The sequence below is a fragment of the Heterodontus francisci genome, chromosome 25 (assembly GCF_036365525.1).
Source record: "Heterodontus francisci isolate sHetFra1 chromosome 25, sHetFra1.hap1, whole genome shotgun sequence".
In the NCBI taxonomy this organism is placed as follows: Eukaryota; Metazoa; Chordata; class Chondrichthyes; order Heterodontiformes; family Heterodontidae; genus Heterodontus; species Heterodontus francisci.
Window position 1 is genome coordinate 51,645,431 of NC_090395.1, and position 72,089 is coordinate 51,717,519.

Sequence of the window (72,089 nt, forward strand, 5' to 3'; positions counted from 1 at the left end):
AAAAGAGGATACGACATGTATATTTTTGATGAGCCATAACCAGGCATCACTGCGTACCTTTAACAGATAGACCCCATTGTAAAATCTGTATGAACCACTTGTAAAGGTGGGATGAGTGCTCAGCTCACCTGGAGCCAGTGCCACAGTAGGGATTTGTAATAGCTGTGGATGACAATGCTACTTCCTGAATACCATGCCAAAAGGTGTTCTTTCACATCTGCAGCAGAACTCTATTTCATTTATATTACAACACAGTCATGATAGTGTAAATAGGTGTTTGGGCTTTTAAAAGCTTTTAATCTTGTGTTTCAAAGAAACATTAGGTGATAATTTGGGTGATTTGACTGGACCATGTCCATATTCTTGTTTGGTATCTGCATAATAAGATGTAAAAAAATATCTGTAGGTTTGGACGAAAAATCATTGGACCAGCACCTGAAATGAGTTCATGTGACTCTCAGTCTGCCTCATTTCTCTTCCACTTGCTTCTGAAAGACAGGTAAACAATTTATTTTGCTATTCAGCCAGCCAATCAGGAAAGCTCTTCTTCTAATTTGGAAACTTCTCTGAAACATGTCAGGATCTTTTCACATGAAAACACATCATTAGAGCGTAAACAACTGCCTTCAATATCCATGCGCATGTTAAACAAATTTGCTCCTCATTGCTTAATTGCCAGATGTTGTGAGATATCAACCACACATCCCGATTTATATTATACAGGAAGAGTAGCACCAAGCTATTTTTTGAAAACTTACAAACAGATAACAGTCCTGATAATTACCTATTACCAATGACAGCTTCAAATAGAAGTAGTTCCCCTTACTGTGATATTCAACCCATTGACATTGTCGGACAAATTCCATGGCATCAACATGGGGTTGCCAACTCTGGCTGGACCTATTCCTGGAGATTTTATCACATGACTTCCTGCCTTCAACTCCTCCACCCCCACCCCCCGACGCTCCCGCCATTGTTTACCCGACATGTCTGTCCTTGGGGGGCGTGCTGCCTTCCCATGCCAATTGTTACTCGATCGAATGATTCTTGACTGCCAGTGAAATGGTCTTTTTTTTTTCCACATTGCCAATATTTTTGTAACTAATAAATGAAAGTGAAGCAGTGTTCTTGTGGATAATTTTCAATTCCTGGAGACTCCAGAAAAATCCTGGAGCATTGGGAATGCTACACCAGCAGCAACATAGAGCCCACTGTGTGACTTTAAAGGTTGTTACGAAGACTTTCATTTTCTGACCACCAACTGGCTGGGATAGTGGAGAAGATCCATACAGCACAACAGTAACACATGCTGGTGGTATTCCTTGAAAAAAATGTCTCTGGCCTCAATCTTCACCAATAGCAACTACATATGTTTATTCCTGATGGTGCATCACCTCTTAAATGACAAAATATCACCGGTTGATATGCTTCAATGGAGCCACCTTATTTACTATCACCTGCAATGCTGTTATGTAAAACCAACAAATAGGCAAGTTCTGAAATCAGAAACTTGATAGCTCTACCATGCTGGGTAACATGAGAATTATGTTGCATAAATTATTTAAGTAGCCTAAATTTTAGGAGCTCCTCCAATGGCCCTCACGGCCTGGTGCGGAGATAAACTATTCAGGTCAGGAGGTGCAAGGTTTCATTTCACCACCTGTTCTAACTTAGCTGTTCTTAAGGCAGTAATTGAGATGCTACAATTGGTTGCAGTTCTTCTGGGTTAAAAAGGAATGAAATTAAACAGCATTCCCACTGCAAGTCATTATCCAGTGACACCTGTCGGAAAGTGTGCATGCAAGGATGTGGATAAGAATAAGGTCAGAATTGATCTTGATTGACTAATAGTCTGCCAATGCTCACTCTTATGAAGAATAATTGCTTGGGCAGGGTTTAGTTTAGAGATACAGCACTGAAACAGGCCCTTCAGTCCACCGAGTCTGTGCCGACCATCAACCACCCATATATACTAATCCTACACTAATCCCATATTCCTACCACATCCCCACCTGTCACTATATTTCCCTACCACCTACCTATACTAGTGGCAATTTATAATGGCCAATTTACCTACCAACCTGCAAGTCTTTTGGCTTGTGGGAGGAAACCGGAGCACCCTGAGAAAACCCACGCAGACACAGGGAGAACTTGCAAACTCCACACAGGCAGTACCCAGAATTGAACCCGGGTCGCTGGAGCTGTGAGGCTGCGGTGCTAACCACTGCGCCACTGTGCCGCCCTGCGTACTGGAGGACATCCAAACTACGCTCCAGCACAAGTCAGTGTCTTCAGGAGAAACCTTTTTTGAAGGGGGAGGGGGGCTTGGATAGGGAAACTAATTTATATCTCGATCTGTTGAGCTTCGCTCCTGGTTCTTGCTTACATTATTGCTTATCATGGCAACAATGATTTGTTTCTCTATCAAAAACAGAAATTTATAAATCTTGTGACAAAATAATCCATACATAATCTGATTAAAAATACAACTCTAGAACCTTGGGAAGATAGCAGTCTATTTGGTCCATCTCTGCATGATTAACTTTTGGTAAAGAGTGTAAGTCCAGCTGGCATCAGATTAACTACGTTTCTTTTATGGTGTAAATGTTTGTCTCCTGAGGACTGAAGATGAGGTTAATGACTAATTGAATTCTAATGTATATTGCTTTCAAAAAAACAGTTTTGCCATCCAAATAGCAAATATGTGTTAATAACTGTTAGAGCTGCATTTGGAACAATAAAAGGATAAGATGAGTGAATGAATAAATAATAGGATAAAGTCTATTCATCAAACAATGACAGAGAAGTGCCAACATTACAAATGAACTATATAGCTTAGTTTGTGTTTAAAGTACAGGACAAATTTATAAATGGAACATGTTGGTCTTGTGTCCCATGATGTGAGCAAATAAAAGCCCTAGATCAGCAAGTTTATGGAATGGATTGTCGAGCAATACAGACCAGGTAGGTAAAATAAAAGCAAAATACTGCGGGTGCTGGAAATCTGAAATAAAAACAGAATGTGCTGGAAATACTTAGCCGGTCTGGAGAGAGAAGCAGAGTTAACGTTTCAGGTCGGTGACCTTTCATCAGAACTGATGCTGCCAGACCTGCTGAGTATTTCCAGCACTTTCTGTTTTTATTTCAAACCAGGTAGGTATTAGCTTCAAACTCAGTTTTGACTGAGTTAGCTAATTTTAGCTGGACAGCAGAGTGGGGGTTGAGTAGGGATCCTATAATAGAGATTAGATATCAGTGTCCCTGATTTAAAGAAGTAAAATTGGCCTGGATTCCTGATTACTATCTGCGTCCCCTGCTGAAAGTGCATGTGTGTGTGGACAGCGTACGAGCAAGGAATCGGGTCAGATGTATAGTTCTTTCATTGTTCAGTTGATACAAGAATAATGTCTATATGAATGAACTTCCAGAGGATGCTCAATACCCATGGAATGAGGAGTCAGGAAAAGAAGGAAAAGTGAGAACATTTGCAAGGAAAGAGGATAAAGTTTCACTGAGATGTAAAATGTGATTTGATTAGTGGCAAATCCAAAAAGATTCAAAAAAGGGAGTAATGTATTTTTAAAATGGGTGCCAATGAGAACTTGGTAATTCGCATAGTGCCCTCCCACCTCTGCATCCGATCACAAGTTAGGACAAGATAAGTCTTGCCGTGATGGCTTCTCAGGTTAATTAGCCTGCCAACACAGGAAGAAAGGCCATTTCAACAATAAGGCTGCTGATGATACCACTTTTGGAATTCGGGAAGAGTGGGGTGAGAGGTCAGGATGGGGAGGAAAGGGAAAAGAGGAGAATACCCAAGAGAAAAATTGGAGGAAGGGAAAAATAGGCATGAAGCTACTTGTCTATAAACAGGGTGTTATACCAGCAGATGAGTGGAAATGCAAATTTACAGAGCTGCTTTCAAAAGCAACTGTATCTTACGGACTGGGCGCCTTAAATTCTTTTGAGAATCAAGCCGTATTCCATAATGTATTCTAACTTACTGCTTCATGTGTGACTGATGCTTTTACTCTCCTGTATGACAGTATAAGATCACAATGTTGAACTATTGCTGAAATGAAGTGCATTTGAACTAATTGTTTCCCAAACGTCCACCCTCTTGAGGAAAGCCTTGCGCCTTCACTCTGTGCCTCCTCTTAATAACCGGCTGACACTGGAAATTTGCTCTATAAGAAAGCACAGGGGCAAACTCACATCTGTCTGCTGTGTTAAAGTTCTTGTCCACTTGCATTTGTGAATGTATGTAAGAAAGTGTGAGATTGTATTAATTACACAAAACATGAAGAAAGCAAAACAAATGTTGATATGGTATCCATAAAGAATTTAATTTAAATATAAGTACAGTTTGTGATCGTCAAAATTTAATAAAATATGCTGATATTTTCTGAGTAGAATTGCCTAACTTTTATCTGAGATCAATTCTTTGAAAAAGCATCATTCTGCTTCTGTAAAGGAAATGTAGATGGAATCTGGTGACTTTTAGAACATTTCTTCACTCAAATTCTATGAGAAATAAAATTGGTATATCAGTTTTACTAAACGTTTCCTCAGTCCATAATGGTACTGCCACACACATAGAGAAATATCAGAAAACTGAGATAATGGCCAGAATTTCTCTTTGGGCAGGAGGGCCTGAAAAGTCAGTGGCGAGTCTGCCTCCGCTGAGCCTGGGGAGCCAGACCAGAATTTTACCCTCCCCAGGCCTTTAATTAGTCTTGGACAGGACTTCCACCTCCTTGAGGCAGGACATCCCGCCTAATGGAGCTGCCGGCCAATCAGCAAGCCGGCAGCTCTTTGTCCCAGCAGCGTCACCGGCAGCGGTGGCCACTGCTGGGACGACACCCAGCCATTGGAGGAAGAGGAAGGGCAACCCAGAATTAAGGTAAATGTCCCCGGCGAGGCACTAAAAAATCAGTCGTGACCCATTGAGGTAAGGGAGATCGGTTAGGGAGGCGAGGGGGAGTGTTGTGCTTTGGGGGCAGTTGGGGCTTCAGGGGTGGCCCTCTGTGAGGCACAAAGTGTCCAATCAAGGGGACCCCCCCCCCCCCCCCACGCCATAAGAAGGCTGCCTGGTTTCACCAGGCGGGCTTCTTGAGGCCTCAGCTGCCTGCCAGCCAAGGCTAAAATACCCGCGGCAGTGGACGGAGGCCCATAAATGCCAGCTAATTGGCCACTTAAGGGCCTTGATTAGCCTGGGGCGGGCGGGCCATTTCTCACTGCTGCCCTGTGTAAATTTGCAACGGAGGCGAGAGGGGTCGGGAATGGCCCCTCCCGCCTCCCATTCAATTTTATGACCCCTCCACTGCCACTAGGTGACTCGTTTGGGGGGTGTAAAATTCTGGAAACAAAAACAGGCAAAGAGAAAAAGAAATGATATATAAAGGGATGACTTGAGTTCATGTCCTTTAAGTAAAGAAAGTGCTTGCAATTATGTAAAACCTTTCCCTACATCAGGGATGTGCTGAAGCACTTCACAATCAATTAAATACTTTTCAAGGGTAATTACTTTTTTATATATAGGGAAAGTAGCTTCAAACTTCGCACAGCAAGATCCCACATGCAGCAAAGGTATTAAATGTTCAGTTCGCCTGTATTGGTGAGGATGATTTTTTTTATTTGTTTCATGGAATGTGGGTGTCTCTGGCCAGGTCAGCATTTATGGCCCATCCCTATTTGCCTTTCAGAAGGTGGTGGTGAGCTGCCTTTTTGAACCGCTGCAGTCCATGTCAGGTAGGTACACCCACAGAGCTATTAGGAAGGGAGTTCCAGGAATTTGACCCAGCAACAGTGAAGGAATGGCGATGTAGCTCCAAGTCAGGATGGTGTGTGGCTTGGAGGGGAACTTGCTGGTGGTGGTGTTCCCACACATCTGCTGCCCTTGTCCTTTTGGGTGGTAGAGGTTGTGGGTTTGGAAGGTTGCTGTCTAAGGAGGCTTGGTGCATTGCGGCAGTGCATCTTGTAGATGGCACACACTGCTGCCACTGTGCGTCGGAGGTGGAGGGAGTGAATGTTTGTGGACGGGGTGCCAATCAAGCGGGGTTCTTTGTCCTGGATGGTATCGAACTTCTTGAGTGTTGTTGGAGCTGCACCTATCCGGGCAAGTGGAGAGTATTCCATCACACTCCTGACTTGTGCCTTGTAGATGGTGGACAGGCTTTGGGGTTACACGCCGCAGGATTCCTAGCCTCTGGCCTGCTCTTGTAGCCACGGTATTTATATGGCTACTCCAGTTCAGTTTCTGGTCAATGGTAACCCCCAGGATGTTGATAGTGGGGGATTCAGCGATTGTAATGCCGTTGAATGTCAAGGGGAGATGGTTAGATTCTCTCTTGTTGGAGATGGTCATTGCCTGGCACTTATGTGGCATGAATGTTACTTGCCATTTATCAGCCCAAACCTGGATATTGTCCAGGTCTTGCTGCATTTCACAACAGACTGCTTCTACATCTGAGAAGTTGCAAAATTAGATAGGTTGAGGGACAATTGTTGGCCATAGCACTGTGAAAACTCATGCTATTCTTTTAATAATGTCATTGGAACTTTTACATCAACCTGAACAGCTAGACAGGACCTCTACAAACATTCGAACTACAAGTACTAATAACAATACTTCAACTCAAATCACCCTTCTGCAAACCATTGTATAAACAGGAGGTATCATGAATGAATCATTAATCTAAACCTTCAAAACAAAATCTAAGAAAAACTGAAGCAAGAGCTTGAAGTTCCTTAAAGTATGTAGATAAATATTTACACTGGCCAAAGCTTAGTATGTAGATAAATAACTCACTGTAATAGTGAGAATGGAAGTGCAGCTACAGAACAACCCATTTGTGGGACATTTGTGTCCTTATTGTACAATTACTGGAAAAGACCATGTAATTGAATGGGAGATGCTTTCAGAGATATACTTACTGATACTCAAACAAAATGAACAGTGTTCTCTCTGGTACTGTGCCCATATTGATCACACCAGTAGAGAGGATAACATTGCCATTAAATGGTTGATAACAAGTTAACTGGTGTGTACGATATTTTAGCTATCTATGTCTACACCCACTTTATTTGCCAGTTAAGATTAATGTTCAGCTCTCTCAATGGCTACATTATGTCATAATGACTAAAAGTTCCAAAGTTAGGTCATCTCAGCTGAATCAATAGCCGACGTGCTACAATTGACCTCAGCACCCTTGGGCTGTGGAGGGGGTGGGGGGCAGGGGGAAGAATCATTGATGAAATAATCTAACCCACAGATTTGGAAATCTCTGTCTAAATCCAACCTTAGATCCAACCAATTTGCTGTAGATATTCTTCAGGGTATAACACATTGACCCTCACTGATCTCAGGGATTGACTGTGTAGGAAATAAAACTCAAACTATTTTGATGATATAACCATCCAGGTTCCTGAAATGTTTCAATAGGTACATACTCCAGATGCTTTGATACGAGGAAGATCAGGATGCAATCCCTGGACTGTGCTGAGTTAGGTAATTACAGATAGGCATTGGTAGGGCTTTACAATTTGCCTCAGCTAGGGAGTGCAGAAAAAAAATCAGCTGGAATTCCTGCTGTTTAAATGAACTGCACTGTTTAGGCTCTGCTCTGGATGAAGCCAAACATCTTGAGTGTTGTTGCAACTGCACTCATCCAGGTGAACGGTGAGCATTCCATCAGCTGGAATTCCTGCTCCTAACACCTAACTAGTGACTTCTGCGATAAAATATGTTGTGATGAGCTCGGAATCCCCTGATCTCTCAAAGGTTTACGTCAGAAGTGTGATGGAATGCTCACCACTTACCTGGATGAGTGCAGCTGCAACAACTCTCAAGATGTTTGGCATCATCCAGAGCAGAGCCTAAACAGTGTGGTTCATTTAAACAGCATCCTGCCACTGAACTCAATTTTCAACCTCTGCATCACTGGCACACCATGGCTGCAGTATGTATGATTTGCAGGATGCGCTGCAGCAACTCAGCAAGGTTACTTCAATAGCACTTCCCTCTCATGCAATATTTACTACTGCAAAGGACAGGAACTGCAATGTCATCACAACGTCGTCACCTTGACATTCTTCTCCAAGTCACATATCATCCTGATTTGGAGATATAACACTGTCCCTTCATCATTGCTGGGTCAATGCCCTTTAATTTCCTACCTAATATTATTGTGAAAGCACTATCACAACAAGGACTGCAGCAAGTCAACAAGACCCACCACCACCTTCTCAGGGCAATTAAGGATAGGCATTAGACATGGTCTTGCCACCATCATCAATATTCTAAGAACAAATAAACAACAGATAAAGAGGGGTAGACTGTCGATATTCACCATCTAGACCCAGACATGGAGAACAATCACTGGGGGTGAAATAGCATGAGCTTTCAGCCTTCCAAAGAGAGGAAAGAATATGAAAATAAAATACTAAAATCTACATAAATGGTGTTACGACCAGGTGAGAAAGGGGTCTAGGGTTCCCTCTCCGCCTTCAGCCGGTCTTCCTGTAACAGGGTTTTATTTTAAACACACGTTTTATTTTAGCTCACCCTTAGTGAATCCTTCTTCACTACTTTCCAATTGTAAGGCAAAGAAACCAGCCAAACAGGTTTTCTTTGGTTTAAAGAAGAAAGATGGAACTTTATTAAACTTAACTCTAATTCGGTTAATGCCTACGGATATGCAACACGCCCACGTTAGCATGCATATGCGATACACACATGCAGATAGAGACAGAAAAGAGCAGAAGAAATAAAGTGGAAAAGTTTGAGGCAATATCTGAAGATGGTTTTGGTTATGGTTCTTCGAGCTGGCTGTAGAGTCCTTGATTGTAGGTAGGTCTTGCTTTTCGTTGGGGCCCAGTATTCTTCTTAAAGCTTTTTCAATGTAGGAGACTTTTCTCTCTTGTGGTTCATGTGTCCTCAGTGGGTCCAGAGGCTTGTGAGAAAGAGATGGGAGCAGACAGGAGTCTCAGTCCAGGAGCAAACAGTCTCACTCTCTCAAACTGTCTATATAATTCAAAAAACTCAGGTTGCCCAGCAAGTTAGTCATGTGACTAGCTGGTTTGACCCTATCTGTTTGTGGATTCGGCAATCTTAGCAGTCATCCTGGAATGTGAGCTTCCTCACCTTCGCTGCCTGGTGATCAAAGTCCATTGTGGGTTGAATGTATCAGGGAATGGCTGCTTTGTCTCCACAAGCCCTGTCTGTTAGTATGCAAATGTTTTTTCCAGCCATGGCTGATCTGTTTAACAAGTCATTTCCTCGCTCCAGCAACAGTTTAAAATCAATGTTCATATGACAAAATTAATATGCCTCATTATTGGCAGGTGGGGTCTGCATGACAATGGACATAATGGGAGTGGGAGGAGAGGGGGTCTCTAACCCTTGACTGACTGTAACTGCATCAATTTTAAAATGAAAAGCTGGGGTTGACCAAAACCTCATTATCTTCCCACTGCCATTCTCTAAAAAGTATGTGTTAAATATCCATAATGTGATGATAACAATCTCAAATTAAGCAGAGTTTCCACCTCAAGGGAAGGAAAATCTGTTATCACTCTTGCCACCCTTCATACAAGAACAGCCAAACAGAGTAACACTGGCTGAATTTATGATCTGGCTGAGTATCACTCTTGAGAAGAGATCATATAAGCATAACGGATCTTAATGGAGAAAGTAGTGGGTGAAAACTTACAAAATAATTGAATTGAATCCAAATCAAAACAAAACAGTTGAAAAATGAATAAATGCAGCTCATGGGTAGTTTAATGCATAAGTTTGCCAAACAGATTATGAGGGGGAGCACCTCATTAAATCTATTGGTAGGAAACCATCGTAAAAAAGAAAATTGTGGTTTTGGGTTTTCCACTTAAAGAGCTTTCTGTGCAAATTAAACACGTATTTCAGGCAAGATGAAAGGCAAACACAAGGACACAAACTCATAAATGGAACCGTTTTCATGCTTTTCCACTCATACAAGAAAGTTTTATGCAGCTCATAAAAACTAGGAAAATACTGTGGTGCAAGAAAGCGTTAATGTATGTCTTTGTAGAAATCAACTATATTTCTCAAGAGCCAATTAACTTTTGCCCACAGGCTTAAAGTAAAAATTGGGCATCTGAGTTTGACTTTTATGTATTGGTGATGTTAATGTCTAATGTTTCTCCCTTGCCATTGCAGTGCCCTGACATCGAGGAGACCCTTCCTCCAGGAACTGATTTAAGAGTCCACTGGCAGACATATATCAGCTGTAATTGGTGTAAAGACTGCAGACTTGCACAACAATAACCTGATAAAGTTAGAATACATCTCAGGGTCACATTCAATGCTGCAGGATCTTTTTCTAAATAGTCACTAGCTAAAAAGATGACCTGACTCTGTGCAAGCATGCAAGCATGCAAAAAAAAAAGAAACCTGCAAATATCAGACAATTGACAGCTTTTATTATCCAAAAAAATTTGGCTTAAAAGGTTAATTTAGCAGATGAAATCTAACACAGCTATAGTTAAAAACAATGGTCAATGAAGCAACAAGATTTATGAATGTATAGGGAGTTTTTCCCTTAATTTCTGTTCCATATAGGAAGGGAGTTATCATAGTCATCCTGTCTTTCTTTGTCAAAATGGTCTCATTAACATCTGAGGTTATAGGTAGAAATTCAACTTCTCTATGAAGTTACCATTTACACTGATAGCTTTATAAAAGGGAGCAGTCTGTGTTTTTATTAATACAAATCATTCTATTTCTCTTGCTGCTCCACCTATATATGTCATAGGATCCTGATTTGCATATAAGAAAGGCCTACTGCCTGAAACTGGTGGGGCTCCAGCCGCCCAAAGGCTCTTTTGGGGATGGCGGTGGTTGATGCTTCAACATAAATGGGGCAGTAAGCCATTTTTTGGGCCATTACCATCCTACAAAATCCTAGTGGAGAGTTCAAACATAGGAATTGATATTTTGTTACTGAATCATAGTGCGGCAACAGAATAATGTTGGGAATGTCAAACCTTCTTCAACAATACAGTTACACAAAGTTACATGATTCCTCAAACAGTATGCTTGCAGGCAATTTTTCCCCAGGCTTTCAACCATGCCACTCTGAGAATTTTCATGAGATCAGCTTGCTGACAGCTATCTCTGATTTTTCTCTGCCCTTCTGACACAGCGAAACACCAGGCCACACTCTGTGCTTCCTCACAATGTTACAGGTTATACTTGGAACTCTGGTGTGGATAATTGCACCTCGGAACCCACACCTCCTCACTCTGTGATACCATTAATTGGAGAGCTAGTTCACTGTACCGGGTGTGCACTTGGCAATTTGAAGTTTGTATGCGAGCTCATCCTGAGGCACTATTGCTGCAGTTTCCATAGAATCCAACTGACATCTTCATTGCTGCTGTGACAACATTAAAATGTTTTTTTGTGATTGGATTCATTGTGACGAGTTAAGGAGCTGAGTACTTGCAGTATTAGCAGGGATGACACTCCAGTCCAATTGCAGTTCTATTGCCTCTGGTAAAATAAGCTTATAAGCATTTGGGTATATGTCTAAATTTTTGCAATCTTGTCTGCGAGCTGCTGTTAGTATACTCATCTAAATGTGGCCAGTCTCACTGCATTATGTGTGAATCTAGAATCTGTATATCTTAGTTTTCCATTGGGAGGATGAGTGGGGTGGCAGGGGATGGGTATTATTTCCTTTTCCATCTATTTTCTCCATATACAAATCACTAAAGATGTGGATTTGGAATAAGTTTATCCCAATTGATAAGATGACCTCAGGCTTCAGTTCCATGTAGTGCTTCATCAGCAAAAGTCTGTTACAATGCATTCTAAACAGTGCTATTAGAGTGGTTGAGATATAGATGTGTGTGTTTCAACACCACACCTGCAGTTATACTGTTATAGAATTCTCAAAATCATTTTCCACAGCAAGCAGCATTTCAGATATTGCAACAGATGTGGGCAGATGAAGTGCTATAAAGAAACACTAAAGCCCATTGAAATCTTGCAGTATTAACCCCAACATCTGGGAAGACACAGCCATTGACAGACCACAATGGCATCAGATCTATCAGGTCAGTCTGAATCTTGAGGCTTCAAGGTTATGAGATCTGGCTGCAAAGTGCCAGGGACGCAAGGCAACTCAACTATCCGCTGTTAAACCTGATATCTGTGGCTGTATTTGTGCATCAAGGATTGGGCTCTTCTTCTATCAGCGGACCTGAAATTCATCTGTTAGTTTGTCGGAAATTCCATCTATATATTATTGACACGTACAGTTATTGGCACTGCACTCAGGTTCCTTTACCACAAAATTCTGTGCACTTCTGACATGTTGGGACTGTATCTTATTAAAGCTATCAGACATTGGAAAATGCTTCAGAATTTACTATCACCCCAATAGGATCACCCTACTGCCTCAGAAAGCAGTTTGATTTCATGGGATTTTTGAATTGGACATCCTATAGAGTATTTTAATAAATGTTTTATCATGCAATCCACTTGTTGCCATAGTCCATTTAATCACTTCTAATTTTATGTTATTGCAAAGGCTCAATCCATTTCCTATAAGTTTCTATATAATATATTGGGAAAGCAATTTCTATAATGACAGTCAGATTATTTATCAGTAAACAAGCAGTAATAACGTGACCTATATATTCTTCTGCAAAAATCGCAGGGTCTGCTGTTAGTGACTGCAAGCTGGGACCATTAACATTTCAGCATAACATTAACAAGGCTTGGTTACCCAATAATTAGTGAACATCACCCATCTGCCTACTTTTCTCTTTCTGTGTGCCTGTCTCTTTTTGTTATCTTAATCTCTGATTCTTTTTGCACCCGCTTCTCTTTTTATGCTTGTTCACTAGACTGCATCTCCAAGTATATATGCCAGCCTCACTTTTATTGCCACTGTATTCATTTGATTCTCTCTACCATTCTTCTTCTTGTCCATTTTGTCTTTCTGTCCTTCTGATATGTTTTCATGTATCTTTCTATTTCTCTATGAGTACTGCATTAAGAACAACTGCAATACAGTGGCACACAACTCACTCCATCAATAAAAATATTCTAGGCTAGCGTTGCATTTGGGCATGAGATTCAGAACAAATACAGCAAAGTGAGCAACCATAACAACAATGTGCATTTATATAGCACCCTTAACATAGTAAAACTTCACAGGGTGTTTCACAGGAGTGTTACAAACAAAATTTGACACATAAGAAGACATTAGGACAGATGATCAAAAGCTTGGTCAAAGAGGTAGGTTTTAAGAAGCTTCTTAAAGGAAGAGAGAAAGGTAGAGAGAAACAGAGGTTTAGGGTGGAAATTCCAAAGCGTTGGGCCTAGACAGCTGAAGGCACATCCACCTATGATGGAGCGATGAAAATTGGGGATGTGCAAGAGCCCAGAATTGAAGGAGTGCAGAGATCTCAGAGAGCTGTCAGGCTGGAAGGAGTTACAGAATAGGGATAGGTGTGGCAATGGAGGGATTTGAAACCAGCCACGCATGCAGCAGCCAATAGGTAATACAATTTGCAAACTTTATTTTTATCTTCCTCCAATTTTCTTCCCTCAAGTAGCTGATTCATACTGGAGTACAGGTTGCTGTCCTTAGCAGCTATTTAGTACCTCACATAAGTGGTCATTCTTCACATGAACCTAGACAGTAAAAGCTGATAGGCTAGTTCTCACTTTGTACTAGCATCTACTTTATCATTGTCATAGTCTGAATCACAGCCAAGCCCAATCTACATAGATGCTCATTCCAGAAAGGGTCACTGGGTAGCAGGGTACTGAGCACAATCACAACATCACTACGAACACAGTGGCTGGGATCAGACAAACTCAGCACAAACCAAGGATCAAATGTGTGGCTGACGTGCACGACTCAGTACCACACCAAACAATTCATTTAAGCACTGAGATTGCAAATTGTAAAAATATCTGCAAAACATAGCATAAATCAAACACACCCTGATTTCTGTGAAATGTTATACTAATCTAACCATTTGTTTTTCATGCCAACTTGTTAACAAGGGCTACCCATAAAAATCGTACAATTATATAAATGAAGTCATGCTATAATTGATCTCAGCATACCTGGGTTAATGAGAAGAAAATCAACCAAGTTTCATGCCCTGATTGCTCTCTCATAATATCTGCTGCAAAGCGTATATGTGCAGATAATGGGTAAAGACAGAATCATTCTTGACTAAGATGCCCTCATCCCACAGTTGAATAGCCTACCAGCATTCATTGCCTACGATTATACATGAAGACTGGCTCCCTCAGCAAGGTCCCAGAGGGTACCTGGCACCCAAAGATCTATAACACATTACATTATTGAGAAAACATTTAAAAAATGAAGCAGTAAGATATGCTTTCATATGAATTGTGTTTGCATGCAAACTTAAATATGTTCTTAAATTAGCCTGAAATACAAATGGGGCATCTTGATTTTATCTTTCTGAGTTAATTTAAAAGGTAAACCTGGATTAGGATATGACATCTTGACATAAACAGACATAGCATGCATCCACACCCGAAGGATTGCACATTCAGCGTACATGCAGCCCAGCAATTCATCTCATTAGCGTATTAGCATATGAAGAAGCCTAATTCTTTAATCCTTTATCACATGTTTGGTAACAATATTCCATTTTTCTCATTAGCTACCTTTATGTTGGTGTTTGGTCAGGCAATTGGTCCTGTTCCTCCTCCTTTAACAGAATGATATCCTTTGTTTCTTCAATTAGTGACAATTCATATTTACCACCATCACATTCCAAAGATACCATTTCTATAGTTCTTACAAATAAATAGTTAATTAGATGGCAAAAAAATGATTAATAAATGTACCTTATGTTGCTGTTTTAGGTATCATCACCTGGCATCAGTTCTTGTCTATGCAAGGTTGCTATTGAGTTCTAATTAATTCAGAAGCAAGCTATGATTTTGAGAAATATCTCCTTCACTTATTTTTTTTCTTATTATTTATCTTTCCTGAAGGCTCCGACTCGAAGGGTCCTCTTCCATAGGTTATTTGGTACATCTGGTACTTTGCCAAATGTGCAACTCTATACAGTGACTGTTGACAGGCTAATAAAAGTATCATAATGTCCTTGCGCAATGTGCACACAAGTTTTCAAGGCACTGAAAGTGTAGTTCAGTAAAAATTAGCGCTGTCAGAGGAGGAGAGACAATTAGTTTAAAAAAGTGGATTTAATGGTACACTGTTAGATAAAATTCCTGTTTTTGCTTAGTAGATGAGAGCATTAAGTGGTACCATGCAGCACACTCATGTCTACACTCTTTAATAAAAATAAAAAGACAAGAATTTATCCTCTATACCCTTTTGTTTATATACCAATGCTGCTGGAAGTGGCTCAAGTAGTAATGATGCTATTTTACAATGTTACCAATTCTTCACGATTATCTTGGAGTCTCCAGGAATTAAATATTTGTCTCCTGGACACTAGTACCCGCCAGAGAAAAATGATAGGAGCATTAAAAAATGTGCTTTTATCATTTTCTTTGAAAACTTTTGCTTATTAATTATAAAAATATTGGAGATGGGAAAAAAGGCTATTTGACAGAGAGGTCTGTTGAAAGTCATGTGGTGAAACCTCCAGGAGTACATGCAACCAAGAGTTGGCAACCCTGGATGTCGATGTAGATTTTTTTTTTAGACATTCTTGATGATTTTTAAAGGACAATTAGTTCCACTCATTAAAATGTGATGTGATGGCATCTCCTTGAACGGTGGAAATTATTTTAGTGAACATGACATAATCACATATGGTATAATAATGGATACCTGGAAGTTAATGCAAAGCAGCAATTGAATCAAAGGGTTCAGATGGCATCATAAATCAGAAGTCCAAAGCTGAGAGGTTTATAGCTGCTTCTATATTTTTCTACTAATTCAGATTCCACAAACTCAGCATCCTGGGGTCTGCTCATGCTATGCTCCCAGAATCAAAATTGAAAGAACACATCAAAAGCAGTTTATAATTATCATCTAACCCTACCATAGATCAAAACATTTGGGTTGCGAAACTGGGCTCCAGAGCACTGCTTCTACTGATGGTAGAGAAGCCTCGAAGGCCTAAAATGGTGCCAGCCATGCCTCTGGCCCATTCTGGCAGGGCCCACATGGAGACCCATACTGTGAAGAGTGATAGCAGGGGTGTGCTGTGTACGCGCCTGTATCATCAGAAGAGGTCCTTTCATGACATCGAACAGATGTTCCGGGTGACAACGTTCATTTCACGAACTTGGTCTGTGCATGCACTGAATGCCTGTGCTAATCACTCACAGCTGGACAGGCATTCAGCAGCACAAAGAGACCCCACTGGTATTATTTAAATGGCCAACTGCCAACTTGCAGGTGAGGTGCTTTTGACTTAATTCTGCTCGGGCAAAGCTATTGGAAGTACTGTGGATTGTGTTTGGAGGTGTTTTGGAGAAGTGCTGTATACATTCAGGGAGGCAACAGGATTTAGTGATCCAACTCTGCATGAGGTATGAGGGTTGTGGTTGCAATCCTCTGGGTCTGCAACATGACCTGCAAAAGGAGTGAAGGCTGTAGAAATGGGAAGCTCTGTGAAGACAGAGCAGGAAGTTTCTGCACTGAAGGCCCTACCCACTATGGGTTTTTCAAGAGCACTTTTCCTCTCACCATCACAGCCAGGAGCAATGCCTGAGGTGACACAGGTTCACCAAGGATGTGGTGACTGAACTGTGCTACTTCCTTCAACCTGACCTGGAACCTCAAACCAGGGCGAGGACGATGCTGTCAATGGCCATAAAGGTGGCAGTAGCATTGAACTTTTATGCATCTGGATCTTTTCAGGCAGGAGTAGGTGACATTTCCAGCATATCCCAATATGCCGTCCATCGATACATCTGAGAGGTGACAGAGGTTATCCGTGGCAAGAGAGCTATATACAAGCTGCAAGAACCTGCATTTTCCTTTGAGTGCTCAGATCCACAGCCATGATGGCGACAATCTGAGCCTGTATGGCAGCAAGCCTGGATCTTATAGCCTCCATCTGATCTTCCACTGTAACACTGAGACGTTGGGTGGCTTCCGCCTGTGCTGCAATTGAAGCTGAGACAGCAGCCTCCAGACGCTGCATCACAGGCAGGTCTGCTTATTGCAATGTCCTATGGCACACTGGAGCCAGATTTATCCATGCTCCTTGACAGTAAAAGGAGGCACCAAGCATCTCAGTGTGCATGTTCATCAGTGTTCTCCTGTTCGCCACCCCACTGTAGTCCTCATCTGCTTCCCCTGCTGCAGCATTTGTGTGTGACCATGCCCTCCAGTGAGCTGGCAGAATAACTATCCTTCTCCCCTGGCCTGCCTGCAGCTCACTCATACCCGGTGACTCACCGCATGCAGCTTCAAACTCATACGTCTCACAGTTGGCACCTTGCCCAGTATCTGAGCTGGTGGCTGCGGGAGTCACATCAAGGGATGGTGCTTCTTCCTCAGAGGTCTGGTGTAGCACTGTCTCTCTCTCTTCCTCCTTGGGCTCTTCTGGCTGGCCAGTTGTGGAGGGATGTTGTGAGGGGGGGCGGGTGGGGCTATAAAACAAGAGGTCCATGATCACACTATATGCAGCTTGTGCTTCATGCCATATAGCAGGATGAGGGTGAGGTAGAAGTTGAGAAGATGTGTAAAAGGCAATAACATACTGTCATTCTAAATGCTTTCGGCAACACCGAATGCTATAGGCTCTGTCACAGCCAGCCCCTTGGTGCCCCATCTCCTCGATTAGCCTCAAGGGATGCCTGGCCCCCACCAATTCTCTGCTACTCCCTTCATGCCACCTTGTCCTGCAAGAGAGAGGACAGAACATCAGCAGTTGTGCAGCATTCTGTTTGGTGCTGCGCCTGCCATTGCTGAATAGCTGGAGGTATGTGGAGGCTGCAAGAGGTGGGAATGAGGCTGACATCATTGGAAGGCGTGTGAGGGTGAGTTTGATTATCTGAATGTTAGGTGTGAGTCCTGAGAGCGAGGCACTGCTATTGGGTGATGGGGATGTGATGCATTGAGCAGTGTGAGCAATTGGTGGTGTATGAGATGTCATGTGAAGGTGCATTCACTGACCCTGACCCCGACCCCTTGCATAAGGTCATTAAACTTCTTCTGGCACTGCTGTCAGGCTCTTGGACCTGACTCTGGTGGTTGACGTTACTTGATTCCACTCCCTTCAAAAAGTTCCGGGAGGGCCTCCTGGCCCCCATGGAAACATAGGGCAGGATTTTGGGCTTTGGGTCGGATAACGATGTCAGGATCAAATGGGGGTTACGACCTCTCACTGTGTGGGAAACAGACACAGGCAGTGATTTTTCCCAAATTGGACAATTATTGGCCAGAGAGCAGGATCGCCGTCCAATTAAGGATGGAGAGTAGACTCTCGAAACTTTCAGTTGTCAGGCAAGACCCCCACCTACCAAGAATGAGGAAAATCAATTTCACCAGATGAACATTGATTTTTAAACTAAAAGCAAAATACTGCGGATGCTGGAAATCTGAAATAAAAACAAGAAATGCTGGAACCACTCAGCAGGTCTGGCAGCATCTGTGGAAAGAGAAGCAGAGTTAACGTTTCGGGTCAGTGACCCTTCATCGGAACTGTTCTGTACTGTTGTGGTACCACGCCATACACTTGAGAGTTCAATCACTTGTGTGTGTGGGGTTAACTCATGTCAGTCATGGACCAGTAACTGGCCTTGATGCCCTAAGAATTGAGAGGGAACAAATTAGTAGCCAAGATTCTTACTCTTAATCACTTTCTAGTCATTCCTGCTGGAAAATGTATGATTTTGGATGTTGGGGGAGAACAGGAATCTAGTTCAAATAATGATGCAGAGTGTAGATAACAAATTCAAAGTTGTATACATTCCTTCCAATGGCACCACTCCTCCAAGCCCATACTAGCATAACTCATAGCTGGTCTGGGGCATGTTCCTCTGGAATGTTTTTGACTTTTACATTAAAATTGGCGCATTAAGGCTCATTTTAGAATTTTATTTACTTCCAAGGTAAACAATTTTTAAAGTGGAGTAAATATTTCTGTTAATAGATGAGGTTGGTCACAACAGTACGAAAAATCAGACATTCAGGTAAAATTGACATTTCCAAACCCCTCCCGCCCCCACTGCAATTTTACAAGGGGCAGCAGCAAGAAACGGCCCGCCCACCCCCGGCCAATCAACGCCCTAAGTGGCTAATTAACTGGCACTTAAGGGCCTCCTTCTGCCGCCGCAGATATTTTACCCTCGGTGGCCGGATGGTTGAGCCTCAAAAACCCCACCTGGTCAAACCAGGCGGCCTTCTTGTGGGCTGGTGTGGAGCCTTCCTGATCGGGCACCCTGTGTCCCACAGAGGGCTGCCCCTGAAGTCCTAACCGCCTCCCTAACCGACCCCCTTGCCTTGCGGGTCCCGACCGATGGTTCCCGATGAGGCCCTGAAACTTACCTGTCTTCCAGGGCCGTCCTTCATCTTGTTTGCGGTGGCTGGGTGTAGTCCCAGTGCTCCCTGTGGCGCTGCTGGGACTAAGAGCTGACAGCCTGCTGATTGGCCGGCAGCTCCATTAGGCGGGACTTCCTGCCTCAAGGGGGAGGAATTCCTGCCCAAGACCAATTAAAGGCCTGAGGAGCAAAAAATCCTGGTCTGGCTCCCCAGGCCCGGTGGAGGCAGGCTCACCACCGACTTTTCGGCCAGTGCACAAGGCCTCCCACCCAACGAAAAAATCAGGCCCATAACTCTCACAGGCATATACTCAAATACAACACAGTACATTAATGCAAATTTTATTTTATTTGAAATGCTGTATAAAAATAAGTTTTTTTCCATTCTAGTTTAATTTACAGATCTAATCAAATAACAATTCAAACTCCAAGCTGCATTCATGCAACCAAACTAGTGTAAAGATATTGTATGTACAAAAAACCATTTTCACACTGGTATTTTATTCAACCCATACCAGCCCACAGGACACATAAAAAAAACACAAAAACCCAAAATAAAACCAAGAGGTCTAGACATTAAATACATATTCGATACAACATGCATTTAACAGAAGTGCTCCATGTTATATTTACAAAGTCTGGAATTCTTTTCAGTGACATCACCGTTTTCTTTTGGCTGTAAACAGAGTGAACTGAACTAAAGTCTGACGTGATCTTATGAGAATCTGTGGGCCTTCATCTGACCAAATAATTAATTATTGTGGAATGAACAAGTCTGTTGGAAGGTAGTTGTCCATAAATAAATAAATATAAATTAACCCACAAGTCAAACCTTTTTATATAATAAATCTGTTAAAAAAAACTTCAACTTCACTCAAATAAATAAACAGGTAAACAGGACAATGTGGACATAGGCTGTAATAACCAGTATTTCAAAAAAAGACATTTACATTTTTTATATATATATATATACATATAATACACACATATATACATATACACGCACATATACAAAGGTTTAGAGTTCATTCATTGCATTGGTTGTGCATTGATGACGATGCTCTGACATGCCTTGGCTTCATATTGAGTGTATTGAATTAGTGGACTGCATGAAGTAGAGTTGAGGTCAATTCTTTTCTGATTAGTGGTGAACAGCAGATGACAAGGTGTTTCTTCATTTATTCTGTTGAAAGGTTGTAAACAAAATAGTGGCTGGACTAGACCAATCCCTGTGTGTACATATGAAGATTGTGCGAAGGAAAGTTAAGTTATTGAGAAGCAGCAGAAGTTCAAGTATTTCTTTTAAGTCAGTGGATAAAAGGCACTCGAAAAGGAAGAGCCAGGCTTGTCGTAATGCACGATTCAAGTTAATGACAACCGGAGCTTGTTGGTGGGTTGGAGGAAGTTTCTGGTTCTTCTCCCACTAATCAGTAGATTTAAAAGGCCAAGGAATCTGGTAAATAAGACTGGGCAAGTTATTTGGTTGTTCCAAAGGGAGGCAGAGACAGTTCAGTTTTGCGAGCAGCTGTTCACATTATTTCACAAGTTCTAGTTTGCTTGAACTAATGTTGGTTGACTCTTGGCTCAGACTGTGCAATCTTAGTCCAATGGCATCTTGTGAAACATTGCAATTCTGCATCCAGGGGTGGTTAATCATGTCTTCAAATGATGGTCGATCTGAAGGCCTCAGGGATAGACAGAACTTAATGAGATGTTGACATTCTGAAAGCAAAAAGGAAATACTGGGTTACAAACTGTGGAGTTTCTAATTATACTTTCCATATATTTAGTGGTAAGTTAATTTAGCTTACATAAAGTAACTATGTAGTGTAGCCCAGCTGAGGGCTTTTGCAGCAGACTAATATAAGCAGATAAAACATTTCTGCGATAATGGCATGTACTGCTGACATAATATTAATTGTACAAGAGGTCATTAAAAATCAACATGCAATTGACTAGTTTGAATACCTGGCAAATCATATCAAATTATTTAAGAATTGTGATGATTGTCTTTATTGACACATCCTATACCCAAATTGAATGCACAAACGGCAGCTTACCAGATGAGATTCTTCGTCTGAATAAGACCTGCCCTTGAATTATCTCCTCGTCCTGCTCAAACGGGATGTCCCCACATACCATGTCATACAAAAGTACCCCAAGGGACCAAACTGTTGCAGATCTGCCATGATATCTGTGATAGCGGATCCATTCTGGTGGGCTGTACACTCTGGTACCTACAAATCACACAAAGATTCACATTTATGAGTACATTGCCTGTATTCTCGTACGCTGTTAAAATGCTAAATTCCCTAACACAGTAAAAGGGAAACAGTAATAAGACAACATAAAGTAAAAAAAAACGTAAGGAATTCTATATCTAAAGGTAAAATGAACGAGCATTTGTATATGATGGGAATCTGTGGCTAAATTTAGCACACGGGCAAAATGTGCCGCATTTGGTTCAAGAAACCTGTTATGGGGTAAAAACGTTTGTAATACTTGTTGTAAACAAAAGAATGCGCTTTGCTCTTGAAATTCAAATCATCTGCACTATCTCGTTCCGCCCTTAGCATGCAGGAAATGTGGTTAACCCATACTTCCTGGCTGTCCTGCTGTGAACTGGCAGTTATTGACTCGTTGCCATGTGATTTTTGTTTACAAACTTTCAGTTGTAAAAAGCACACGTTCCCGCCGGGCGATGGCGCCAAACACTCAGAATTTGCACTAACGGTTTTTTTTTTGTTCTTTTTAAGACAAGTTTTAATGTTTGAAATCCAACCAAACAGCAAAAGGCAGCAGCGCAGGCTCTGGCGAACAGCTCCGGGCGCAACGCAGTAAACATTACAGAGCCTTTTACAGAGCAACTGCCAAACATAAAAATACAAAAATGTTCGTTCATTTTACCTTTAGAAATAAAAATCCTTAGTGTTGGTTTTTATTGTAGCCGAGTTCATAACGTTGAAACAATGATTTTCTATGTTTTAAAAAAATTCCCTGCGTTGTCAAATTTGGAAAATAAACCTTAAGAAGTTATGGACAAAAAAACAATCACTTTTTCTCACACACGAATTTAAAAGTGCGCTTCTGATATGTCAATGGTTGTGTTTTACAATGATTCCTGGTTATTCCCAGGGTCTGCAAAGGGATGGCTGCTCACTAACTTACAGAGGCATCGTCTACCCCAGCCCCGGCATTTAACTAGCTCAATAAATTATCCACCAGCCACTTGATATCAAAGGGAAAGAGAAAGAACCGATTGGAAAGTAACCTATTTCCCGTCACCATAGCCCCGGGTAACATGACTATCGGGTTTCAAAACATTTCCATGACGAAACTTGGGGCGGGGGGGGGGGGGGGGGTGAAGAAGAGCAAATGTGGGCAAAAATTAAGAAAAGAGGGTGTCTGGGCATCAGATTTTAGAATTTGGCGCTTCATCTCGGCTCCGAAAGCCGCTCTGCTCAACCGAGGACGCTTCAGTTTCCAAAAACACTGTTACGCAGCAGAAAAGCAATCTCCAAAACAAAAGAGTGGCACCATGCCAACCTCAGCAGCAGCACTGGGGCAACGGGAGACGCGCCGTCTAGTGGCTACAACCCAACCGGAGATCCCCTCCCCATCTGGCAGTCCAGCCGGACACTCCCTCCCGTCTATGAGTCCAACCCAAGATGACCCTCCAGCAGTCACCCTTCCTTCCCCTGTGAGCCTGGGCACAAACTCCCCTCTCATCGTGAGCCTCAATTACCAAAAGAATAATTTCCTTTTCATCTGTTCATTATGAACCCTGTAAAAAAAAAACACACCTCGGCAAAGCCCTACACTTTCCTAATAGTATCCACTCCTTTCAAATCTCCATTATAAAGGCTGCCCACAAATATAACGACGCCGACTGCTAAGCTACCAGGGTTTATTATGGTCTTGTGATTCAGCATTGTATTGGTAGCTGTTTTATTGTGGGGGTTTTTTTTTGAACTCGGGCTTTTTTCCCCCCTCTCTCCCAGTGCATTCATTTATTAAGCATCCAGCCCTCGTGACTTCTGTTACCCCAAGAGCCCCCAGCTTTGGCCGCCGATTCGCCTCAGTGTCAGCAGCGCTATTCGGATAAACGCAACGCCTCCTAGCAAGCAGAAGCGCCCCCTCGCAACCACATCACCGTCCAAATAAGGAAATAAACCATCAAAACAATAACAAAACGGCTCGGTACTACACTGGGAAAAAAAAACTCACACATCAGTAAATCCGAGTTAAAATCCAATCACCACGGAATCAAATCAAAACAAGACTAACGCAATTCTTCATTTCCAAACCTTGATCTACCGAACCCCCTAATTTAACACTAACCCCGAAATCAGTAAGTGCTGTCACACGACAGGCTGACTGGAGCACTAGATTTTTTTTGCAATAAAAAGCTCACCATCAAAGTCAGTGTAGACAGTATCCTTCAAAAGAGCCCCCGATCCGAAATCAATGAGTTTCAGCTCCCCGGTCCTCAAATCGATCAGGATATTCTCGTCCTTGATGTCTCGGTGAACGACCCCGCAGTTGTGGCAGTGCCTCACAGCCTCCAGGATCTGGCGGAAAAAGTTTTTGGCCAGGTCTTCTGGCAAGGCTCCCTTCTCGGTGATAAAATCAAACAAGTCCTTAACGTGCTCGGGTCTCTCCATGACGATAATGAAGCTGTCGGGTCTCTCGAACCAGTCCAGCATTTTGATCACACTCCGACATCCCGTGCCCACCCTCTTCAGAAGCGCGATCTCCATGGGAACCCTTGCTCCATTAGACTACAGGGGCAACATAAAAATAAACTGCATCAGACACTGAATGATCGCACAGACTGGAGCCTAACCTGCAACTTTCCACATTATGTACTTTACGCCGAATAAAGTTAAAATTAAATAACTCTTGTCAAAAACAGAGGAAAAACATTTTTTTTTTATTTTGAAAAATACAACTCCGCAAAGGCTTGAGACTATGATTACAAAAGGCACATGAGCTTTGCATTTAACTTACCAGTTCAGCCCATTCTGACACGCGATCTCTAGCAACATGCTTGATAGCAACCTGCAATATAAACAGAAAGGTCCATTCAGTCACTAAAGCAGTGGATAATCTATAAGGATTTCTTCAGACAGACTGATCTGGAGAAAGTTAGAGTAATAAAACTGAAAGGGAAATCTACAGATTAAAAAAATAATTACCTGCACCCCGTCTGCGACCCTAACACCAGAATAAACGGTCCCAAATCCACCACTACCGAGGACCGATCCAACTTGATAAATCTTTTCAAAAGGCTCTTTCACTGAAAGAAAAAAAAATGAGAAAAGATTAGTCGATTTCCATTATCACAAAAGTCGGCGCCTCTTTTGTTGTCTCCGACCTCCACATGGTTAACGACAACACCGTCACAACACAAAACCCCCTTCTCTTCTGCTGAAGCTGGGAGACTCCGTAAACGTGGGAGAAATGCTAAATAGATACCTTGTTGCAACTGAATTTTCGCCGGCATATCCACACTTGATGTCGAGTACATATGAGTAAAGGATCCGATCTTTGAAAGCAGCATCCCTTTCCGTGAAACCTCGATTGAAGACCCGGGTATCACTTCCAAGGTTCCGAATGAGATTTCACCCAAAAAAAAACCCGGTAATTTCAGCCACACCACCACGTTGCAATGAAACACACAACTGCGACCGTACAAATGTTTCCCTTATTCCAAAGCGTTTGCTTCTTGCAGTGTCCCAGTGGTGGAATACACCAGATGATCAAGTTCCTTTAAGCAGGAAATCAGTTTGAAAAATAAATGAGAAAATGAGCAGAATCGCGTCTTTGTATCACGCTGGCTTACTTGGAGTGCGTTCTGCTAGTAGCAACGACTATATAGATAGTAAAAAAAAAGGGCGAGCCGCACACCATCAGCAAACCCCTGAGGCACAGTGCACAAAATTTACGTCAAACTGTCCAATAGGAGGGTAGAAAGCATCTGCCAATCAAAGCAGAGGAAAAAAATAAAAGAATGAAACTGACTAGACTCGACGTGGCGGGAATGACTACGCGCCAAAAAAAAAAGCTTCTTGCATGTATGTGTACAAATGGCTTTGATCCACTGGCTGTCTGTAGACAAATATTTTTAAAGGGGAGCGACAACGTCTTTTTTTCATTGGCAACAGCCTTTGCAGTTTTTCAGTTTGCTAGCAATACGGTACTGGGAGCGAATGGACTAGTTTAAAAATGCAGAGGCGTGTTTTGAGCTGAAGTATGCAGATTGTCCACGTAAATGCTGAAGCTTTGTTCTGTCTTAGTGGGCGATTTAACGATATATTGTATTATAATAATATACATGAAAATCTTTAGTGAAAAATACTACCATTTTAACTTTTCAGATTGAAAAGGCCAGACGTTAGATATGTATATCACGATCAGCAGTAATGGTAGATATAGTACTTAGAAGTCTTTCCGTTAAATGTGTTGCGAGGTTAATACAATTGTGGATGTCCACCTTGCCTAAAAGGAGTCAAATATTTAATTTGATCTCACAACTGACGATTCGTTTCTAGGAAAGGCAAAATGCTAATGAGCCCAGAAAAAATTATTGTGGGTCTGCTTGTATTCATTTTCTTTATTTAAAAAATAGGTTGACTTGTAGATTTTTCAGAAAATATAATTTTGCCATACCCAAGTTTGTCACCTAGAGGGGGCGTACACCATTGGCGATAATAAAAATCAACACTAACCTCGAAGTATATTAAATTGTACATAAATTATATGAATCAGAATGATAGAAGCACTTTAAGGTTATCAGTGTGCAACATCCTTGCCCTGCGAAAAGACGTTTTTAATAATATATTTTAATATTTTAACCACAAAACAGTCGATAGTTTCAATTTTTGCAAACACATCGTGGCCACCCTTTGTAAAGCATGCATCTACCATCTATGCAAGGTGCATGTTAGCAACAAAGCTCTCTTAAGATGCCTCACAATGCATTTCTCATGCATTTATGTATGAAAACTGTTTCGGATATAAAAATTAGATTCTTAAAGTGATAATTGATGGGCGTACACAAAATAGTTCAGATGTCTGTTATTTCCCGCCCGATCTTAAACTGTAAACATCCAGATACAAATATCTGTTTTAATGATGCCAAATTGATAGTTGTTCTTTGTACCCCTGTGAGATTCCCTTGAGCTTTGGGGGCTTAATTATAGATTTTGGGGAGCGTTAGTTAATGAGTTTCGCGGTGCGTTCAATAATTTCTGGGAAAACCACAGGGCGATACAAATCTGCTGTGAATGGTGCCACTGAGAAGATGCTGCATTCCTGAAATACTTTCGAATTGGGTGGCCGCCGCCTTTCAGCATGTGGGAATGAATCACAAAAAGCTGCCTTTTTTTTTCCCGCGATCAGGTACAAGTTAGAGCAAGAGAAACTGTAACAGAGCCAGTGTTAGTCGATGGAGGTCGCTGCTGAAAACATGAAAGCCTCTTTGCAACGCATCACAGCTCAGGAATTTCCTTTTTAGTGTTTTTTTTTCACCGCAGTGGGGGATGGGTGTAGTGAAATGACCATCAGATTCAAATCCTGGGTGGAGTTTGGTAATTGCGAATCAAAACAAAACCAATGTTTGAACTGTTAGAGTGGATAGTTATGATAAAGCGTTAAACTGATTTTTTTTGTCAGTTATTTATATTTTCTTCTATTCCTCTCTCTTCTGCTCTCTCTCTCTGGGTCACACACTATATCCGGGCTGTGTGAGGTCAGGCAGGAGATTTGCTTCCAGTCTATCTCCAATCTCAGTTGATACCAAACTACCTGGTGGTACGCAAGAGTAGCCGGGCCTCGACTGACTGCCTCGCTAATTTTGCTTCCCTATCTCTGGAGGACCCTCTGCTTAGGAAACTGAATGTTTTTTGGACCACCAGTTCATCAAATGGCCGGGGAAAATGGCATTCACTCAGGGCCACCCCAGCTAGCTGGTCACCCCCTCCTACCCAAGCTGCTAGATAACGAGATTATAAAAATGTACGAATTTGTCGCTGTGCCATTCGCCACAGCTTTTCGCCACTTGTCGTTTTGCATGCCGTTGACAATGGAGTGCAATCCCCACAATAAATTCATGCATGTGCAGAGAAACATTTGTGTTCTTTGTGATAATGACCACGATTGCTTTGGAAGTGCAGGTGCAACCCAAATTAGGCAAAAAAAATCAAATGATTAAATTCTGGCAAAGTGTTCGTTTAATGTCTGGGAGAGCAGCATCCGTGAACTGTCTCTCAGCATGGACAATACTGACTCTCACTTACTCCAGCTACAGACGCATGACAAACTGGGTCTTCAAGTCTGTGGGCCAGCGAAGGGAGCCAGCTTGAGAGTGCAAAATGTCCGGAATCGCCTCATGGACACTGGACTCATGGAATCGAAACTAAAGCATTGCCAGAATTAAATGGGGAATGAGGAAATTTTAATCATCACAATTTATTAATCTGAATGATCTTTATAGTCAATAATCTAACGGTAAGGAATGCCTGGCCCCACAGCCACCATAATATTATAGAATTCGACATTAGGTTTGACGGGGCGAGGAGCGAGGCACACACAACGGATGTTTTAAATTTAGGTAAGGCTGAATTTGAAGGGATGAGGTAGAAATTTGGCAGAATACAAGACCTGTACATAACCCTAAAGGGCAAGAGCTCTGCTTGTGTAATTCAACAATCTTGATGGACAAGGGAAGCGAGAGGCAGTATAGAATTGAAAGAACGTGCTTATAGGAAGGAAAAGAAAGATAGGGAACAGTAAATAGCCTCAGCTATTTACAATCTATATTCATGACTTAGACAAAGACACCAAGAGTAATGAATCCAAGTTTGCTGATGATACAAAGCTAGGTGTGAGCAGTGAGAAGGACACAAAGTCGCTGTAAAGAGATAGTGAAAGGTTAAATGAGTGGGCAACAAGGTGGCAAATGGAGTATAATGTGGGGAAGTGTGAGGTTATTCACTTTGGTAGTCTTACGATAAGAGGTCGATGTTTTAGGATGGAGATGAGGAGTAATTTCTTCACTCAGAAGGTTGTGAATCTTTGGAATTCTCTACCCCAGAGGACTGTGAATGCTCCATTATTGAATATATAAGGCTGAGATGGACAGATTTTTGGCTTCTCAAGGAATCAAGGGTTATAGGGAGCAGGTAGGAAAGTGGAGTTGAGATCGTATTGAATAGCGGAGCAGGCTCGAGAGGACGTGTCGTCTATGCTTGCTCCTATTGCTTATGTTCTTGTAATCTTGTGGACTGGGAAAGCAAAGGGATACAAAAAAAGTGACAAAAGGTGAAAAAAGGGAATGCAAGGAAAAGCTTGCAAGGGATATCAAGGACAATACTAAAGGCCTTTACAAAAACATTAAGAGAAAGAGTGTAACTAAGAGCAATGTGGGATATTGTAATTAGAAATCAGGAAATGGCAGACTTACTGAACAGTTACTTTGTGTCAGTCTTTGTATCAGTCTTCATAGTCGAAGATGAAATAAAGATACATAGGAAACTAAAAATAAATCATTTGGAGGAACTAACAAGACTCAATATAAATCAAAAAAATGGTGATGGAGAAACTAATGCAATTAAGGACAGCCAATCCCCAGGACTCGATGGAATTAAAAGAAATAGGTGAGGAAATTGTTGATGCGTTGGTCATAATCGTCCAAAAAACTCTCGATTCAGGAATTATCCTTTTAGATTGGAAAATTGTCAATTCATTCTATTTAGGAATGGTAAGAAATATAATCTAGGAAGTTATAGCCCTATTAGTCTAATGTCAGTCATGCAGGAGTTACTAGAATCTTTTATTAGGGACAAAATGACTAAGCCTTTATCTCAGGCTGGAATACAAAGTATTGGAAGGTATATTATAACAGAGCTCTGGTGAGATCCCACCTGGAGTACGGCATTCAATTCTGGATACCACATCTCAGGAAGGAAATATTGTTCTTGGAAGCACAGATTCACCAGAATGATGCCAGGGCTAAAAAGATTGAATTGTTAGCACTGGTTGCATAGACGAGGCTTGTATTCACTTGAATACAGAAAATTAATGGGTGATCTAATTGAGGTATTTAAGATGATAGGGTCGATAGAGATAAACCATTTCCTCTGGTTGGAAAGCCTAGAACAAGGGGACATAACCTTAAAACTAAAGCTAGGCCATTCTAGGGTGAAGTCAGGAAGCACGTCGTGATGCAAAAGAGTAGTAGAAATCTGAAACTCTGTCCTCCAAAAGGCTGTTGAGGCTAGGCCAGTTGAAAATTTTAAAATTGACCTTGAGAGTTTTGTTTGGTAAGCATATTAAAGATTACAGAACCAAGGTAGGTAGATGGAATAAGATACAGATCAGCCATGATTTAAGTGAATGGCGGAACAAACTTGAGGGTCTGAATGGCTTACTTTTGTTCCTATGTTTCTATATTAGTCCCAATCACCTCAACAAAATGCCATGAAAACATTGATAAACAGTTGCTCAGTTCATAAGTCTTCTGTTGAACATACTATCCAGGGACTCTGCTGAGATAACTATTCTCCCTTGAGTTGATGAGGCATACTACAAATGGCTTTAGTGTAATTGGGGCAGAGAATGGAAAAACTGTCCATGGTTCTAATTTTTGTTATCCACTGACCCCTGTTCTGGAAAACATGTGTTCATGAATGTTGGGTGAGGACAGGATAGGTTTTGCTATGAACAATCCCATGGTCAAATAACCTTCTGACATCCAGCCGGACTTAACTGTGAGGAACAGTCCTTGGTAAAAAGCACTTTCAGGAGAACAATAGAAGAAATAGGAAAATTGAGAAAAACACAAAAATTATTGCATGCTTCTCTCCACAACTCTGCCCTCGTGTTTCAGTACAAATGCAAAGACCTTAATTTTCATATTTTTATGATCAAATCTGAAACATTTTGAAGAGCTTAGTCATTCATTATCAAAGATCAACCCACCCTACTACATGAGTAAAACTGTCATATTAAGACCACAATAGTTGTAGAACATTTCTCAGAATAAGGTCAGATGGTAATGATCCATGTTAACAACTGGAATGAGTAATAACGGTTAAAAAATGATTGCAGAGACATTATAGCCCCAGGCTGAGGTACTTTGGAGCATTTGCATAAAGAATTTTCTCCCAAATGACAACAATTCTTTATTCAGTGAAGTAAATTCTCTAATCTGTAATATATTTAAATAATATTTCCCTATACAGGGACAATCCCTACTTAGCTGAGTACTGTACAATTTTCCAAAGAGACCTGAATTAAAATACATAAAACATTGGAGGAAAACTGAACCAATTCAGTAACAATTACAATAATATATGATGTAAAGTGCACATTGGTTAAAAGTTACTAACTCATATCTGGTACCTCATGGCTCGCGTGTGTCTTTGTGCCAACTCCTATACATGTTGATTGTTAAGTGCATATAATGTTTGGACAATACAGCAATGGATCTGATATTTGATATCAGAACAAGCTACTTGATATATGCAGGTATTTAGTCATAGAACTGTAGATGTGGCAGCAAAGCATTGGCAGAACCACTGGAACCATAACCTATATTGAATCCCTGACTTCAGAACAGTTGAGTTACGGGAGCAAATTAGAAAGAAAAGACAAACAGGATCATACTGAATGATTAATATAACTAGATTATTGGGTAAACCCAATGTCATTGATAACATTGATCCCAGAAAATTCTTCTAGTACCCAGCTTTACCAAAGTGTCTATGTAAATGAGATGTGTTAACTCAGTGAACTGCATTGGCTTCATCTCTTATGCATATCTGCATCTGCATGTTGTCACATATATGGAGGAACATTGATGAAATTGGAGGAATTATGAAATAAAAGTAAACTGTTGAACTAAGCTACAAGAAAACGGATACTTTGCTAACTAGCAACATGGAGCGAGAGGTCAGGTGATCCCCTCCTGCACTGCCAATCAATGTTTGTCTGTTGAAGATGGGACCATTATTAAGGTCTGGAATCAGCTTGAGGAGGCTCATTGACATGTAAAACAGCCCATTCCATGCTTTCAACACCTATCATCAAAAATTGGGCTAGCAAAGGCTTTTGCAGACAGACTGACTCCGAAGCCAAGACCAAGATAATAGGTGTGAAATAACACCTTTTTATCAAAATAGACCACATTCAGATGCCATTATATAACAGTGGTCCCCACATCCAGGAACATTGTATGAACACTGCAGGGAAGAGAGTCTTGAGCCACCTGATTGAAAATCAAAACCTGATAAGTTTTTACCTTAAAAGAAGTAAATTCCCTGAGAGAGGGAGACAGAAAGCCATTCTAACCAGAGAAACTGTGAGATCGATCCAGCAAAGCAAGAAGCCCTGCCAGCACCATCTTTAAACTACGGAAACAGAGAGATTGCAAGGTGACCTTGCAAACTCCCCATTTGAGAAATTGAACCAGGACCTCCAACATCAACTTCGGACTGAGTTTCAACCAAAGGAGTCTGCGACACTTCAATTCCAAAACAACATTCAGGCCTGCAACGCTGTTAAAAATTCCTCCTGGAAAACCATGAAGGTTTCAAAGTGAACTCTCTTTACAGCAATCAGACTCCAATTGCATGCTACCCTTTACTCTCTATTTTTTCTTGTGTGTGTGCATGTGTGTGAATGCATGAGTGGTTGAGGTTGTGAACATTTTTGGGTATTGTTTAATAAATAGTTAACTTTATTTTTTTTAAACCTATGAAAAAACCTGGGCTGAATTTTACCGACTGCTTGACGCCGTGGGTTGCGACGGGGCATGGGGGGCCCGTAAAATTCTGTGGGGAGAGGCCTGCCTTAACCCCCGATGTTGAGAAGCGTCCACCGGACCTCGGTGTGGCCCCCCCGCCGCTTGGTGGCAGCACCCCAATTAGAATATGTAAAACGGTACTTACCTCTTCAGATTATGCATCCCACCGCCTCTTGCTCCACACTCCTGCATTATATGTAGAACGGGCAGTCGTCACATACCATCCCGTTCACGAGCAGAAAACCAGACGGGATGTCAGAAGCAGGAGAACCGGACAGTGAAGGTAAGTCCAGGTATACAAGGATCTCAGCTCTACATTCTGGAAGGGAGTGGGGGGGGGGGGATTACAGGGGTCTCAGCTCTGCATTCTTAAAGGGAAGAGGGGGGAATACAGGGGTCTCAGCTCTGCATGCTTAAAGGGAGGAGTGAGGGGTTCTGGGATAACTAGAGGGAAAGCCCTGCAGGCATGAAGGGAAGTACTGTGTACCCTACCTCCATAAACAGTGTACACTCTGCTTTTGGTTGTGGGTGTGAAGGAGCAATGGCACTCTAGTTACCCTGTGTGTGGGGAGGGTGCCAGAAAGGGTAGGAGCGTTAAGGTTATATGGATGGTGGGGGCAATCAATGCAACTGGTAGGATCTTGATGTGGTCATGCTGTGCCACTTGAGTGTTTACCAAAATGGGCAATGCCATGCCACGCCACATAATTGATGCTTGAAAGCACCTGATGTACCCGTCAACACCAATCCCTGCCCTGTTAGGAACCTTCGAATAGATGAAGGATACAACTTTATTTATCACATTAAAAATGGGTATGGCTCATCCTACATTGCGTGATCCTCTGCTCCTGAGCATCCGTATGCATTGGAGGCAAAATCAACAGGCAGGTGTGATCAACGTAGAGGCCCCCAGTCATGAACAGCAGCCCCCAAGGGGAGCTTGCCATTACAATTGCCGTGCATCTACAGGCCCCACATGTCATGCCATAGGATGTCAGAGCACCAGTGTCAGAGGTGATTGTGCGTGTAGAGAGGGTGGTGACACATCTCTGTGCCCTGCTTAGCGGTGACCTGCAGCCCATGGACTTCATGGACATCCTATGTCTGCGGTCCTCATAGTGGCAGTGGTTCTTAAGCTTGATGCCTATGCAGCATTTCAGGGGCTCACTGGAGACCTTTGTGGGGTCACACAGTCAGCAGTGCACTGCTGCATCAGGGAGGTCACCGATGCCCTGCACCAGAGGGCCAGTGAGCATGTCTGCTTCAGAACGAGTTCTCACAGCTAGGCCTAGAGGGCCATTGGTTTCGGCATCATTGCTGGAGAACCATAGGTATTAGGGTTCATAGACTGCACCAATGTCATGCTACCACCTGCAGACGTTACCATTAAAGGAATCCTCTCAATCTAGATGCAGCTGGTATGTGATCACCGGCGATGCTTCATGTAAATCTGTGCCTGCTTCTCAGGTAGCTGCCATGACACCTGGGCCCTGCGCCAATCCCAGCTGCCACCGTTGTTCACTGAACTGGCTCAGATGGAGGGATGGCTTCTTGGAGACAAGGGCTATCCCTTGCAGACGTGGCTTCCGACACCAGTGAGAGACCCCGCCACTGCTGCAGAGGAGAGATAACAACGTCAGCCTCTGAACGATCAGCATGCTGAAAAGATGCTTCCGATGCCTGGATAGATAGGGTGATGCCCTGTACTACGGGCCGTAAAGGCTAGCTCCTTTCTTTGCTAGTCGCTGTGTTCTGCACAACGACACACCCAATAGGGGGCAGGCCTGGCATGATGAGGAGAAACGTCAACAGGTTTCCTTCTCGGACTATGAGGATACTGAGGACCTACAACAGGAAAGGTGCATGGGAGGGCAGATAGCACCCAGGCTCTGCAGGGCTAGCAGTGAGCTAGGGATGTACGGCAGTGGCTTATCAGACAAAGGCTGTCTGTTCCATAGGAACTGACATGAGCTCTGCAAGCCACACAGCACCCTCGCTTACCTGCTGTGCAGCAGTCCACATCTGCAGCCTCCTGTGTAAACCATTAGAGGCAGCAGCTGACAGAGCCAATGTCCATGTCACTGCATCTGTGGAGATGCTCATGAGTAACGGTGGCATGACAATGATGCTATTGCATATGTTGGCTCTCCTGAAAGGCCAACGGTGCAAAGAGATGTGACATTGGCGCTACATGCTGCCACACATCATTCACAAGTAGTAAAGGACACACATGTTGGTGAGGAACATTTAGTGAAAGACATATTTACATTGTTGTGATACCTGTGCATTCCTATTTGTGTCAGTGTGTTCTCTGTAAACGGAAAGGTTGCCCCTTCTCGGTGCAACCTCTGTGCTAGTAGCCTGACTGGAGGAAGGCTGCTGATCTGATTGCCCTTTGGCTGTGGATGACTTTGGTGCTCATACCCTGTGCAAGTGAGGCCTAGAGGGCCCTGGCTGACTGTGGGAGTGCTCATTCATCCCCTTCCAGCATTGGATCTGACGCCGGATGGCCCCGTGGCTACTCACCTCCTCTGCCATCTCCAGCTAGGCTGCCTTGTTCAGGTGGGAGGGCCGCTCCTTACCATCGCTGGGGAAAAGGACCTCCCACCTTGCATGCACAGCCTGGAGGAGAGTGAGCAGGGAGGCCTTACTAAACTGTGGGGCCAATCTAGAGTACCCCTCTACCATCCTCGGTTCTTGGTGTGGACCTTTAAGTGCAAAGGTGACTCTACCGTGTAACTGCTCTAACTTTTGACTGCAAGGTTTGTCTTGCACATGTTTGAACACCAATGCAGGACTAGTGAGGAAATCTGTGCTGTTGTCATGGTTTTTTATCTATTACACATTGACATGTTCAAACACCGTGTTTCTGCAGCAGCTCATCATAATTATTGGTGTATTATTTCTAGTTGGCAATGCAGCTAGAATATGAACATATTTTCCCGGTTTTTTACAAAGATCGTTTAATGGCGGTTACATGTATTTTCCCATAACAGTTAGCAGAGAAATGAATACAGATTCAAAATGCAAATTAGTCTGTGGCTTTTCACAGTCAGATTATTAGAAGCCCATAGTATGTAGATATTCTTCAATTATGGTTTTATTTCTGTTGTGTATTTGCCTTTTATGGTACATTTAAGTCTCACGTCTTGGAATGTGCAAAATTAAGATTATTCACCCAAATGTGGTACGCCTACAAGAAGGAATGTTACACGTGAATGGTAGAAGAGGTTCCCAACTTCACAGGACACGGACACAGCAGGGTAAGCATGTGGCAGCAAATCAGGAAGTGCTGGAGAAACTCAGCAGGTCAGGCAGCATCTGTGGAGAGAGAAGCAGGGTTAACTTTCAGGTCTGTGAACTTGGCCAAGTTAACGCTGCTTCTCTCTCCATAGATGCGGCCTGACCTGCTGGATTTCTGTAGCACTTTCTGCTTTACTGCCAGATTGACAGCAGCCCCACTCTTCAACAGTGAGGTATTTCTTTGGCAGCTGTCAGGAAGCAGGTGCTGGGGTGCGTTAAATAGGGCCCCAGCACCTGCTGCACAACTGTCAAAAGGTCACTCACTGTGCCGGATGGCCTGCCTCTCCCCACATAATGTGGGGGGTGGGGGGGGCGCATCGCAATAATGCTATTGAGCCCCCACACATAATATCGCGGGGGCTCAACGGCGGCCGCTCAATGTGCCACCGTGAAGTGCTGTACTAAAATTCAGCCCCCTATTGTTTGTCTGTTTATTTGACCCTTAAACACTCAGGGACTAAAGCACTATTTTTTCAAAAACACCATCTGCAGAGAAAAATGGAAACCACTCACACTCAAACTTTGTTTGCACTTCCTGCCCATCCCATTTGAGACGCCCATCACAATTACCACATTGCACACTAACTAATGCAAATTTCTGGGTTTGTCTTGTAGGGACTTGTGCAAAGGCTTGGTTTTGGGTCCCTACATTTTATCAGACAATGTTACTAAATACTACCTGCTTACCCTGGTGTGAAAACTTTTGTCTGAGATTTGACACCTGTTTATTTGCCAACTTTTTAAAACTAAAATTAAGACAATCAGATGAGTTAAAAGATGAGGTAAAAAGGAAATGAATGGCAGCTCACTCAGGATCTCACTCTGCAAAGGATTCAATTTAATTTGTTATTCTATATTTTTTTCTTTAGTGTATATAATCTACCATTAAACTTTAGGGACTTCTATTCTGCTCTCTTATTCAACATCTGGCAAGTGCGACTGTCATTTCTCAATATGTAGAATCACTTGGACATTTTATATGGACATATTAGTTAACAGGTTGGAGGAGATAGTAAGTACATCAGAACTACCAATGACACTTAGCAAGAATTATTATCTATCCAAAAAGTGAGTGGGACAACAAAAATAAATATAAGAATGTTAAAATAAGCAGTGCATAGTCAGATAGGAGAAATTATTATGGGGAATGAGGAAATGGCAGAGATGTAGAACAAATATTTTGTGTTTGTCTTCACAGCAGAAGGCACAAATTATATACCAGAAATAGAGGGTAACCAAGGGGCTAATAGGACAGAAGAACTTAAACTAATTAATATCAGCAGAGAAAAAGTATCAATGAAACTTAAAGGACTAAAAGCCAACAAATCCCAGGGGTTCTGAAGAAGGGTCTGTGACCTGAAACATTAACTCTGCTTCTCTCTGCACAAATGCTGCCAGACTTGCTGAGTATTTCCAGCATTTCTTGTTTTTATTTCAGATTTCCAGCATCTGCAGTATTTTGCTTTTATATTAGATTAAATCCCAGGACCTGATGGCCTGCATCCTAGGTATTCTAAAAGAAGTAGCTGCAAAGATAGTGGATGCACTGATTATGATTTTTCAAAATTCCCTAAATTTTAGAACAGTCCCAGCAGATTGGAAATTAGCAAATGTAACACTGCTATTCAAGAAAAGAGGGAGAGAGAAAATGAAATTACAGGCCAGTTAGCCTGACATCAGTTGTCAGCAAAATGCTGGAATCAATTATTAAGGAAGTCTTAACAATGCAGTTAGAAAATCGTAGTATGATCAAACAGAGGCAACATGGTTTTACAAAACGGAAATTATGTTTGACAAATTTATGAGTTTTTAACTAGTAGGGTATATAAAGGGGAGCAAGTACATGTAGTATACTTGGACTTCCAAAGGGCATTCAATAAGGTGCCACACAAAAGGTTATTATAAAAAGAAAAAAGAAAGACTTGCATTTATATAGTGCCTTTCATGACCACTGGATGTCTCAAAGCACTTTACAGCCAATAAAGTATTTTTGGAGTGTAGTCACTGTTGTAATAGAGGAAATATAAGGGCCCCTGGAGTTGGGGGTAATATATTAGCATGAATGGAGGTTTGGCTAACGGACAGGAAGCAGAGAATAGAGAAAAACAGAGCGTTTTCAAGTTGGCAGGTTGTAACTAGTGGCATATCGCAAGAAATAGTGCTGGGGCCTCAGCTATATACAAGCTATACTAGTGACTTAGACGAAGACACCAAGAGTAATGTATCTAAGGTTGCTGGCAATACAAAGCTAGGTGTGAACTGTGAGGAGGACACAAAGAGGCTGTAAAGAGATAAAGACAGGGTGGCAGATGGAGTATAATGTGGGGAAGTGTGAGGTTATTCACTATGATAGTAAAAGTAGAAAAGCAAAATATTTTATAAAAGGCATGAAACTTTTAAATGTCAATATTCAAAGGGTGTACTCATACAAGGTACTCAGAAAGTTAGCATGTAGGCACAGCAAGCAATTAGGAAGGCAAATCGCATGTTGGCCTTTATTGCAAGGGGATTGGAGTACAACAATAAGGAAGTCTTGCTACAATTGTATACAGCTTTGGTGAGACCACACCTGGAGTGTGTGCAGTTTTGGTTTCCATATCTAAGAATGAGTATATTTGAATTGGAGGCAACACAGTGAAGGTTCACTAGATTGGTTCCTGGGATGAGAGTGTTGTCCTATGATGAGAGGCTGAGTAAATTGGGCCTATACTTAGAAGGATGAGAGGTGATCTCATTGAAACATGAAGATTTTGAAGGAGCTTGATAGGATAGACACAAAGGAGGAAAAGATTCAGCACAAATGTATTTTATTTTGAAAAAAATGGGTGCCAACGACTGATTACTTTTTATTTGTTCTAAATAGCAAGTTTTGAGATGTGCAAAATTTATTATTTTGCTTTGCAAAGATGCATTTACATTTGAAATTGAGTAGCGTTAGGCAAAAGGAGATGATTTGCACGTATTCTCCTGATTTCAAACCCATCTCAAATTGTAAAGCCATCAGAAAGTAGGTCACTGAATGAAAATCAATTAATTCAATTTTGATATGTATTTTAAAATGTTTATAAAAGTATTGGAATTTGTGCATATTTGCTTTCAAATAAATAAATGTACAGACAACTCCAGCAACACAGTATACCAGAGCAACAAAATGTGAAGTTTCTTAATTGTCCTTTGCATGAACTCACCATTGTTTACTTATCAATTGGACTTGGTGGTTTTAAAAGGACACAACTATGGCTTAGCAGCAGAATAATACATTGTGGTTTATATAGGATACCCTTCCTGCCCTAATAAAAGTAGCCCACCCTTTGACTTACCTTGAGCATAGCCAGAGCATTTGCCGGTAATACAATTAAAATAGTGTGTACTTCCTGTTCAAGAGTCACATTGCGAATTTCTTTGTCACACTTAAAAATATATAACTGTCAATTGGAATGTGCAAAGTCGCCAAGCAATTGAAAATACTTTAATTGGCACAGGAATCAGAATGAGGGCTAAATTCAGTAGCCCCTTTTAACAGTCAAAGGATTGCGGTGCACGATTAACTTGCGCCTGTTGCTTAAGATGCAGTCAGCAAACCAACTTCATGCTAATTACCATGATTGCAGCGTGCAGCCAGCTCTAGCTGCACTGCTGAATGGCTGCAAGCTTCAGCAGGGGCACAAAATCATGAGAGCTAAGCACCAGTTAAAGCTTGCTGGCATCACTTAAAGCCAGCCTGCATCTCTTAAAGAGGAGATGCATTGAGGGTGGAGCAGGTCTTGGAAGTCATTGTGGAACTCATTGTGATGTGGACAAAGACATACAAATGATATAACATGGGAGAACAGAGTTCCAAGATTTTCCGACGCTGATTTTCCGGCCTTGGTTGAGGAGGTGTGTAGCAGGAGAGATGTGTTTTCACCATAGGAGGTTCTCCAGAAAAAATCTCAGGGCTGGATCTTATGCAGGAGGCAGGGCTCCCAGCGCCGGACCGAAAAGACAGGGCGAACACCGCCACTGGCTTTCTTCTGACCCCTGGAGCGATCTTCTGGTCTTTTGGGGTCAAAGTTTAAGGAGGCAGGATCCCCATCCCTTTAAACACAATAGGGTTGGGGATCCTGCCGCCAGGAGCTGCAGGAAAATCACAGGGCTGGCAGCTCAACAGTGCCACTGGAGACGGTGGTCACTGCCGGTACTGGAGGGACCTCGGACCCAGGCCCAGCATTGGAACCCCGGACATGAGGTCCAGAAGGGCCGGGTGAAGAGAGGTGGGGGGGCAGTGGGCATTCGGTCCAGGGGGAGGGGCTTGTATCTGAGCTGGTGGTTGTGAGTGTGAGATTGAGTAACGGTGTTTCTTCATTATCATTAGCTTTTTGCACTTCCACCTGTTGATCTGCCACGACTGCTAGGTCAAGTTGCAGTTCTTGGGTATCTGAAAAGAGAAAGACACAAGGGTACAGTTGTGGTTGAGGGGAGGGAGGGAAAGTAAGAGGTGCATGCTTACACCATCTGCAAGCCCTCCCAGACAGTGAAACCTTTTCCCCACTGTTCCCACCTCTGGGGTACCCTTCTAGTTACTCCCATCCCAATACACTCACACAGTAAAGTGATGCTCCTACCAATACTATGTGCAGCAGCATCTTCCCACCTTGTTCACCACTCCTCATATTCTCAGATCTCTGAAGCCCCTTTCCATTAGTTACGGAATCCAACACTCTTCCGCAACTCTTACACTCTACCACCGTCATCCTACTACACCCCAAACCCTTCAACCATCCCTCAACGTACCAAACCACATGACCCAACCAGAGCCATTTTTAAAATTTGTTCTCGGGATATGATTGATGCTGGCAGGGCCAGACTTATTGCCCATATTTAGTTGCCTTGAAAAGCTGGTCTTCTCATAGCAATTAGTTTTATTTAAGAATGAGCAATCATTTCAGAAGATATTAGGAATCGGTATTAGGAATCAACCACATACCATTTGACTGGAGTCCCTTGTAGGTCAGACCCAGTAGGAGTAGCAGATTCCTTTTCTGAAGGACGTTACTGAAACAGTTGGAGTTTTGCAGCAATCCAGCACTCTCCTGGTCATTTTTTCTGCTTCTAGCACGTTTTTGGCAAGGTCTCCTCTTCTGACCCTGACTAGGTTTCCCTCGGCCATCTATGTAAAGGAGTCAATCACTAAAACTTAAAAAAAAGACATATTGTTCTTTGGGGGGTTTGTGCTACTTTCTTGGCATGGACCCCACATGCACCCACTTGCCCACTTGGAAGCTGGTATGCATCAACACACTGGCCTACAGAAATATGCTGGGCCTCTTACTGAATCCTTGCCTTCAGGGGTGGATGAATGTTCTGCCCTTTGAAAGGCATATTGAAAACTCCCAGAAATGACATACCCAGCATAAGCAGATCTGTGGCAGAACCCCCTGGAAAACAGCAGTCTTCCTGAGGGAGCAACAGTGGGAATCCAGTGGAACCCTCAAGGAATTTTGGTAGGGTTGCATCGAGAATGTGTTTGCCCATCATACTTTAGAACTCACAGCCCAAATATCACACTTTAGTAACAGATGAAACAATTTTTAAATTTTAAACAGAGAAAGCAAGCAAGTCACTAAATGCTGGGTGCTCCTCATTTTGAGCCAGAAACTTACCAGCATTTTGCATTCTGCACGTTTTCTGCACCAGTGTTAAAACCCTCTTTGACTGAAGCTGTATTTACTCAACAACAATCAAGTATGCTACACCACTTCTGTTCTTATAAATTAGCATATTACCTAACTTAGCATGAGCAGTGTCATTGAAGATCCATTAATATCTTCTAATAACAGATTCCCATTGGAGAAATTAGAAATAGTAATTTGTACAAATGACAAAATTAACCAGCTTATTTATAAATCAACTTTAATGCATGCAATCTAAATTACCACCTGATAATTTGACTGAAAACACACCACTGTTTATAATAACTGCCACATAATATTGCAGTTCCTCAGGACAAACATCAACCTTTATAATACCTTAAATCTACTTCATATTGGGGGACTAGGCTGTGTAATGGATTAGATATCAGCTTATCACTTTGGGACCAGGATTCCAGTCCAGCCCAGATTGATGGGACAAAAGGATTCTCTGTCTGGTGGTTGCAAAACTCCTCCATGAAATAGGTCATCTCAATCCAGTTCCCAGTGAGAATAGACCTCCAGCATAAAATTGTCTCAAATTTGAAAAATGGCTACTTGGATGAGGTACTCTTGACGTCTGTGGAACATTAACCCTGGAAGATCTTAATGCCTTCAGGAGAAGAAGAAAAAAAGAAAGAATTGGCAAGGAAAGGGAGAAAAATACTTGCAGCTGACAGATGGAGGAGACGTTCATTTTATTCGTCTGGACTTAATTTTAATCCAGATCAATCATCTGTAGTCATTACAAACACAGCAACTATGCAGGAAGGTGAAGTTCAGGGAAGGGTGCACATGTAAATTCTTGCAGTCCAGGACTGCATTAGAAGCAATGTCAAACAAATTAATAAAATCATGATTATTTTGATCATGGTCTTTCTATATGGTGACGTAAAAAGATCTTCAAATCTTGTTGAAATCTCAGATCGTACCTGTTTAATGTCAACTTGCAGAAATTGAATTGGGATGAATGGAACAGGTGTCTGGCCTGCACTGCTCAGCATTCTTCAGCAGCTGCCAACAAAAGGTCATTTCTCTTTCATAAAAATGTTCCAAAAACATTGCAGTGGAGCCAGGAGAAGAAGGACTGCACTCATGACTCCACAGTATTTGTGATCGATCCCTCCCTCCACCTACGCCCCCCACCCCCCCACACCCAGTTGAGCCTCTTCCAAGTTCCATGGGTTTATCTTGGGGTCACTGCTGACTAGGCAAGCAGCCTGACATTCATCTATTTAAAATGGCGAACTACCTGTGGAGGTGCGACAGGCACCATCAGCTTGCCCAAATAATGTAAATGAGGCCCAACTTTGGACTGACCTTGGACCTTCTGGTTTGGGCACACACTGACAGCACACCACTGATTATGTGCCCAAAAACTGGCCATAACCAATTTTGTAGCCTCTAGGCTCAGAAAATTAACTGTGGACAACCAAGTTTTACAGGCTTGACCCTACAGTATGGTTGTGTGTCAATTCTAAGTAAATTGCTGCTAGTTTGTAACCATAGTCTCACTCACAGTAGCAGGAGTGCGAAAGTTTCATATTACATGACTCAGCCACTTTGTGCTCTGACATTTTGTTCCTCAATCTCAAATGTAACTAGTCACCCTAGAAATTATTTTTGGCACATGCAGGTGCCTAAGAGTCTTTTAATTGTACTGCTAAGATTCAATGTAAGGAGGTGCTTAACTGTTCGCAAGTCACCTTGAAGGGGGAAGAACGAAAATATTCCGAATGCAATTCTTGCGTTGCATAGCTGACAAACATCTGATTCCTCGTCACAACTGGGAGATGTGTTCACAGAGCCAAAACAGAAACTGATTTGCTCAACTGAGGCCGACATGTTTACAAGGGAACTGTACAGAGTTTTTTTATATACGCTCAGGCGATGTGGGTGTCACTGGCCAGGCCAGCGTTTATTACCCAACCCTAATTGCCCTTGAGAAGGTGGTGGCAAGCTACCTTCTTGAACCGCTGCAGTCCATATGGTGCAGGTACACCCACAGTGCTGTTAGGAAGGGAGTTCCAGACTTTTGACCCAGTGACAGTGAAGGAACTGCAATATAGTTCCAAGTCAGGATGGTGTCTGACTTGGAGGGGAACTTGCAGGTGGTGGTGTTTCCATGCATCTGCTGCCCTTGTCCGTCTGGGTGGTCAAGGTCGCGGCTTTGGAAGGTGCTGTTGAAGGAGCCTTGGTGAGTTGCTGCAGTGCATCTTGTAGATGGTGCACACTGTTGCCACTGTAAATCGGTGTTGGAGGGAGTGAATGTCGAAGGTAGTGGATGGGGTGCCAGTCAAGTGGGCTGCTTTGTCCTGGATGGTGTGAAACTTCTTGAGTGCTGTTGGAGCTGCACCCATCCAAGCAAGTGGAGAGTATTCCATCACACTCCTGACTTGTGCCTTGTAGATTGTGGACAGGCATTGGAGAGACAGGAGGTGAGTTACACGCCACAGAATTCCTAGCCTCTGACCTGCTCTTGTAGCCACAGTATTTATGTGGCTGGTCCAGTTCAGTTTCTGGTCAATGGTAATCCCCAGGATGTTGATAGTGGGAGATTCAGCAATGGTAATGCCATTGAATGTCAAGGGGAGATGGTTAGATTCTCTCTTGTTTGAGATGGTCATTGCCTGGCACTTGTGTGGCATGAATGTTACTTGCCACTTATCAGCCCAAGCCTGGATGTTGTCCAGGTCTTGCTACATTTGGACATGGACTGCTTCAGTATCTGAGGAATAACGAATGGCACTGAACATTGTGCAATCATCAGCGAACATCCCCACTTCTGACCTTATGATGGAGAGAAGGTCATTGATGAAACAACTGAAGATGGATAGGCCTAGGACACTACCCTGAGGAACTCCTGCAGTGATGTCCTGGGACTGAGATGATTCATCTCCAACAACCACAACCATCTGCCTTTGTGCTAAGTATGACTCCAACCAGCAGAGAGTTTTCCCCCTGATTCCCATTGACTGCAGTTTTACGAGGACTCCTCAATGCCATCCTCGGTCAAATGTTGCCTTGATGTCAAGGGCCTCAGCTCTTTTGTCCATGTTTGGACAAAGGCTGTAATGAGGTCGGGAGCGGAGTATCCCTGGTGGAACCCAAACTGAGCATCAGCGAGCAGGTTATTGCTAAGCGAGTGCTGCTTGATAGCACTGTCGACGACACCTTCCATCACTTTGCTGATGATCGAGAGTAGACTGATAGGGCGGTAATTGGCCTGCTTGGATTTGTCCTGCTTTTTGTGTACAGGACATACTTGGGCACTTTTCCACATTGCCTGGTAGATGCCAGTGTTGTAGCTGTACTGGAACAGCTTGGCTAGTGGTGCAGCAAGTTCTGGAGCACAAGTCTTCAGTACAATTGCCGGAATTTTGTCAGGGCCCATAGCCTTTGCAGTATCCAGTGCCTTCAGTCATTTCTTGATAGCATGTGGAGTGAATTGGATTGGCTGAAGACTGGTATCTGTGATGCTGGGCATCTCAGGAGAAGGTCGAGATGGATCATCCACTTGGCACTTCTGGCTGAAGATGACTGCAAATGCTTCAGCCTTGTGATGACTTTTCACACACTTTGAGCATCCCTTTTCATGCCAGCTGTGCTCCTGGAGCTGTATTTCCACCATGCTCCTTAAAATTCCCAGCAGAGATTCATGTCCTTTACTTCTCCCTGATTTTGTCCAAAATATAAATTATAATCAAGTTTTCATTCCAGTCATATAGCACCGTACAACTTACAATCAACTGATTTTAAATAATTGGTAATTTATTCCTAGTCCCCAGCATTTTTTATAGATAGGCATCTTGGTTGCTTTGATGAACCAGCGCATCAGTTATTTACCACTCTTCCTATCTTAATTATATGTAACTGCCTTTTTTTTTCTCGTGCAAATAAATCCAAATACAAAACTGGCTACTGATCAATTAACCAATTTCTTGGTATGTCTCTCATTTCAGACAGGCTGAGATGTAATCAGATGGACTTTCCTTTGACTTGCCAGCCTGCTACCTTTAAATGGGGTCAAATGGCCCTAGATAACAGTTCCATTCCATTTTCTCTGATTTCTGCCCCAAACTCAATCCTAATTAGAACCACCACTTTATAACTAACAGTATGAGCAACACTGCATCCCTGAGTACTCCTGAGGCAGACATCACATTGAGGAAACCATTTTGTTATCTGTAGATTTGTCTTACTTTGTCTAAGTATCACTTTTAACTATATGATTCTCTGGAGGCGCTGTCGTGACTTTTACTAGCCTATTAAGTCAGTCAGGACGACAGGATGTCAGAAATGCTCCATCCATCAATATCGGCGACCACGCTCTGGAAGTGGTTCAAGAGTTCACCTACGTAGGCTCTGTCTCTTGATGCAGAAATCAACAAGCGCATGGGAAAGGCTTCCACTGCTATGTCCAGACTGGCCAAGAGAGTGTGGGAAAATGGCGCACTGACACGGAACACAAAAGTCCGAGTGTATCAAGCCTGTGTCCTCAGTACCTTGCTCTACGGCAGCGAGGCCTGGACAACGTATGTCAGCCAAGAGCGACGTCTCAATTCATTCCATCTTTGCTGCCTCCGGAGAATCCTTGGCATCAGGTGGCAGGACCGCATCTCCAACACAGTAGTCTTCGAGGCGGCCAACATCCCCAGCTTATACACACTACTGAGTCAGCAGCGCTTGAGATGGCTTGGCCATGTGAGCCGCATGGAAGATGGCCGGATCCCCAAGGACACAATGTACAGCGAGCTCGCCACTGATATCAGACCCACCAGCCGTCCATGTCTCCGCTTTAAAGACATCTGCAAACGCGACATGAAGTCCTGTAACATTGATCACAGGTCGTGGGAGTCAGTTGCCAGTGATCGCCAGAGCTGGCGGGCAGCCATAAAGGCGGGGCTAAAGTGTGGCGAGTCGAAGAGACTTAGCAGTTGGCAGGAAAAAAGTCGGCAGCGCAAGAGGAGAGCCAACTGTGTAACAGCCCCGCCAACCAATTTTTTCTGCAGCACCTGTGGAAGAGTCTGTCACTCTGGAATTGGCCTTTATAGCCATTCCAGGCACTGCTTCACAAACCACTGACCACCTCCGGGCGCTTACCCATTGTCTCCCGAGACAAGGAGGCCAAAGAGAAGAAATCAGTCATACAGAAAATGCAGTATTAGTGATTGTAGCACTGTTCCATCATGGATAAGCAGGTCTGAATCTGCATAATTGAAATAGTATTTATTTTGAAAAGATTAATTTTTGAAATACAGTATACGTGCCATATACTTTGAGATGTGTCAGCTCTAGCAAAGTAGACAGCACTCTTGCCTTTGAATTCAAAGGTTATAGTTTCAAAGTCCAACTCCAGAGATTTTTGGATGAGATATTAAACCGAGGGCCTGCCCGCTGTCTCAGATGGATGTAAACGATTCCCTGGCACTATATTGAAGAAGAGCAGGGGAGTTCTTCCCTGTGTCCTGGTCAATATTTATCCCTCAATCAATATTACTAAAACAGATTATCTGGTCATTATCAAATTGCTGTTTGTGGGCACTTGCTTTGCGCAAATTAGCTGCCACGTTCCCTAAATTACAACAGTGACTACACTTCAAAACAAAAAGGACTTCATTATCTGTGTAGCTGTGAAACTTGCTACATAAATGTAAGTCTTTCATTCTTTAACTCATGCACTGTGTCGATATCACAAATTCTTGTGCCAAAGGGTGATAGGATATGGAGTATACAGCTACAGTGCCTTATTTCGAGAGTGCCTAATCTTGACCATAATGTCATATGTGCTGATGTAGGTGGAGCACCTGATGCCCCTCAGTTAATGTTGGAAGTACAGTGCGACCATCATGACTTGAAATGAGTTATTTAGGCTTTGTCTGTCTTGCTTGGATCTGATTGCTTGTTGCTGCTCAGCAGTAGGCCTGTATACAGCTCATAGGTAGTGAGGGTCATAGATTGGGGATAAGTTGGCTGCTTGTTACCAAGGTGTAGGATTTTGGTATCAGTTAGATTGCTTTTAAGCACTTTCCAGTGTTTAGCTTAAGAACGGCACTGACACTGGCCTGGGAGCAGGTTTCCTGTCTGTCAGTTGGAAAATGGTGCAGGAGGCCTCGAGCAGGGGTGGAATATTTTTTATTAAAGTGACTGCACGGTGCTTATAAGTACATGCTAAACTGTGGAAACTTATTAGATTCTTAACAGAATGTCACAGTGCTATTAGGGGTCATTTTGTCTAAAGTGTCTCATTTTGCAGTCTTACCATTTCACATGGTAGTCCAATAATTATTTATTTACCTCTGTCTAGCCAAGGCAAATAGCAATCTCTGAGCAGCATCAAATAAATACCTAGTTGTACTTGTGTATACTTTACATTTACTCTAGGTAAACACTTTCCAGTAACAGCATTAAAGATGTGGAAAATTGTTTATATACTCTGAGACTTTACTGTGTCAATTATTCTTATGGTCACAGATGCTTACTATTAAAATGACTTACCTTTTTAACTGCATGATTTATTTATTGTAGGATTTAGAATGCTACTTCACAACTGGTTTTGATTCACAGCAAAACGCTTGAATGCATGTTAATAATGGTGGGAAATATTTTCACTTGCCCTAGCACATTTTGCTGCGCCTTAGCCTCTTATGTTTTTTGTGCGTGTATAGCTGAGAACAGACGGGATTCATCAGAATTCAAGCTGGCAGACTCAAGTATCATACAGCCCCAGAATGTGAACACTGTGACTCTGTACCTCCATGCAGGAAGTGCGCACTCTGTCCTTGTGCTACCGAGTGCATAAATGCGTAAGCTGGTCCAGTTAGTGTGTTTTTCGTTCTGCTGGCAGACGTTCCTTGAGATGTCGGTACAGCAAACTATCAACTTTGTTTCCTCCCGCTTTCCTCACTCCCACCAAATTTTCTCCCCTCCACCTCAAAAAGTTTCATTGGCGGCAGCAGTTCAGCTACCCCATCCAAACAGCCATTGTCCACGTGTGGCCATAGACAATTAGTGTCAGCAGGCTATTTGATCAGTAACGCATGACAGACAGCCTTTCTGCACCTAAGGCACTTTGCAGCAGGAATCACTGGATAGTGATTAGGAACATTAATACTGCTTTGCCTCGGGGTACTATGACCCTAATGCCAACCTGGCTGAATGAACAAACATGGCAAAGAACTTGGGGATCTTCCTTGCTTGCTTAATGCATTACCACACCACTTCCACCTAGCCATCAAGAGACCTATTGTACTCAGCCCCATTTGTACTAGTAGAAGAACCTCCAAAGTGTATTCCTAATGTTTTGTTAAGTACTTGGCCGAGGTGAGGCCTAAAAAGGAGAGTGAACTGGGCCATTATGGAGGGAAAGAAATCCTCTGCTCGGCTTTTTCCCTGCATTAAAAGATATTTGGGACCTCACTACTTCTAGCCCTGTTCAGACAGTCCTGAGGGGCTGACAGCAAGAGGGTCAGTTAGCACAGACACTTTCTGGGCAAGTGGAACCTGCATCCCCACTAACGTTTACATGAAGGAATGGCTAGCAGCGGTTATGGCGGAGGTGGAGAGAAGGAAATCTAGCTCGGGGTGGGAATGCAATAGTAGACTTTACTGCTCAATACTTTTCATTCTTCCACTTCTATCCCACCTGACTGTGCAGAGAGCTGGCTGCTAACTTTTTTCACAGAATCTGAGTATAGCTCAGGAGTGATATTGGTTTCAAAGCAGTTAGAAGTCAGGTTACAGTGCATAAGAGTTGATGCTGACCTGCTGTAACACAGAATGTCAAGAAACAAGTTCATTCTCAAAAATGGAAAAGTGGAGGACAATGAGGCTGTCACATCTTGCAACAATAACATCAAAGACCCTAAATTGAGGAATGGTTTGGGCAAGCTAAACAGAGAGATTAACATTTTAAAATGGAGGTGGTGGAAATTAAGAATGCAAAACTAGTGCTGGAATTCACTATATGTGAGTTGTATGGGATTTGAACAGGAAATATGCACCATGTGCCTACTGTATCTACTGAGGTATTGGTTAAACAATACAATTTGACTTGCTATCAAATAGGAGCTATTTTCTGAGAAATGAGCTACTCTGCTTTGGCAGGTTTGCACTTTACCAGATCTACAGTCTTCATATAGAGGAATCATACACAAATTCTGAGGTACCAGTTGTGAAGGAATTGCCCTATGCTTGTTGTATATTTTATACATTGACTTTGCTAGAATATTTGCAGTTTAGTAGGATTCTCATTAACACCATTAAATCAAGATGGCTTCAATTAGAATTGCATGACTTTTATGAAATGTAATTTATAGTTATTTAGCTTAATAAATTAATAAGTGCTATTGAAGTATTTTACTGCTTAGCTGTTGCAGACTAGCAGTGGATTATAATGGTTAAAACCATGAGAAGAAATATTTGAAACGTGCTACATTAGCAGTGATTGATCACTGCCTCTACTTCATAATTACTTTCTTCGTTGGGAGACAGGCTCAAGGTGACATTTTCTGGCACAACAACAGTAGGAGTTCATATCTCCTGCGTCTTAATCGTTTAAAGCACGAGTGATCCACAAGAACACCTTTCCCTTCTGAAGTATTCCTTAAAAGTACATACCTGCTTGAAGAGCCCCCCAAAAACATAATTGTTAGAAGCATGCCAATTGCCTCTGGACTGCACAGGTGGGCAGAAGTTTGCGCCAGCTTCTGGGGCCAAATTCAGTATACTGACATTATGCCTGGCTGAAGATGTAGCCCCTTAAGTTACTACTGTTTGCCAAGATTACATGCTGTACCCTGTTCAAGACCGTGACCTTCTCCTTCATGTCCCAAATGGCTGGAACACTAAATATTTTTGGGTTTTGTCAAAAATACAAAGAAACTTTAAAACACTGATTTGCCATCTTGCATGGCACAGGTGCAATCTCAGCACGAACTGTTGAAAGATAACAATTCTATGCTAACCTAACCCTTCCAAAAAGAAAACAAAATAAGCTTCAACTTTTTAAAGGTTCAAACATGGGAATTCATTAATATGTAAATACAGCTTTCAGTGTTCCTTGATTCCAAAGCTTCCATTTTATAAATTGGGAAGGAAAACTTGTTATTTGCTGCAAGAAGAAGGAAGCCTGAATCTTTTTGGTTGTGTCTTGTTATTTTAATAGGTTAAAGGAAAAGTTCAAAATGGAGTAAGTAACAGAAGGGGTAAAATTTCTTTATTTCTCACAGTCTGTCTGTTTATGAAGATTTTACTGATGCAGTTGGGAAATGGACACATCCTGCTGATGTCAGGCATGGGCAGGAGCCCTCATGGGCTGCATTTACCATCTGCTAAGGCTTATCTTCCTGGTGAGCTTTGAGAACATGCAAAGTTCAGCTGGATTATAATGGAAAAAGATGGTGCACACTATTCACAAGCAGCTGGAGGACCTAAAGAGGATCCTGCTGCCTGAAATAATTTGAAAGAGTGATTTGTGTAATGTTAGGTAGCTTAAGGAGTATGAAGGAACCCTTGCTGCAGAAATATTCTTGGTCGTTGAAATTAATGGGAAGAAAAAAATAAAGGTTGTGGGCCTCTTTATGATCAAGGATATGCTCATCTTTGTACCAAGTGTCAGGGGACACTGCTGTCACAGAAGGCTGAGGATTCAAGCCCAATCCAGAGAGTGCATGAACACATCGTCTAGAAAAATACTTCAGTGCAGTACTTAGGGAGTGCTACATTGCTGCAAGTGCTGTCTTTCAGGTGAGAGGTTAAACTGGCATCCTGTCAGTGGAGGCAAAGGAGAACAAAGAATACTCCTGGTGTCCTGGTCAACAATACCTTCTCAACCAACAGAGCCAAAACAAGTTTAACTGGTTATTCATCTCAATTGTTAGTTGTAGGATCATGCTGTGTGCAAATTGAATGTCATGCTTTTTTATGTAACAGTAGTGATCACATTCCGAAAAGTAATTAAATGGATTTAAAGTACTGTCATGTATTGTGAGGATGCAATAACGTATTATAGAAATGCAAGTTCTTCATCTCCCCTATTACCTGCCACTCCTCGCCAGTGACTTCCGATGAAAGTATGTGTATTTGGACAATAGGTGAAGACAGGGTCAGGCTTGGCTAAGGAATTCCTGCTATAGTTCAATAGCCTGCTGACACTTACTGACCAGTTTCACACAAGAATGGCTGCTTAGGACAGGGCTGCTGGTGTTCATGTCATCACATAAGTCTGGAGAGAAAAGGCGAAGTGTGGCAATGGCATCTTATTGCTTTTCAGCAATTTAATTTAACAGCTGTTTGAAACCTCTGCACATGACTCATATTTAATTGGTATCCTTGTTATAGTACTGATAGGCAAACAACATGAGGTGCTAAAGAGATAGTACTTAACAAGAATCTAGTGTGCTTATGCCTCCCCTGTCCTTCTCTGCATTCAGTAGTTGGGTATATTGACTTGATAGGTTAAAAGTACGATTATAAAAACTGAACTTTATATTGAATTCCATGCCACTTGAGTACTTAGCTGTATAATAGTTTTTTCTCAATTTTCCGACAGATGTTTCTACAATTTATTAACTAATAATGAAAGCAAGATGTCCAACTTGGATCGTGTGGGCATATTGCACCTGCAATGTTTGCAGATCTGGTAAGAGCCATAGAAACAAAAAAAATACATTCTCTAAAATATAAGGCACATTCCTCCACCTAAAGGGAAATAATAACTCTTAGTTCATGGAAAAATATTACAAAACATTATAATATTCAGCTTCTTCATTATCCTTGAAACTCTTCTTTTGTAAGTTGTCTTTGCCCTGAATCTGTTCTGCATGGAATGATCGCATATTTATTTATTGAGTCCCATGTATCAATTCTGTGTCAATGGGGTTGCCAAATTCCCCAGCATTCCAAATGCCACCATATTCTTTCTTGCTGTGCTAACCCTCCTTGGAAAAGTTGAAAACCCAATTTGCAAATGTGATCCACAAAACAAAATGCTTGAATATTCCTCAGGTTGTTAGTCCAGCAAAAAATTGGAGGAACTCAAAGGAAAATGGCAGAATTGTGCCAGGTCTCTGCCATATTTGGATGTTTTCTAGATGTCTTGTAAGGAGTGAACCTCCATCCACCTTATACAAGGCAAATAGTGGCCACAGACGGCGCTGCCTTAGGCTGCAGTTCTCACTCCTCCACCTGGACAGGAAACCAACATGTCAGTAGAGACTGGTACAAAGGGTGGGTGGAGGCGTACTGTTCTCTACGTGGATATGTATAGGCCGCACTGCTTTGGTCCAGGTCAGCTGAGCGACCTGGACTTCTGAACACAGGAAGATGAGTTTTTTTTCACATTTTTTCCAGATTGGCCTCCATGATAGGAAAGGAGAATATGACCAGAGTTGGGGGAGGGCATTGGGAAAACACCAATGGCTGAACAAATGCTAAAGTTGTTATGTTTAGAGATACAGCACTGAAACAGGCCCTTCGGCCCACCGAGTCTGTGCCGACCATCAGCCACCCATTTATACTAATCCTAGACTAATCCCATATTCCTACCACATCCCCACCTGTCCCTATATTTCCCTAGCACCTACCTATACTAGGGGCAATTTATAATGGCCAATTAACCTATCAACCTGCAAGTCTTTGGCATGTGGGAGGAAACCGGAGCACCCGGAGGAAACCCACGCAGACACAGGGAGAACTTGCAAACTCCATACAGGCAGTAGCCGGAATTGAACCCGGGTCGCTGGAGCTGTGAGGCTGTGGTGCTAACCACTGCGCCACTCAAGGGCCAGGCAGACATTGTTGTGGAATCACCTTAAGAGGCTGTAAGTGAAGGTCATTGGAGGAAGTGATGTCACGTCACACATGACCAGAGAGTTATGGGTGTAGCCGACAGAGTGAGATATGTGTAGATGTGCTCCTGTAGTTTAAATTATAATAAAACGCCATGTTTTCTTTGGATATTACTTGTAGTCCTGTGAATCTTACAACAGTTCACATACAAAAGTAACGAGTAATATTACATTGGTGGCAACGTATTGGATATATTTTTTCTGAAGAACACCAAATATTAAATTTTAGCAATGTTTGATTCTTTCTGAAGAGCACACTAAGAAAGAACAAAGGTCAGTCGGTTGCTTACCTGGAGTGGCTGAAGATTCTGCAGGCGTGCAGTTAGCAGAAGACCCCACAACAGTGCAGAGAGCTTTAACTGCAGACAGGACCCCAGGAGGTTTGAAATTCTATGAGTACAATAGGCAAATTGCCAGGGGATCGAAGCTTTCAACTAATCTGGCAGTGGGTGGAAACATTTGAAAAGAAGTAGCCACAGCCATAACTCCTTTAGATATCCCAGGTTTTTGCTTTGTGGGCGGGGCCTAAACTAAAAAAAGCAGTAAGAGCTTAACAACGCCCCTGGAGGTCCAGCACAAAGTAAAAGACTAGTTGTGGTAGCTGCCGGTACTGCAAGCTGCAGCTCTCTGCAGCTCTCTGCAGAGAGAGAAAAAAACTGCTCTCTCAGTTTAAAAAAAGAACAAGCTGTATGAACAAAAAAAGCAGCTGCAGTCTCTCACTCTTAAAGGCACAGGCCTGCAGAAAATGAATCTGTCTAATCAAGAAAAAAAACTATGCCTGTAAAACAGAAGACCCGTAAAGCAGAGAGCCTGTGAAAGAATGTGCCTGTGATAAAGAAAACCTGTGAAAAGTCCTATATTTATATTTTAAAAAGCAGGATCATCCAGAAAATGGCTTTCAAGTATCCAGTTATGGATTGAAAAGTGTCGGGTATGGCGACTGAGTTTAAACTGTTTCGACAATGGATGGACCTGTGTTTCCTGGATCAAGAAGCGAGCGATCCAGAGAAACAAGCTGGGGCGGCACAGTGGTGCAGTGGTTAGCACCGCAGCCTCACGGCTCCAGCGACCCGGGTTCAATTCTGGGTACTGCCTGTGCGGAGTTTGCAAGTTCTCCCTGTGACCGCGTGGGTTTTTGCCGGGTGCTCTGGTTTCCTCCCACAACCAAAGACTTGCAGGTTGATAGGTAAATTGGCCATTATAAATTGCCCCTAGTGTAGGTAGGTGGTAGGGGAATTGAGGGAAGGTGGGGATTATTGTAGGATTAGTATAAATGGGTGGTTGATGGTCGGCACAGACTCGGTGGGCCGAAAGGCCTGTTTCAGTGCTGTATCTCTAAATAAATAAATAAAAATCAAGATCCCACTTGGCAACGAGGGCCTGCAATAGATCAACTCATCAGGATTGTCAGCTGAGGATCAAAAGGGTCCGAGCAAGCTATGGGCATTCCTGGAAGTTCAACTTAAGGTAACAGTCAATTTGCGAGTAGATAGGCTTGAGCCTATGACCTACTGGCAAAGGCACGATGAGTCCATTGACTAGTTTGTTGCAAGGTGCCGAGGCAAAGCACAGAAATGCAACTTTGCAGTTTAGGGCGGCACAGTGGCGCAGTGGTTAGCACCGCAGCCTCACAACTCCAGGGACCCGGACCCGGGTTCAATTCTGGGTACTGCCTGTGCGGAGTTTGCAATTTCTCCCTGTGACTGTGTGGGTTTTCGCCGGGTGCTCTGGTTTCCTCCCACTGCCAAAGACTTGTAGGTGATAGGTAAATTGGCTGTTGTAAATTGCCCCTAGTGTAGGTAGGTGGTAGGGAATATGGGATTACTGTAGGGTTAGTATAAATGGGTGGTTGTTGGTCGGCACAGACTCGGTGGGCTGAAGGGCCTGTTTCAGTGTTGTATCAATAAATAAATAAATAAATATCGACTTGTCAGAGCGGGCTACAGAGCTAGTAATCATGTCCACCCCACTAGAGGTCTTTCAAAAAGACCTCCTAGAAAAGAAGGGCACGCCATTGATACACTACTTAATGAGGGAAGGAAATTTGAAGCCATCATGACTGGGCACCAATAGTTACAAATGTTGGGGGCGGCTACGAGAATTGGGGTGGCAATCAAGGTTCAGAAGTCTGCTAAGCCTTGTGGAAAATGTGGCCTGACTCACCCAATTCACAGTTGTCTGGCATACCAGGACCAGTGCAAAGCATGTGGTATGCAAGGACATTGGGCAATACAGTGCAGAAGGCTGAGCTCAGATATTGCACATGGGAATAGTGGCAGATCACGAGTAGGGAGCATGTCTGCAAGACAGGATGGCAAATACAACAAAAGGTATGCCAACACACATCAAAAGCCCAAGCAGGTACATCAAGTCAGGAGACATACAGATTGCCAGGAGGATACGGGTGAAGAATGCACTCGTGCGAACAGCGAGCAAGCATTTCACATAGTTAATGTTTTTTTTTCATTCATTCATGGGATGTGGGCGTCGGTGGCTAGGCCAGCATTTATTGCTCATCACTAATTGCCCTTGAGAAGATGGTGGTGAGCTGCCTTCTTGAACCGCTGCAGTCCGTGTGAGGTAGGTACACCGACAGTGCTGTTAGGAAGGGAGTTCCAGGATTTTGACCTAGCGACAGTGACCTAATGACGATATAGTTCCAAGTCAGGATGGTGTGTGACTTGGAGGGGAACTTGCAGGTGGTGGTGTTCCCATGCATTTGTTGCCCTGTCCTTCTGGTTGGTAGAGGTCGTGGGTTTGGAAGGTACTGTTTAAGGAGCCTTGGTGCATTGCTGTAGTGCATCTTGTAGATGGTACACACTTCGGATCAAACTGCCAATGCTAGTATGAAATCTGAGGCGTTCATCATGATTGGGATTATATGTCTGCAGAAGAGTAGCAAGCATAAGCTCAGAGTGATAAAAGACACCCAAGCAAGTGAAAATATTCTGTTCATTCGCAAACTGAAGGACATGTACTTAAAGAAATGGGAATCTATGGTACAACCCACCACAGCTAGGCTGACTGCCTACTATGGTTATCCAATCAAGTGCATTGGAACAATAACCTTGCAGTGCAGCTTGGGAGCTCTGATTGGCTACCACAAATGTTTTATATTGTAGACACAACTAGATCAGCTGTCGCAGGACTCCCAGTATGCCGAGGTTTACAAATTGTCACAATCCATGAAGTTAGTAATGTACCAAAAATGGTAGAAAAGATGGTCGAGTGTATCGGGTTGGTCTATGTAAAGGACGATATAAAGGCTGTGAGTCTTGACACAAAGAGGCGATATGACCTGGAGTCACACCTCAGGCTTCAGTTCGTTGCAGCAAGTACCCAGAGGCCGAATGGATTTCCAGTGATTGGTGATGTTGCCAGTCGTTATTCTTCTAAGCTTTCCAAACAAGGGAAGCTGAAAGCATTGTATGACAGGGAAGTGGGACCAGAATTAGCTCAATTGCGAGTAGGACAGAACGTCGGGAACTTGGAATCCTGCAGAGGTTGCTAGGGTATATGTCTAGCCCAGATTGTACAAGGTCAGACACCCAATGGTGCGATTCTCAGATGGAACCAAAGTCAACTCAGACAGCTGTACACAACACTACATGTAACAGCCCTGTGGCATTGTGAACACGTTCAAAGACAAAGTCTGAAGATGAGATGAGCTCAGCTCCGAGAAGAGGTTTACGATAACAAGATCCGGATGAATAAACAGACCTCCTCTATGTTTTAGAGCGTGTTAAACCTGTTTACTTGTAAATTACATTTTGTTTTATTCCTGTATAGTTAATCTGAACTGCAACATCATTGTATATTGTACATATTGTTTTTATCTTTGGAAAAAAGGGGGATGTTGTGGGATCACCTGAAGAGGCTGGAGGTGAAGGTCACCGGAGGATGTGATGTCGCATCACACATGACCAGAGTGTTGCGGGTGTAGCTCGACAGAGTGAGATGTGTGTAGATGTGCTTGTGCAGTAGCTGTGTACATATCTGTTCTAGTTTAAGTTATAATAAAAGCTCACGTATTCTTTGGATATTACTTGTAGTCCTGTGAATCTTACAACAGTTCATATACTAAAGGTATGAATAATATTACAGACACCAGAAAGGCACACACTCAATGTGGTGCAGCACCTGTCAACCCCGTGCTAATGAGGTTCTCTCCTGACCCTACAAAAATCAAGGGGTGTGGTTCTGGTGTTGTGGCCAATATAGCAACCCAGGGAATTCTGGGGGCATAATCTTTAGTTGCATCTCATTTAAAACCTGGAAGTTGACTGACCCAAAGGTATCTTTAGCTTCAGACTGAGGACAGTTCTGTTTGATTGGGGGATCCCTTTGTAATGCCATAATTATGTGATCTACAATACAGAATAAAACTACAGGTATGTATGTGGGTGTGTAGGTAGGTGGAGGGGCTGGAAGAAGCTGTGCGAATACAAAAGTTAAAGTTTTTATTAACATTGAAAATTTTACACTCAAAGACTGTAGCCACCCACTCAGCCTAGAAATTGTGCTGGTGCGTCACATGGAAAGTGAGGGTTGTGGGGTGGTTGGGCTGATCATCCGCTCCCATGACATTCTAAATAAAGAATGATCTAGTGACAATGCAATAGAATGCCCACTTCTTACTTTTTTTGCTCATGGGTTCAAATCTAGTGATGTCAGGATGCATCAATATAATTACATATTGCAAGACAATGTATAAAAGCAGGATGCAGTGAACTGCTTTCCAGTACCTAAAAGTGCTATTTCAAGAAGGCTCATTCTTTTTATAATCTTTTGAAGTGACACTCAGTAATTTAGCCTGTTTCAATGCCTACTTTCCTTGCAAATAAATACAGTACTGTTCTTTATACAGTATTTAAATGGTTTTGAAGTCTGTCTCATACCTGTTTACACTGCAATAAGTCTGGTTTGGTCTCTATTTCAGATTAAACTTGCCAATGAAACTCCCAAACTAACCAACTATATGAAGGTCACCTTTGTGGTCATGGGTTTCATATTGATATGATACTGGCAATGGTACAATGTAAACACAAAATTGATATAAACACACGAGTAAGCCTTGTCTGAATGCAGCAAGGAACACTAGTCTAGAAATTTACTATGGCTATACTGTGAAATGTGGATAAGAATGAATTCAAATCTGACTGAAATCCAGTCTCCAATATGTACATAACCAGCCAAAATTGTTCTTACTCAGTTCCAGCCTACAAGGGAAACCACTGATACTCTCTGATGTTTTGCTTTGTTTTAAACTGGCTGCAGTGTTGCTGTAATGCAGTTTGTGTTTGGGATTGTGCAATTGTAATATGTTGAGGAATTAGATGAATGACCTTGCCGCAGTGATCTGTACATATGCCTTAATTTTTTTTTCACTCAGCTAATATAAGTAGTTTAAAGTGCATGTTCCTAAAGTACAAACCGGAATGCTCCTCCTGACCCTTGACTCCACATTTATTGACTTTCATGATTGCTGTTGATCCCGACCCCTGCTCTACTCCCACTGCTCCCTCCTCTCCCAACCACCCCATCTCCCTTCCCCTGGCCCAACGCCCTGATCTTCCTACCCCATCCCCCATAACTCCAGGCTGCCCAACTCGATCTTTGTACCACCACCCGCCGCTCGCCCTGGCCCCAGTGAACTTCAGGCCCCTGACCCAATCCCGATCCTTGGCCCCACATTGTCTTTCTCACTTATACCCGACCTGACCCCTGGATCCAGTGACCTGTGGGCCAATGCAACGTTAATAGTGACTCTATTATTTTCCAGCCCTTGCTGGAAGGCTGATGTGCCACATAGCTATATGTCAATGAGGTCTGAGGTCCAATATTTCGGGAGCCATGGACCTCATCATTCTGGCACAGAGTATTTAACCTTTGTCCTCTCCCCCTCCTCCTCCTGTCGCACACAAAATGCGCTCTCGTGAATTTCTCCTCTGATATCTTAAATAATAAATTATATATTACAAAATCATCCCTTAAATGGAATCAAGTTGAAATGTCTGCTGCTACCAGGTGATTTTATATTGATTAATTATATATTTCTAAAATGTGGCAGAATTATAAAATATGGACATTGAACATTCTCATAAATGTTTAACTATTTTATAAAATTATTAATTGCGATCTGCACATAAAACCAGGGTCAGCTTTTGGTTCAGAACTGATTCCAAACCTACAAGAAATACATAAGCTAGCGCCTTTGAGGATGCCCAACAGTAACCCGAGCTACTGAAGTCAGAGATACAGTGTAAGGTCACTCCTGATAAATTTAGTATGCCGATCATCAGACCAGATTATATGCTGGTCTCTTGTGAGCACATGTGATTTTCCTATTCTACTCACAGCCAACTCCTCTTACCTCATTGTGAGTATCTTTGATGTACACTTCATTGCTGGTGACTGAGCAGCTGACCCTGTAGGAAATTAGCAGTGCTAAAAATACTCGGCTGTAAGCTGCTTTTATCAAACGACTGTATTAGGCCTGGGAGTAACAGTCAATGAGACAGTTTTTAAAAAAATCCAGATTCAATACATCTGATACTCATATAAGGCTGAACTGGTAGTAACGAACACAAGAAAATGAGTAGAGTGAGTCTTAAATAAATATGATATCGGGATTCCTGGAATTGCCTCCAAAATTATAAACAACCTAGCTCACAATTTCTCTTATTTATGCAATTGTAGGTTTTTTGATGAATTTTAGAGTCTAGTTTTCTTCATCTCTTTAAGTCTGTTTGTCAAGTCACACATCATTTCTGGCTGTTAGACCATTGCTAAATCTGCCTTTCACTTGGATATGCTAAGGTGGACAGGAGCTGCCCAAGGTGATTTGTTCTTTCATTTTTGCTTCCCTCTTTATGAAGAAGCACCTGGCCTTTGCTCAGCATGTTTCCATCAGTGTCCAAGGTATATTCATTAGAAACTTGCCTTGTGTTAAATCAGAATTGTACAGCCATGTCTGACTATTGGACAGAATTACCTGCTAGTTTAATGAAGCTCATCTCCATGGAAACGTGCTCTAATTCTGCTGGGTTTTTGAGACGTACAAATAATCCTGAAACAGGTAAATGATGTGCCTAATACCACAATCACTTGACCTCAATTTGCAGAGGAAGTTCAACTTCCAGACAAACAGTAGCCGAAACAGTTGAGCCGACAGCTCCCAACCAGAAGGTCAAGAATGTTACCCAATTTATTTTTACTTCTCCCCTTGAAGACATTTCCACAATCCACTTCTCATTGCATTCATGACTTTGCTTTCCCTCCTTAAATTCTAATTTTTCAGCAATCTCTCTCCAAAATTTTCCAGCTCACACAAGAGTGCTTTATTCCAGTGTGCAGATTGCACAGTTACCGGGGCAACACAAACTTGGGCCTTTAATCACCAAGTGTTTGTGAGCTCACACACTTGTGTTTACCAGGAATTTTCAGCAAAGCTCCTGCAAAACTGCTTTCCTGCTTTTTGTATTTGTGGGATATCAGGATCACAGTGATTGTCTTGACAGTGCAGAGGTTTTTCAGAATTTTCATTTGGAGCTGTGGATCAGCAACATACAAAGTGCATGCTGTTCAACACATAACATTGTTACGCATGGTAACACATTGTCGGGAACTGAATTGCACAAACTTTTCTCGTCTCATCTTTCTACCCTCTCGAAAGGCATTGATTCATTCAAAGGTGCTGACAGCCCATAAGTATCTCGTCCAAATGGATGTTTTTTTCCTTGCCAATTTTCGCCCTTCCTGTCCTGAAGGTATTGACTCCTTACTGGATCATGGTTCTATTGGTGCCTGTCACCCTCCAGTACCTCACCCTTAAGTAGTCATTAGTTTGTTTGGGAGCCTTGACAGTAAGTGTTAGCTTGGTAATTGGCATCAGAGCTGAAACAGTTTTGTGTGTACTTGATATTCCCACATGTGTACTTCCAGCAGGGATTGCTGGATAGTGATCTAGTGTGGGAGTCGTGACCAGTTTTCTCCTCCCTAACTCAGAGGCCAAATGTGGGGTCTCCACCACCTAGTCTATATAGGCCAATAACTAATCGGATACATTTTCTGAGCTATCAGGGGAGTCTGTGGTGAAAATTCTTTATTTGCAATCAGGAAGACTGAAACCCTGATCTTTACTCGAGTCTGGGGTCAGCGACTGAGTGGTGTGTTTCTCCAGATCGCCAATGTGAGGCCTGGGTTATTTTAACTCCCAGGTGTGACTCCTGCCCAAACCCAGTGGTAATGACTTTCAGACCAGCGGATGAGAGAGTGAATTGGGGAGGGAGGATGTTTCCAATGGGAGACCTATCAGGATGGTCCCTGGCACTCAGGTATGCCCATTGAGAGTGGGCTCGGCTGTCAAATGTGATGGGGGAGGGGAGGAAGCTCAGGGCAGGGAAAGCCCAAGTTTTTGTGGCAGGGCTTGACAAAAAAACTCCTGCTCTTCCTGGCCCACAAGAAAACAAGATATAATTAAATTTAATCACCTTCTTGGCCCTCTTCTGAGTCTGCTTCTGCATGGTGCCAGTTTTTCCTGGTGAAGCTGACACTGGGGCCCAACATGTGACACAGCATTAAAATGGCACTGAGGCCTGAATAACATCATCAGATCCTGACTTTTGCATATCCATAAGGTCGTCACTTCCTTGGGTTGAGGGCCTCCAATGCTGTCCCAGCTGCACCTGTTAAAATGGAATAGGGAGCGGTTATGGCAGCATAGAGGTGAGTGACACGTTGCTGCGATTTTAATTCTCTATGCACCTTTTCTGGTCAGGTGCAAAAGCTGGTTAAAATCAGGCTTCAGTGTCAGCAGGTTATTCGGTTATCAAGACCGAGCCCAATCCTACCTGAGGTTTGCACATGCAGTGGTCGTTAGATATGAATCAGCAGTGGGAATTACCTGACTGATTTTTCCTCTCTCTAGCCTATGGGTGCTAAAGGCTATTAGCTCTCCAACTGCTCCTTCAGCTGAGATCGGCTATGCCAGTACAGACGATTCGAAACCAGAAGCAATGGTCTGTATGCTTCACTTCCACACTATATGATGAATTTACCCACAGAGCCAATGTAACAACTGAAATACAGAGACTTTAACATATTTACTGATCCATAAACACCTGAAAGAGTACATATATAAAATGCTGATTTGGAATTCTCTAGTTTTTATTCCCTTTGCTTTTCATGTCTGTTGAAGATACTAAGGTATTCTTGTTGTACAACTTTACGAGCACTGACTCAATGCAATGACTTGTAAAGTGATCCTTTCTCATGTGTGAGCATGGACAGTGAGTTGCGAACATTTATTCACTATTGCAGAGGGCTATTACTTCTGGCTGGCCTCCCATGTTCTACTCTCTGTATGCTTGAAGTCATCCAAAACTCTGCTGCCGATGCCCTAACTCACACCAAGCCCCATTCACCAATCACCCCTGTGCTCGCTGACTTATGTTGGTTCCTGGTCAAGCAATACCTTGATTTTAAAATCTTCATCCTTGTTTTCAAATCCTTTCATGGCCTCACACCTCACCATCTCAGCAATCTTCTTCAGCCCTCCAACTCTCCGAGATGTCTGCGCTCCTCCAATTCTGCCCTGTTCAGCATCCCTGATTTTAATCGTTTCACTATTGGTGGTCGTGCCTTCAGCTACCAAGGCTCTAAGCTCAGTAATTCCTTCTCTAAACCTCTCCGCCTCACTTCCTCTTTTTCCTCCTTTAAGGTGCTTCTTAAAACCTATTTCTTTGACCAAGCTATTGGCCATCTGCCCTAATAACTCCTTCAGTGGCAAGGTGCCAAATTTTGTTCTATAATGCTCCTGTGAAATGCCTTGAAATGTTTTACTATGTTAAAGGCACTAAATAAATGCAAGTTGTGGTTGTTATTACAGCCAAACCTGATCCTGTCCTCACTGATGTCACTGGATAATGATCAGGAGGCAGAACCGTGGCTAATTCTTCCTTTCCCTTGCCCAGGGGTATTAGGGCTAATTGCATTGGAAGTACTGGGACCTAACCTAAGACTGGTTAACTACGGACAGAGCAATGATTCACTCTGGGACCTTCCTGATTTTTATGGGTCATCACTGCAACATGTGCAACATTTTTCCACCAGACTATTGTGGGAGTGAGTCAGTAAAACATTATTGTAAAATAGCTCTGTTGAGATGTAAAAGTCTGTCCTGTCTCAAAAAAATCAATTGAACTTTCAACTTTGGCGGGGGTGTAAAATGGACAATATTTTACACCAAACCAATGTTGAAAGTTCCGTCCAATATCTTTAACTTAAACTTGAGTTTCCTTTTTCTTGAACTTAGCTGCACCAGCCACAGGCCATATGGATTTTATGATTGGGATCCCCCGCAGGCCCATCATTTATGTGTTACTCTTATCCCTGTTAATGTTCCATATTAGTGCATGTGATGATCTGTGCATTTTTCTGCAGCAGCTCCATGAATTTCATCTTTGTTGAAATTAGTAAAGTTGCTTCTTGGCAAATGATGCAGCAAACACACAAAATAAAATCAATTTACATTGTCTGCCTCCATAGAATTTCAAAATGATTTTAGAGAATGAGCATTTAGAGAGCTTGGAAGGAGTTGAGGGGAGAGGAAAACATTTAGATCCAAATGCTCTAGTGTTGAATGGAAACAAGTCCTTTCATTGCTAACAGCAGAGGCTCAAGTGATTTTCCATTATGTTATATAACTGCTCAGTTTATGTCTTGCAGATTCATTACACGTGAGGGAATCACAAGACTATATTCTCAACATTGAGAAAAGAATCAACATCACAGATAGTTATATAAAAGTGGTGTGAAATCAGTAATGCATTCAGAAGCACAGAGTAATTTGTGAAAGGGTGATGTGAAACTGACTGCGTTGCTATAATTATCTGTTGCAGAGTTGATGGAATGAACTAGATTGTTACTCATACATATGTCAATGAGAATTCCCGGCAAGTGAATATGAGACAACAGAAACATTTCATGGCACATATGTTATCTAAAGGATTTTCAAAACTGTGACTCAGTTATTAGAGTTAGATCACACATATGATGACCTCATACTTCATAAAGAATTAACATTAATTATTTGTCATTAAAACAGGAATGATGAGCTGCATAGCAGTGCAATATCTTGTTTCAGCAGAGTGAAGGAAGTTTGCTAATCCTTACACACACAGTTCCTGGGGCCGACTTTAACTTATTGAAATCAATGTTACCCGCACGGTAATGGTTCAAAATGGGGTCGGTAGACTTATTGCCATGCTAACACTGAAGCTTCAGTTACCACTATTTTCAAATAGTTTCAAGTGGGAGGCCTCTTTACTATTCAAATTGGGGTCCTATGGCGTAGCTAGGACCAAAACTGACCCGTAAACATTTTGCAAGGTGTACTTTTGTGCAGCCAGAAGGAGCAGACATGTTCTTATAACATGTAATATTTAAGCGCTTATGATATATTCTCCTGTTTGACGAGTAACCTCAACCCAAATATTAACCTATATTTTCTCTTTTTAGATGCTGTGTATTTTCAGCATTTTCTGCTTTTATTGCAGAGTTTTGCCATGTTTCATTTTCTTTTTAGCTAAAAGGTGAGGAGTGATGTTTAGAGCTCAGAAAGCTAAGCTATCAGTCAGCCTCCAAAGGGTTAACCTCCCATGTCATCTGTTTGAACCTTGTGTGGGACCACTAGTCAGTTGGCAAACATAGCAGCTTGTCAGGTTCTGGTTGCTGTTATAGCTGCATGTTTAGTGATACAGGACTAAAGAAGTCTGCAGACACATCAGGCTTGCGACAATTTCAACGTCGAGAGCAGTTTGAACTGACTGAGCCACACCATCTTCATCTAATCATGTTGTTATTATGATATGGGCACCAAACCTATTGGAAATGTGAAATATTGGAAGATTGTGTCTGACTCAACCAGACTAACACCACCTTTGGTATTACTATATGCATTGCTATGTCCATATCCAAGACCCTAACCATTGCTATCGTTCTAATATAATAGATGTCATTAGAACTTTGAAGGGGAATATAAATCACTTGTGCAGCCATTTTACAAATGGAGGTGGAAATCCAAAGTCTCTCAGGAATTGTCTTTATTTGTAGTTCTTTTGGGATACTTTTCTTGACTCCCAAAAATCAAAAGCAGTCATCATTGTGAAGGATAGCATTGCTATCCTTATTGATCTTCATTATTAGTAATCATTGTTGGTAAAAGAGGAATTAGAAGCATGAAGCTACAAACTATAAAGAATTGTTGCCAGAGTAAGATTGCAATAGTAATTATTGCTATAACTAAAATAAGTAATTCAATGTAGGAAGACAGTATGGAGAGGGGAGAAGAAATGACACTGGCAGATGCTTACCATGGTCCTGCTACCACAAACAGGCTTCATTACCAGTCTTATTACCACAAATAAAATGTGGCAAAAACTAATGCTGTTTATCTCACCTTAGTCTGTTCCTATTATGTGGTCTGGATGTGAAAAAAGTCTGTAGTAGTACAGTGCTCCACAATGAAGAGGGAGATCGAGAAAGATTGGAGAGATAACTACGTTTCCTAATGTCACTCGACAATAAAATGATAAAATTCAACTCACAGCAATACTTAGAACAATTTTCGTCATACTTTGTAGAATGATGGGGGCAACTTTTAGAAGTTTACATCACATGAGCAGGTCACTGGACAGATCATATCTGTGTTGGCTCTATGTTAGAATAGAAATATATTCATCCCACTGTCCTGCTGCCTCTCCATATCATTATATATTTCTCTGCATTATCTATTTTGTTCAATTTTCCCTTAAAAAGATGTAATGAACTCCACCTCAACCATTTTCTGCAGCAAAGCATTCCTTCCTCCAACAACCCTTTGCGTCAATAAATATTCAGTGAGCTCGCTCTTTACTTAGTGATAATTTTAGATTAATAAACCCTCATCACTGCACCCCAAACCAGAGGATATAGTTCTTCCCTCTTCACTCAATTATCAAAACTTTTATAATTTAAAAAATGTCTATTAAATCTCCTCTTAGTGCTTTTTGCTTCAGTGGGAATAGTCCCTGTATCTCAAGTCTCTCCACATGACGAGAGTTCCTCATCCCTGATATCATCCTGGTCAATATATATTACACACTGTCACTTTGACATTAATGTCCTTTCTATAATGGGGGTGCTCTAAATTGTGTACAGTAGTCTAACTGTGGCCCAGCCAATGTTTTGTGCAAATTTACCATTACCTCTTTACTCTTGCTCTCCATCTCTCTATTTATAAAACCATGAGTGCTGTTGACCTATTTTATGGCTTTATTTACCTGCACTTGCTCATACAGGGAAATAATGATTTGAACTTGTAGGTCTCTGCATTTGTCCACAGTCTTCCATGTCTTTTCATCACTGTGTGCTCTCATTTCTTGCTTTTACTCCCAAGATGTATTACCTCACACTTATCCAATTAAAGTGACATCTTTTTTCCCATTTCATGAACCTGTCTATATCCTACTCAAGGCTTTTACACTCCACCTTGATGTTTGCCAAACCCCTACTTCTTTTATCATTGGTAAATTTTGAGATTGTGCTTCCTCTACTCAAGTATAGATCAGCTATATACATGTGGAACAAAAATTAACTCAACGTTGTTCCCTGGGGTACACAATTTCCCATCATTCTCTAATCTGAGCAACAGCTATTTACACTAACATTTTGGGTTGAATCTTCCCAACATGTAAAATAATCAAGGGTCGGGACTATTTCTGTGTCCCAACCCCGTTGGTGTCTGCTGTCTGCAGGGTGTTGTGATCTTATGGAGGTGGGCAATTAACAGGCTGCCTCTGCATTCACCATCCATTTAAGGATAGCAGGTGGTACTGTGACGCAGGAGGTTCAATGAGCAGACCTGCAAAAGTGGATGGCCAGCAGCCCCACCAGGAGAGTTGGGCACTGCTGAGGGAGGTAAATGAACATGAGGGCGCCTCAAAATGGAGGCACTCTCAGACGGCTGTAGAACATGTTTAAAAAAGACCGAGATGTGTAGGGCCATCAGTGGGGATGGGGAGTCTCTCTACATGAATGATTGTGGCCACGACTGCAGCTGTTTCAGCTTTGCAGCTCCATCATTGAAGGTTTGAGAGGAGGCGCCGATGGTCCTCCAAACTGCTGTTGGGAGGCTGCCTCCAAGTAGTTGCCAGGCTTTGGACTCAGCAGGGGGCCCATCTGACGCCGGAAAAGTTCCATGGCTGAAGAATAATGGGCCCTTGATTGGGACCTTAATTTGAGCAATTGGCTTCCTGGTTGTGCTGTTTCCAGTGGCAGCCTGCCCCTGGGAAATTCACCCAGAGATGGAACAGTGTCGTGGAGTCCTCCCGAGGGGGTTTTGTGATACTTTCCCAGCACCCTTACCCTCAAAAGCCACCTCCAAGTGGCCTGGAAGATTCCGCCTTTTGTTTCTGTCCAGCGTTTTGTCCATGCTGCCATATTTCTTTGTATACCATGTAGCTGAACTTTTCTAACAAGTCTTTTGAAAGACAACTTATTTCATCCCTTCTGAAAACCCATATAGACTACGCCTCCTGCAATCCTGTTTTCTTTCTAATTGGTCACTTCTTAAAAAACTATAAAAACTGTCAAATATGACCTTCCTTTAACCAAAAGGAGATCCTGTTGTGGAGGCAGAAGGTATGGCTAAGGTACTAAATGAATACTTTGCATCTGTCTTCACTAAAGAAGACAATGTTGGCAGTGTCACAGTAAAGGAGGAAATTGCAGTGAAATTGAGCAGTGTACAAATATTTAAAAGGCTGGTAGCATTCAATGTAGAAAAGTCACCCGGTCCAGATGGGATCCTAGGTTGCTGAGTTAGGGTGAAAATTGCAGAGTATCTTTCAATCCTTCTTAGTTATGGGGATGGTGCCAGAGAATTGGAGGATTACAAATGTTACATCCCTCTTCAAAAAAGGGGATAAGGAGATACCTGGCAACTACAGGCTAGTCAGCTTAATGTCAGTGGTGGGGAAACTTTTAGAGGCATTGATCTGTGATAAAATTAATTGACACCTGGAAAAATATGGATTAATAAATGAAAACCAGCATGGAGTTTTTTTTAAGGCAAATCATGTTTGACTAACTTGATTGAGTTTGATGAAATAACAGAGAGGGTTGATGAAGGCAGTACCGTTGATGTGGATGTGGACTCTCAAGTAGCATTTAGTATTTAGTAGCACATAATAGACTTGTTTGCAAAATTGAAGCACATGAGATTAAAAAGTTAGTTGCTTCATGGATTTGAAACTGTCTAAGGGACAGAAGCAGAAAGGAATGGTGAATAGGTGTTTTTCAGACTGGAGGAATGCAAGCAGTGGTGTCTCCCAGGAGTCGGTGTTGGAAACACTACTCTTTTTGATATATATTAACGATCTTGAGCAGGCAGGGCATAATTTAAAAGTTTTCAGATGGCAGGAAATTCAAAAATGTAGTAAACAGTGAGGATAGTAGCAGACTTGGCAGATTACAATCAGCATAGAGAAGTGTGAAGTGATTCATTTTGGGAGGAAGAATGAGGAGAGGCAATATGAATGAAATTGTACAATTTTAAAGGGAGTGCAGGAACAGAGAGAGCTAGACATGTATGTACACAAATCTTTGAAAGTGGCAGGACAAGTTGAGGAGGCTGTTAAAAAGGCATATGGGATCCTTGGCTTTATAAATAGAGGAATATAATACAAAAGCAAGAAAGTTATGCTAACTTTTTATAAAACATAGGTTAGGCCTTAGCTGGAGTATTTTGGCCAATTCTGGGCACCACACTTTAGGAAGGCTATCAGGGCCTTACAGAGGGGGCATTGGAGTTTTTTTAGAATGGTGCTAGGGATGAAAGACTTCAGTTACATGGACAGACTGGAGAAACTGGTGCTATTCTGCTTATTCTCCTTATAACAGTGACTACACTTCAAAAAGTACTTAATTGGCTGTAAAAAAATTAAAATTAAAAATTAAGGTGATCGTGAAAGGTACTATATAAATGCAAGCCTTTCTTTCTTAGAGGAGAGAAGGTTTAAGGGAGATTTGATAGAGATGTTCACAATCATTAAGGGTTTTGATAGGGTAAGTAAGGAGAAACTATTTTCACTGGCAGTAGGGTTGGTAACCAGAGGACACAGATTTAAGGTAACTGGCAAAAGAAACAGAGGTGACATAAGGAATTTGTCAGGAAAACCCTATATGCCAAATGGGAAATATTAATTTCATTGGTTGGAAACTTACCTTAGACTTTTAAGGGAAAAAACCCCACAAGTAACTTTAAGAAAACTAGCAGCCAAGATGGCCACTGCCATTTACATCTGAAATACCAGGAGATTGGACTGGAGACAAAAGGTCTAACAAGAAGCCCAGCCAGGACAATGGTTTGCTCTAAGTAATTGAATTACCTAGAGTGACTTCATTAGCACGGCAATCAAGGTCATCCCCACCCATTGACTTTCAAAGAGCCAACCCCCTCCAAGTGTGAATGGACATCCTGGGGCATGTAGAACCTTGAATTTCTTTAGAAGATTCCAGAAAAACCTTATTAGAAACAAAGGGGATTGAGAAGAGCCATGTAACCGCCTGTTCATCTCTGTAGAAAGAAGTTTTGTTACACAGACAAGCAGATAGGCAGAAACCGAGAGGACAGTAGCTGAGAAGGCCAGAAAACATCTAGTAAAAACCGTCTGCAACTGGGGGATTACTACAGCCAGGAACCGGGGAAGAGAACCAACTACAAATTCTGCCTTCAGGAAAACCCTGAGCACAGCGAGCCAGCCAAAATACACTTTGACCAACCAAGAACTTCAGAATACAGCTTCAGCTGAGGACTACTGGATCATCCACTTTACAGACTGTATTTATGTTCCATTTATTCTGGACTTTAATCCAACCACCAAATCTATTTTTCCCTTCTATAATCTATATGTGTGTGCGCGATTCTCGTGTGAATGTGTGTGTGAATGTGTAGCGTATTTTTAGTATTTTTTAAATCAGGTTAGAATGTTAAGTATAATAAACTTAACTCTTTCCTGTTTAAACTCAAGAAAACCTGTCCGATTGATTCTTTCGCAATCACAGTAAAGGAAAAAGGTAAAACACTCACAGAGGTGGTAAGCATACTGCAGGGAAGTGAGGTGTTCCAGTGGGTGGGAGTGGTGGCTGATCAGATTTAGTTTCCTCCTGTCTAGATCATGTTTTGTGGCCTCAATCATGAAATTGCATGAATAATATATAGAGAGAACTCTGACTTATCAGCGGACCTGGGAACGTTTATTTTTGGCTCACTCCAAGATTCTGTACAACAGAATCTTTTCTATTGTGCATTAATATTGCGCTAATGCTCCTGAGTTCCCGTAACACTGCTCGCCTGAAACTGACCACAAGCTTCAGAGGCAGCGGGTGGGGAGGCCAGAATATCTCCAAAGTTCTTTTACTTCAGCCTGAAACCTCAAGAAAAACTGGAAAAATAAAACTCCCGGAACTCCAGTTGACATCCTGGAATATGCTGCTTCTCCTGGTTTTACAACTGGGTAAAAAATTCATGCAGGTTACAACAGGGTGAACAAAGGGACAAAAAAAGAGGAGACTAAAACAATAAACTAAAAATTACTGCTTCACTCCCCAAATGTTTAACTTACCTCAAAGAATTAAATTTTTAAATAGTATTTACAAAATGATTAATAATCACCTTAACCACTTACTGTGAGCTTTATTGACAAACCGTGCTTGGCTTATTCATCTTTACTACAGTTTAATTAGGCCGATATGTGACCTGACTTCTTGCATTGAACAGTCACTTGTAAATCATGGCTCAATTACTTCAGGTTTATTAATGTGGGATGCCATGTACCGTAACTGTACCACGGTCACGATGACCCGGTTTCTGTTTCATCCGTACATGGACAAACTGCGTAGCAGCCAAAAGAGTTGCTCTCTGGCCCCCTTTAACACACAGATACCAACACAGAGTCTTGAGCACTGTAGCCAGTTATATCCTATTATGTCATATATAATGCAACTGTAGGTCTATGAGTGGCAGTGCCAGAAGGCAGCGTTCTATGGTGTACAATTTCAGCTTCACAGATGCAGAATGGGTATCAGCCAAAGAGACTAATTGACAGCTGGGTTGTCCCACTTTGGTGACAGTCTTCATGAAAGGTTAACATTTCGCAATCAATGTACCAGTAGCTCATATTGGCATGTACTGATTGTGGATAGCTAAAAATTTGATAAGTGAAATTTAAAACATAACAATTGAAATGTTAAACCTGGTTTTTGAAATGTAGCCTGGGTTTAAGAGAAGTTGCTGAGAATGGTCAGCATATTGTCACTGGATTTTCTTGTTTTTTTTTCTCATTTAGGCTTCTCATAATGCTTCTTTCTTTTTCACCTGGGAAGCTGAGACTATTTCGCCTCTGGACATCCTCACAATTTCAGGTCAATGATACTTATGATTGGCCCATAGGAGATGCACTTCTATGAAATTAATTCATTCATTAATTAATCCATGAAACTAAAAAGCAGGACCTCAAAAGCAGTAATCTCAAGGTTACTCCCATTGCCACGTGCTAGTGAGCATAGGAATAGGAGGATTAAGCGATTTAACATGTGGCTGCAGAATTGGTGGAGGAGGGAGGGCATCAGATTTCTGAGGCATTGGGATCTGTTCTGGGGCAGGTGGGACCAGTACAAGATTGATGGGTTGCACCTTAGCAGGACCCGGATAAACATCCTCGCAGGGAGATTTGCAAATGCTGTTGGGGAAGGTTTAAACTAAACCCTCAGTGGGTTGGGAACCTAAGAGGGAGCTCAGATTGGAGGGAAGCAAAACTGGTAACAAGAAGTAGAGAGGTAGTAAAGGAAATTGGAAGGCAGACAAGATGAAGGCAAACATCAAATAGGATTGGAATGAGGAATAA

At 42.2% G+C, this 72,089-nt stretch overlaps 1 protein-coding gene across 1 annotated transcript; it reads right to left on the reverse strand.

Moving 5' to 3' along the window:
• Nucleotides 1–19,843: 19,843 nt before the first annotated feature.
• pim1 (Pim-1 proto-oncogene, serine/threonine kinase) lies at nucleotides 19,844–25,411 on the reverse strand. The gene is made up of 6 exons (XM_068057203.1): nucleotides 24,992–25,411; nucleotides 24,712–24,812; nucleotides 24,524–24,574; nucleotides 23,928–24,294; nucleotides 21,574–21,750; nucleotides 19,844–21,235 (listed from the first exon to the last, which is right to left on the reverse strand). Exons 1-6 carry the CDS (start codon nucleotides 25,074–25,076, stop codon nucleotides 21,048–21,050), a joined length of 969 nt encoding a protein of 322 aa, XP_067913304.1. The 5' UTR covers nucleotides 25,077–25,411; the 3' UTR covers nucleotides 19,844–21,047.
• Between the last annotated feature and the right edge of the window lie 46,678 nt (nucleotides 25,412–72,089).

What these genes read in the sequence shown, in the direction of transcription:
- pim1 (XM_068057203.1), bottom strand. Translation starts at nt 25,076, where the DNA reads ATGCTGCTTTCAAAGATCGGATCCTTTACTCATATGTACTCGACATCA. An exon ending in GGGTCGCAGACGGGGTGCAG is followed by an intron (nt 24,575 to 24,711) that starts GTAATTATTTTT and finishes TTTATATTGCAG; the next exon opens with GTTGCTATCAAGCATGTTGC. An exon ending in CAGACGAAGAATCTCATCTG is followed by an intron (nt 21,236 to 21,573) that starts GTAAGCTGCCGT and finishes TTTTGCTTTCAG; the next exon opens with AATGTCAACATCTCATTAAG.